The sequence below is a fragment of the Impatiens glandulifera genome, chromosome 7 (genome assembly GCF_907164915.1).
Source record: "Impatiens glandulifera chromosome 7, dImpGla2.1, whole genome shotgun sequence".
NCBI lineage: Eukaryota > Viridiplantae > Streptophyta > Magnoliopsida > Ericales > Balsaminaceae > Impatiens > Impatiens glandulifera.
The window spans coordinates 49,723,956-49,784,903 of NC_061868.1; the positions used below are offsets into that span (position 1 = coordinate 49,723,956).

General features: G+C 31.5%; 10 protein-coding genes across 21 annotated transcripts in view; 7 read left to right on the forward strand and 3 right to left on the reverse strand.

Annotated features, from left to right (window-relative positions):
• LOC124910150 overlaps positions 1–242 on the forward strand; it is a 5,350-nt gene extending 5,108 nt beyond the window's left edge. The window contains exon 14 of the mRNA XM_047450766.1: positions 1–242. This exon is cut by the window's left edge and continues 105 nt beyond it. Coding sequence (XP_047306722.1) covers positions 1–19 — 19 coding nt within the window. The 3' untranslated portion in view covers positions 20–242.
• A 5,103-nt stretch (positions 243–5,345) lies between these two features.
• On the forward strand, positions 5,346–7,131 carry LOC124945914. 2 transcript variants are annotated; one of them, XM_047486439.1, is made up of 7 exons: positions 5,346–5,494; positions 5,799–5,865; positions 5,951–6,009; positions 6,088–6,177; positions 6,281–6,438; positions 6,525–6,579; positions 6,664–7,131. In XM_047486439.1, exons 2-7 carry the CDS (start codon positions 5,799–5,801, stop codon positions 6,874–6,876), a joined length of 642 nt encoding a protein of 213 aa, XP_047342395.1. In that variant the 5' UTR covers positions 5,346–5,494; the 3' UTR covers positions 6,877–7,131. The 2 variants fall into 2 exon arrangements, with proteins under 2 accessions (XP_047342395.1, XP_047342394.1); XM_047486438.1 differs by having other exon boundaries at positions 5,347–5,494; positions 6,661–7,131.
• Positions 7,132–7,777: 646 nt separating this feature from the next.
• Positions 7,778–13,991, forward strand: LOC124944563. Of its 8 annotated transcripts, none has more exons than XR_007099932.1 (12): positions 7,778–8,316; positions 8,400–8,563; positions 8,817–8,894; positions 9,622–9,701; positions 10,122–10,206; positions 10,470–10,889; positions 11,330–11,437; positions 11,913–11,980; positions 12,125–12,212; positions 12,329–12,404; positions 12,609–12,662; positions 13,512–13,600. XR_007099932.1 is itself a non-coding variant. In XM_047484851.1 (12 exons), the coding sequence occupies exons 1-12, from the start codon at positions 7,890–7,892 to the stop codon at positions 13,599–13,601; spliced, it is 1,734 nt and encodes a 577-aa protein (XP_047340807.1). In that variant the 5' UTR covers positions 7,779–7,889; the 3' UTR covers positions 13,602–13,991. The 8 variants fall into 8 exon arrangements, 3 of the variants coding, with proteins under 3 accessions (XP_047340808.1, XP_047340807.1, XP_047340810.1); XM_047484851.1 differs by having other exon boundaries at positions 7,779–8,316; positions 12,333–12,404; positions 13,512–13,991; XM_047484854.1 differs by lacking the exon at positions 7,778–8,316 and having other exon boundaries at positions 8,492–8,563; positions 10,100–10,206; positions 12,333–12,404; positions 13,512–13,991.
• A 4,088-nt stretch (positions 13,992–18,079) lies between these two features.
• On the forward strand, positions 18,080–20,793 carry LOC124944807 (UDP-glucose 4-epimerase GEPI48-like). The gene is made up of 9 exons (XM_047485151.1): positions 18,080–18,489; positions 18,643–18,692; positions 18,909–19,044; positions 19,115–19,216; positions 19,326–19,553; positions 19,677–19,755; positions 19,843–19,925; positions 20,124–20,215; positions 20,429–20,793. The coding sequence occupies exons 1-9, from the start codon at positions 18,307–18,309 to the stop codon at positions 20,523–20,525; spliced, it is 1,050 nt and encodes a 349-aa protein (XP_047341107.1). The 5' UTR covers positions 18,080–18,306; the 3' UTR covers positions 20,526–20,793.
• Positions 20,787–21,979, reverse strand: LOC124944809 (calcineurin B-like protein 7). The gene is made up of 7 exons (XM_047485153.1): positions 21,898–21,979; positions 21,753–21,835; positions 21,602–21,661; positions 21,405–21,513; positions 21,187–21,320; positions 20,995–21,107; positions 20,787–20,912 (listed from the first exon to the last, which is right to left on the reverse strand). The coding sequence occupies exons 1-7, from the start codon at positions 21,977–21,979 to the stop codon at positions 20,843–20,845; spliced, it is 651 nt and encodes a 216-aa protein (XP_047341109.1). The 3' UTR covers positions 20,787–20,842.
• An 888-nt stretch (positions 21,980–22,867) lies between these two features.
• Positions 22,868–24,844, reverse strand: LOC124944808 (calcineurin B-like protein 7). The gene is made up of 8 exons (XM_047485152.1): positions 24,277–24,844; positions 24,119–24,201; positions 23,977–24,036; positions 23,743–23,851; positions 23,609–23,661; positions 23,448–23,528; positions 23,255–23,367; positions 22,868–23,148 (listed from the first exon to the last, which is right to left on the reverse strand). Exons 1-8 carry the CDS (start codon positions 24,365–24,367, stop codon positions 23,007–23,009), a joined length of 732 nt encoding a protein of 243 aa, XP_047341108.1. The 5' UTR covers positions 24,368–24,844; the 3' UTR covers positions 22,868–23,006.
• Positions 24,845–33,372: 8,528 nt separating this feature from the next.
• LOC124944856 (auxin response factor 9-like) lies at positions 33,373–37,887 on the forward strand. 4 transcript variants are annotated; one of them, XM_047485201.1, is made up of 15 exons: positions 33,373–33,777; positions 33,862–33,968; positions 34,080–34,175; positions 34,300–34,356; positions 34,443–34,595; positions 34,675–34,759; positions 34,884–34,974; positions 35,058–35,222; positions 35,318–35,434; positions 35,523–35,595; positions 35,949–36,099; positions 36,175–36,638; positions 37,156–37,343; positions 37,426–37,575; positions 37,678–37,887. In XM_047485201.1, the coding sequence occupies exons 1-14, from the start codon at positions 33,732–33,734 to the stop codon at positions 37,565–37,567; spliced, it is 1,935 nt and encodes a 644-aa protein (XP_047341157.1). In that variant the 5' UTR covers positions 33,373–33,731; the 3' UTR covers positions 37,568–37,575; positions 37,678–37,887. The 4 variants fall into 4 exon arrangements, with proteins under 4 accessions (XP_047341157.1, XP_047341156.1, XP_047341159.1 ...); XM_047485200.1 differs by having other exon boundaries at positions 37,426–37,887; XM_047485203.1 differs by having other exon boundaries at positions 36,178–36,638; positions 37,426–37,887.
• Positions 37,888–39,984: 2,097 nt separating this feature from the next.
• LOC124910151 (cellulose synthase-like protein G3) lies at positions 39,985–43,525 on the forward strand. Its single transcript, XM_047450767.1, has 6 exons — positions 39,985–40,557; positions 40,619–40,771; positions 41,725–41,850; positions 41,927–42,373; positions 42,536–42,883; positions 42,971–43,525. The coding sequence occupies exons 1-6, from the start codon at positions 39,985–39,987 to the stop codon at positions 43,523–43,525; spliced, it is 2,202 nt and encodes a 733-aa protein (XP_047306723.1).
• Positions 43,526–44,691: 1,166 nt separating this feature from the next.
• LOC124910473 (probable E3 ubiquitin-protein ligase RHA4A) lies at positions 44,692–49,471 on the reverse strand. Its single transcript, XM_047451116.1, has 5 exons — positions 49,275–49,471; positions 48,013–48,217; positions 45,416–45,648; positions 45,202–45,326; positions 44,692–45,114 (listed from the first exon to the last, which is right to left on the reverse strand). The coding sequence occupies exons 3-5, from the start codon at positions 45,635–45,637 to the stop codon at positions 44,940–44,942; spliced, it is 522 nt and encodes a 173-aa protein (XP_047307072.1). The 5' UTR covers positions 45,638–45,648; positions 48,013–48,217; positions 49,275–49,471; the 3' UTR covers positions 44,692–44,939.
• Positions 49,472–57,122: 7,651 nt separating this feature from the next.
• On the forward strand, positions 57,123–60,508 carry LOC124945086 (protein NLP6-like). Its single transcript, XM_047485458.1, has 4 exons — positions 57,123–57,503; positions 57,809–58,371; positions 58,451–59,375; positions 59,448–60,508. The coding sequence occupies exons 1-4, from the start codon at positions 57,254–57,256 to the stop codon at positions 60,338–60,340; spliced, it is 2,631 nt and encodes an 876-aa protein (XP_047341414.1). The 5' UTR covers positions 57,123–57,253; the 3' UTR covers positions 60,341–60,508.
• The last annotated feature ends 440 nt before the right edge of the window (positions 60,509–60,948 follow it).

Here is a 60,948-nt window from a genome sequence, read left to right on the forward strand (position 1 = left end):
GATCTATGGAGTCAACTGATTTTTTTATTTTTTCATGTTCTTCTTCTTCCCAAGATCAGGAGCTGGTTAGAAAAAAAAACAGTTACAATAAGAATAAAAAAAAAATCAGGTCTGGTCCGGTTTGGTCGTTGATGATAATAAGTAATGTCCTTTTGACATTCAAATAATACTAAGTTATATGTTTATGGAAGTTCTTTGTTTCTTATATGAAAAAAATCATTAAAATTATTATAATTTTACAATTTTAGTTAGTACGTATTTATATTTCATCTGACTTTACTTTACAAATTTAGTTATAAAGTAATATTATTTTAATGCAAATCCACATTATAAATTTTTACATTAATTTAAATAGTTTTCTCTTATCTCAAATAAATCACTTTATTTCTCCGTATTATAAAAAAACAATGAATTAACTTTATTTTATTATCTGAATAATTCAAATATATTTTTTTCTAAATAATTCACATTATTTTGGAGAATTTGAGCATTTTTATTTAAATAGCGTTGGTGACCCTCTTTTTTTTAAGAGAAATGATACAGATAACTACTAGGAGAGCGATTCTCCCAGCGACTGTCTACGTGGCCCAATAAAAAAAAAAAATCTAAAAGCCCAGAAGCCCGCCCTTTCATCTTCCATTTGCCATTTTCATCTTCCCAAACATTTTAGGTTTTCTCTCTCTCAAGTTCATCTGCAATTCTAGCGATTTACAAACGCAATTGATTAACTCAACCATTTTCAACATCTTCCAAGACATTCACATATTTCTCTCTCTTTCTCAAATCCATCTGCTTTCGAATCTTAGCAATTTCCATCGTCTGCTCGCGTTCTTCAGAGAAAACCCTAACATTAATCATCAGAGAAAATCTATCGTCTGCTCGCGTTGAACACAAAATGGTAACTTCTTCATCATTTTTTACTTTAGTAAATTCAGTTATATAATTTAACTTGCGACATTTTTGTAATGTTTAGGAATCAAATAAACAAGTGGTATATGATGCTTCTAAGAAGAACGAAGCAAAAAAGACGAATACAATGATTGAGATGAAAACAGTGAAGAAGAAGAACGAAGTGAAGAAGAAGAATAAACAGAATGAGGAAGAAGAACGAAGGTAACAAACGAACAACAATTAACTGCATTGTCCAGTTGATTTTGTTAACTACATTATGTTTTATTTATGCAATTTCATGTTTATGAACTGTAATGAACTATAATAAACTCCAATGTCATTCTACATGAGCTGCAATGTCATGTTTCATGAATTGCAATGTAATGTTATATGAATTATTTTGTCATGTTATTTCTGTTAACTGTATTGTCCTATTAACTATATTAAATGCATTCTGTAATGAACTCCAATGTCATGCTACATGAGCTGCAATGTCATGTTTCATTAATTGCAATGTAATGTTATATGAATTATTTTGTCCTGTTATTTCTGTTAACTGTATTGTCCTATTAACTCTGTTAAATGCATTATGTTTCATTTATGCAATGTCATGCTTGTATTGTCCTATTAACTTTGTTAAATGCATTATGTTTCATTTATGCAATGTCATGCTTATGAACTGCAATGAACTGTAATGAACTGCAATGAACTGCAATGTCATGCTACATGATCTGCAATGTCATGTTTCACGAATTGCAATGTAATATTACTTGAACTATTTTGTCATGTTAGGTGAACAACAATGTCATGTTATCTTAAATGCACTGTCCTATTATTTTCTTAATTGCATTGTCATGTTTTATGAACTGCAATGTTTTGTTAGGTGAATAACAATATCATTTAACTGAACTATCCTGTTATTTTTCTTAACTGCATTGTCATGTTTCATTTCTGCAATGCCATGTTTCATGACTGAAATGTCATGTTACTTGAACTACTTTGTCATGTTACTTGAACTACTTTGTCATGTTAGTGAATAACAATGTCATGTTATTTTAACTTCATTGCCCTGCTATTTTATTTTAATTGTATTGTCTTGTAATTAAATTCATTTGTCATATTTTTTTATAGTGTGAATAAAAAAAAAAGGAAAGCAGTTTCACCACTCCACCTCCCGCATCTTCCATGAATAAAAAAAAATGAAAGCAATTTCTCCACATCCACCTCCCGCTTCTTCTATGAAGCTAAAAACAAGGAAAAATGTCATTTTTAACACCAGAACCTCGCCTAATGGTCTGTTCAATCTCGTTCGAGAACTCTCAGATGTTCAGAAAAAAGTCGTAAGAGAAATTGGATTCGGCTCCTTACTCTCTTTGGGAATATCTAGATGCAACTTCAAATTATCCCGTTACTTGGGTGAAGATTTTCAATGTTAGAAAAAGTGTTGTTCTCCTCAACAATGGGGAGCTATTAAAAATTGATGAAAAAGATGTCCAATGCATTCTGGACCTTCCAAGAAGTGGGAAGAAATCCAAGCATGACAGTTCCAATTGGATTTTGTATGTATGCATTCAATATTTGAAGTATTCCGATTTCTTCATCCGATTTCTTCCGAGTAGATTCAGTCACTTCAATATCACCTCTTGGAAGGTCCAGAATGCATTGGACATCTTCTTCATCAATTTTTAATAGCTCCCCATTGTTGAGGAGAACAACACTTCTTCTAACATTGAAATTCTTCACCAAGTAACGCGATAATTTGAAGTTGCATCTAGATATTCCCAAAGAGAGTAAGGAGCCGAATCCAATTTCTCTTACGACTTTTTTCTAAACATCTGAGAGTTCTCGAACGAGATTGAACAGACCATTAGGCGAAGTTCTGGTGTTAAAAATGGCATTTTTCCTTGTTTTTAGCTTCATAGAAGAAGCGGGAGGTGGATGTGGAGAAATTGCTTTCTTTTTTTTTATTCATGGAAGATGCGGGAGGTGGAGGTGGTGAAACTGCTTTCCTTTTTTTTATTCACACTACAAAAAAATATGACAAATGAATTTAATTACAAGACAATACAATTAAAATAAAATAACAGGGCAATGAAGTTAAAATAACATGACATTGTTATTCACTAACATGACAAAGTAGTTCAAGTAACATGACAAAGTAGTTCAAGTAACATGACAAAGTAGTTCAAGTAACATGACATTTCAGTCATGAAACATGGCATTGCAGAAATAAACATGACAATGCAGTTAAAAAAAATAACAGGACAGTTCAGTTAAATGATATTGTTATTCACCTAACAAAATATTGCAGTTCATAAAATATGACAATGCAATTAAGAAAATAACAGGACAGTGTATTTAAGATAACATGACATTGTTGTTCACCTAACATGACAAAATAGTTCAAGTAATATTACATTGCAATTCGTGAAACATGACATTGCAGATCATGTAGCATGACATTGCAGTTCATTACAGTTCATTGCAGTTCATAAGCATGACATTGCATAAATGAAACATAATGCATTTAACAAAGTTAATAGGACAATACAAACATGACATTGCATAAATGAAACATAATGCATTTAACAGAGTTAATAGGACAATACAGTTAACAGAAATAACAGGACAAAATAATTCATATAACATTACATTGCAATTAATGAAACATGACATTGCAGCTCATGTAGCATGACATTGGAATTCATTACAGAATGCATTTAACAGAGTTAATAGGACAATACAATTAACAGAAATAACATGACAAAATAATTCATATAACATTACATTGCAATTCATGAAACATGACATTGCAGCTCATGTAGCATGACATTGGAGTTTATTATAGTTAATTACAGTTCATAAATATGAAATTGCATAATTAAAACATAATGTAGTTAACAAAATCAACTAGACAATGCAGTTAACTGTTGTTCGTTTGTAACCTTCGTTCTTCTTCCTCATCCTGTTTATTCTTCTTCACTTCGTTCTTCTTCTTCACTTCGTTCTTCTTCTTCACTGTTTTCATCTCAATCATTGTATTCGTCTTTTTTGCTTCGTTCTTTTTAGAAGCATCATATATAATCACTTGTTTATTTGATTCCTAAACATTACAAAAATGTCGCAAGTTAGATTATATAACCGAATGTACTAAAGTAAAAAATGATGAAGAAGTTACCATTTTGTGTTGAACGAAGAACGCGAGCAGACGATGGATTTTCTCTGATGATTAATGTTAGGGTTTTCTCTGAAGAACGCGAGCAGACGATGAAAATTGCTAGGATTCGAAAGTAGATGGATTTGAGAAAGAGAGAGAAATATGTGAATGTCTTAGAAGATGTTGAAGATGGTTGAGTTAATCAATTGCGTTTGTAAATCGCTAGAATTGCAGATGAACTTGAGAGAGAGAGAAAACCTAAAATGTTTGGGAAGATGAAAATGACAAATGGAAGATGAAAGGGCGGGCTTCTGCTTTTGGGTTTTTAGATTTTTTTTATTTATTGGGCCTACGTGGCCTGCCACGTAGACAGTCGCTGGGAGAATCGCTCTCCCAGTAGTTGTCTGTATCATTTCTCTTTTTTTAATGACAATTATACCCTTGCTTAACGCAACCGGTTTTTTTTTCGTCTCGCGGTTGCGTGACGCACCTGGGGTTGCGTCACGCAACTGGGACATTTTCGTCCAAAAAATTTCATAATTAAAATTTTTTGAAAAATAAAAAAATAAAAAATTGCGTCACGCAACCCTGAGGATGCGTGACGCAATATGAACATTTTCGTCAAAAAAAAAAGAGTCACCAGCGCTATTAAAATTATAGGCCCGCACCATCGTAATTAGGTCCCTCTTGAGGTCATTTCCTCATATTTCCCCATTATTTTAGATAACCCTACATCACAAGTTTCTATCCGGAAGTTTGACCGAGGGATTTAGAAATAAAGGAATATAATTATAGAAATAACAATTGTTTTTGGTTAATATGTAATAATATATTTATTATATATATTTCCATATATGAATAATCTAATCTCTATAAATTAGACCTAAAATATTTATTTTTCTTCTAAGAACAAATTGTGTCTTTCTTAATCTAAGAAATTAGTTACTATTATTCAACATTCTCATCGTTGTTCATCGTTTATTCATGTTTAGATACGGATATTCAGATCTAACTATTCAACCAAGCAAGGTATTTTTTGAATAGTTTGTCTAGTAAATCTGCGGTTCTGTTTCTTTTATGTCTGAAGATTCGATAAACTGATGTTTGTGATGATTTTTGTATTACAACCTTTCTTTATTTTACCCTTATATATGGGTAATCACACCTAATTTCAGTTTATAAATAAAACAACAATATTTGAATTCTTATAACAATTTCAACATCCAAACCGTCCCTAAATTTCCATAGAAGAGAATCGACGAACTTGGCCGGTCCCCGACCCGTTTCGTGAGACGGATCCATTAAAAGGAAGACCAAACGGGTATTCTGAATCATCCATTCCCATCTCTCTAAAAATCGCCTTGTTTGGTTATGCTCTCTCTGAATTCTTCTTAAACCCAAACCCTAATTTTCCAGTTTCTCTCTTCTTCTTCGCAAATTGGCGAGGTGAGAATCTCAATCTTCTTCTATCTTTCTAGATATTAACATGTATATCTGACTGAATCGTTCGGTATTATTGCATAGCTTTTGTTTAGCGATCTCGCTCGTTGATAGAATATGTGATTTTTATTTGATTGTTTATGTTCTTTAACTAGTTAGAGGCGTCTTAGCATGATGAATTTAAATTTATGACTTTATATATTGTTGATTCTGTCTTTGGTTATGATAATGCTTCCGTTTATTGATGAATTTAGGGTTAAAGTGTTGCTTGCTTATCTGATTGGTTATTTAACTTGATTTTCTTTTTCAGATGTCATTTAAACCACTAACAAGTGAAGCAATAGCTATGACAGAAAAGAAAATGGACATGTCATTAGGTGAACAAGCTATTACAATCTCTGTCAATTCATTATCAATTTAACAGATTACTTATTTAGTATTTTTGATATTATGTGTTCTTAGAGGATATCATCAAAATGTCGAAAAAAGGTCCACCCAAAGCTAAGAATCAGCGAATTTCGGTGAGATATTTATCTGTAAACTTAAAAGGTTTGTTGCTGGCTTTAGCTAACTTAATTTGTATGATTATTCCTCTGCAGAATAGAAACCAGAAGAGTTCAAATCAGACTGCTCAAGATAAATCTCTTAAGGCTCGACATTTCATTGAATCGAGATCTTCTATCCGACAGGTTTAACAATTTACTCGTTTGATGGTTTCTTTAAATCATTGGTATGGTGTAATTGATATTTGTAACTGTTCTGCATTTTGAAAGCCTTTTCTTTTTATGGCAGGGAACTCTTGCCCAAAGGAGGTCGAATTTTCAAGGTAACAAATTTCCTTTGGCAACTGAAACTGCTAGAAAAGCGGCCATCACTTCTATGCCTGTCCGTGGTAGAACCTATAACAGAAGTAGAGCTGTTAATAATAACAATAATACGAACAAGCCAAGGTATTATTGACTCATATATTCATTCATGTTATGTTTTTACAAGTTCCTTTTGTTTTTAATGAGTTGCTGTATTTCTTTGTTTGTAGATTTGGGGCTTTACCAGTTCAGAAGAACATTGGAAATGGAAGCTTCTCTGTGAAGGTTGTCTTACTGTTGTAAACTATAGAATTAAAATTAAGTTGTAAATTGTTGAGATTTATTGTTGATTGTTTTTTGCTGCAGCAGCCGAAGGCAGAAGTGAACGTATTAGGGAAGCAGAAGCCTCAAACACTAGATTCACGGTTTGCAAACATGAAGGAGGAGAGGATGAAGGCTTTGGCGGAGCAGAATAACAGTAATAGTAGAGGAAGAAGAAATGGCGGATTTGAACAAAACAGCAGCAGGCGACAGCAGCAACCACAACAGTGGGGTGGAAGAAAAGGTCGTGGCGGTTACTGATCAGATTTCTCTTATGATGGATCAGATTTCTCTTATGGATGGATCAGATTTCTCTTATGGATGGATGGATGGATGTACATCATCTTGTTGATAGCAGCAAGCAAACAAACAAGACAACAAGTAAATGCTTGATTTCTTTTTTACTTTTGTTGTTTCAGAAAGAAAAAAAAATGTCTTAGAAGAATTCTAGTTCACTTTGAAGAATAAAGAAACAGGTCTTTATTGTTTAATTGCAAATACGTTTGTTTTTAGTTTTTTCTAATTCTTTCTTTTTAATTGTATAACCAATTAGTTGGGTGAGTTAATTTTGTTGATGGTAACAAAAGTTTAGAAGGATTAAATTAAATATTTGACATTTCAAGTTGTCTTCTATTTAATAATACTAATATAATCATAAGTTCATAGTTTAAGTCTTATATATATCATTTTGCATTAATCCTTTTAACCTATCTTGCTTGAATTTGTTCATTAATTCAAATAAGGATAGGTTCCTTACCAAATTTGAAACAAGTTTAATCAACCCATCCAAATATTCTAAGCATCAACTTGAATAATATGAAGGGAAAATGACAACAAATCGAGAGAAATATTATTCGAATTATAAAAATTCAAACACCTAATAATAATAATAAAAAATTCTCAACCAATGCTAAAAATTTGGTTAGGTCAAGAAAAAAAACAACTTTTGAGATATTTGGTTAGAGTGTGAAACCTTGTTAATATAAATATGATGTTATATACGTTTATATATTTATTTATTTTTCATCCAATTTAGTTAGATTTTGACCGTCGATCTTGAAGGGGCAGACAGGTAGAACATTTTCGTCTCCATGTATCTGCACTCAGACGAACGCTACTTCTCCGTCGCTCCCGCGCTAGCAACCTTACATTCCTCATCCATTATCAATTTCCAGAGAAGAAGATACAGTATCACAATTCAGCTCCATTAACGGCAAAACTATTTCTTCTCGCAAGCTTCTGTATCTATATCTATATATATATATGCGACAAGTATGATTCTCAACTTAGGTTCTCCTTCACTCCTTAGCCTCACTCGCCCGTCTCAATTTAGCTTCAAGACCAAAAACAACGCTTTCGTTTTCCTAATATTCACCTCTAAGCGTGACTTTTCCTCGTCAAACTACCACGATTCGGCCAATTTCTCTGCTCCGAGGAGTTATGGGAAGGAAGAGATTTCACTCGTCCACCAGGAATCCTTGCAGGACGACACTACAGTCTTGGATGAAGACATCCTTAATTGCGTATCCGCTGCTAAAGACGCCTGCGAAGCATTGGACATTATAGCGGAGAAGTCGAACAGAGGGGGCGGTGTCGTTAGCAATTCTGATTGCTGTTCGATCATAATGTCTGCGTTTGATCGGAGTAATGTCGAATTGACTTTATCGATCTTCGCAGCTATGCGTTCTAGCTTCAGTACCGGTAGGTACATTACATAAAAAGATTAATTATTGAGATTAAATTGATGTTTTGTTTCACTTTCACCATGTATATAAATGGAATAGGTGATGCTGAAATGAATTCATCACTTCAACGGTGGAGGTGGTCGAGACCAGGTGTACGTTTTTACACATTATTAGTTCTGGGTCTTGCTGCATCACTTAGGGTGTCTGATGCGGTTAAGATTATTTTCACTGTTAGTCGAGTGGGAGTGTCTCCTGGTGAAGAGGTATGATTTCTTGCCTTTGTTCTTATCTCACTAAAGTTAGCTCTTCAAATGGATTGATCTTCTGTATCACACAGCTCTTGTTGTGTAGGATTGCATTTTACTTTAAAACATGACTATGGTCGTCTTTACATAAAGGATCAGAGTTTTAGTACTTCAGTTTCTTGGTTATGAAGCATAAGATGTTAACTTTCATTTTTCATGATATGGTTCTCAATGTAGCTACTATGTTGACTACTTGTGGAAATTAATGCAGGTACCTTTTGGTAAAATAGTAAGGTGTCCAACTTGTATGATAGCTGTTGCTGTTGCCCAACCTCAACATGGTATTCAGGCATGGCAAATAATCTGAAATCACGTTGTTAAATTTTTAGAGTATGTACACTTAGAAGAGAATCAATAAGGCTGAATGTTGCACTAGATAGACAGTTTTGACTTGTTAGGAAGATTTTGTTCTTATTAGGAACTATTAGTTCTGTTGTCCTGGTTAGGGAATATTTGCTGTATATTGGAGAAATTAACACTTTGAATAGCATTTTTTGGATATTGTGCCAAATACAATTTAGACTATACCAATAGACTTTCTACATAAAAAATAAGATCAGTTGTTGTCAGATACTATTCATATCCCCGCCTATTTCTAAATTGTTCGGTTAAAAAAGTGTGCATGCTTTGTTTATATAGATTATAACAGTAAAGTGTATCACAGTTAGTGTTTCCTGATACTGTCCTTGTTTCCTCATTCTACAAGTGCAATAAGAGAACCAAATTTCCGAATGTATTCCTTGTTTAAATCCGACATAGAAGCATTAATGATATTTAGCATGTTTTAAGGAGTCCACATTTCTATTAGTCCCATCTTAGAACTCAATCTGCTTGTGTAAGCTATAGCTCTCTACTTTCTCGTCAATAAATAGTTCACGACTTCAATTACATTCTCATGAAACTAAGATCCAACTGATTCACTATGAAAACTGATTATGGGTTATAGTGGAGTTTCTTCTGCATGTGGCATCACCTTGAATTGTGAAATTTACTGTCTTGTGATTTTACTTTTGTAGGCTATATCCTGTTCCAAATGCCGCTACCAATATGAACTTGTTTCAGGCAATATTATTAGCATTGAATCGGAAGAGGTCAGGTTAGTTCATATACGCTGTAGTTACTTCTGCTTGAGGATTTAGCCTGCATCTTGTTTTTCATTCCTTTCTGGTATTCTGCAAACCAATTGTTGAGCTAATTATGCCTGTTGATGATTTGAGGGAAGAAGAGATTGATAAACTATGTATTTTTTTTCAGATGACTTGTTTGATGTAAAAAGTGATTTATTTCGGTTAAATCACCCAAATATCCTTTGTATTTAATATTTTAAAGTGTTATAAATAATAAACTAATGGTATTTTGGTTGATGGTTTAAATCATTTAACGAAAGAAGAGATTGATTATGGGATATTGTCACATCAAACAAGGCCCAAGTAATTAAAGAAGAACTGACCGTTTTCATTATGGTTTGATCCTGTGATACTTACTTTCTCTAAGGATTACCTCCTGCCGAACGCAGCATGGATATTCCAGCATGGAGAAGAGGGCTAAGATTCCTTCAAATCAAGAAGCAAAGTCTTCCTGCTGCAGTTCACTCCATTGTGGTACATTTCCATCCGTGCATAATGTTCAACCTTTATATATAGCTTTCCTGTTCTTTCACCATCCCACTATTTATCTTCATGTAAATGGATAGAAGCTATATTTGTTTTGTACCCTTATCCAGCCATCTGGTTATGGATGTCTTTCTGCCCGATCAGTTTACAATAGCATGTTGCTCATGATCCTTGTTTCAGTTATGGGACTTGCATTCCTATTTATAGAAGTTAACTACCTGTTCTAGATTATATGTGTTTCTTTTTTGTAGGTGCAAACCCCATCAGGAGCGGCACGAACTCACAGATTTGCTACTGAAACAGTAGAACTTCCTGCTCGAGAAGGAGAAAGAGTAACCATTGCCGTAGCAGCTCCATCAAGCATTTATAGAGAGGTAGGTCCATTGAAGATTAGTCCAAAATCACCCAAGCTCTATCCTGGAGAGCCTATGAGCCTCATGAACCACAATGATGGCCGAGAATCCTTACTGCTAAGAGCACCCTCCAAAGACAAGGGCTCATCCTTACTTAACCCCTCAATTATTGTCCCACTTTTAGCTGTTATGGCAACTGGAGATGCTGCCACTAGTTTGATTGACCCCAGCCTGCCTCAGCTAATTTCAGTTGCTGCTATTTCCTCTATTGCTGTTGGTGCTACTCTGAACAGTTTCATTCTTCCCCAGCTGGCGATGGTAAGTACTTTGTGTTCCTTGTCATTGATTTGGTATTTGTTGCAATACAGTTGAATTCTTTTCTGAACTAATTGCTTCCGGTTCATGTAGTGGACCTAGTCTTTGAACTCCATTTTCATTAGTTATGCATTTGAAAATACTGATGCAATTAATGTAGATTGCCGATAAAGTCTCTCCATTCTTTTATCTCATTAGTGTCTCTAGTATTCCAAATTATTTTGTACTAATTCAGAATGGAGGCAAATGAGTGTTAGGTGGATTTTTTTTTAAATTAGAAAAGCATTGAGACTTTTCTTGTACACTGTGCTGTACAGCAAATTCTTACTCAAGTATAACTGAATTTTGGTTGCAGTACCTTTTTGTTCTTTGTTGCAGCTTGATCTGGAATTCACATGAGATCACTTAAATATGACACTTAAATGTCTTTACTGTTACCTCAGCTTCCTCAGAAAGCTGCTGATGCAATTGCAATCAAGCAGCAACTTCTTGCACAGTATGATCAGCTTCAGTCTCGCATACAGGAACTCAAAACTGCTGCTGAAAATGAGGTAGACTAACTACCATGGTTTTAACATTCAGATCTAGCATGATGTATTGTGAAGTCCAACTGATAAAATTCAAGACGGCCTATAAAATCTTACTGGCTGACCTATGAGGAATATTCAATGAACTTATCCTGTCAAGCTGCATGAGATATCCTCTTTAGTACATCTTTTTAATAGATTTAGGCTTTTATTTGTTGCAAACCGCCCAAAATTTTAATATCCTATGAGTAAGGTTTCATCTTTGGGTTAAATTTCCATTAAAAGATGTTTTCTCTCTTTCAGCTTTCTTGAAATGGGACTTAATTTCATTTTAACGTCCATATAAGTGATTAAATAAGTAAATGTAAACTTCCATAGTCACTTCCATGTAGTTTGTTTAACATGCAAATAACCTGGCATCTACATAGTCTAATTTAAAAAAAAATCTTTCTATTAGACAAAAGACAAATGTTCTCAAGATTTTTGGTTTTCATATTAGATATGGATGCTGGCTCGCATGTGCCAATTGGAGAACAAAATCCATGCTGTTGGGGAACCTTCGTATCGGTTGACATTTACCCATCTCTATTGTTCCTTTCTTGGTTGATAGTATAGTTTCTGTACTTGCTAAATTCTCTTTAATTCCATTATAAAAACTCTGATATACTCTTTGGTCTAACACATCAAAAGTTGTCTTCATATTTGTTATAGTGCACGACAAAGTAGAATAAAAAGAGTACGCGAAGGCTTGGAAAATTCCCTTGAAAAACGGATTGAATTGATTGACAGTTATGCAAGAGTATGTTTCCGTATGTTGAATACAATAATAATAAAAATAAAACTTAAATGACTTCATTTGAAAATGCAATATAATGCCCCATTTTGTGTGCTCTTTTGTCTTCTTCTTTATTTAAGACAGATTTCTTCTATGATTGAAATTGAAGTGGAGATGGACTTCGATGTTCTTGCAGCTGAAGCAGCCAGTAATACAGTATGTAACCGTACATTTATGTATAATTTGTCGTTTCCTTCACTAATCACCATTTATGAGTATATGTTTTCCCTTGGGTAATATAAACTGCAACTCTAGTATATCTTGAATTCTCGATCCTTTCCCTTGCATACCAATTTACACTCTCCAGTTCAAGCACTTGCAGAAGTATAAGAAATGCTGACTCAGTGTCTTGTTTTGCAGGAAAATATTGCTGAACAGATTCAGCAAATTATGGAAATTGAGAATCTTGAAGAGGTATGATATGGGGAAAATACTGAATTACATTGTTGTGTCATTTCTTTTAATTTACTACTTGTATAAATAAAACAAGTTGCTTGAAACCACAACTACCCATAATTACCAGTCAATAACGCACATGGGGACATAAATCCCTCAAAATAACAGGAAAAATCTCTTAAAAAAAAGTCCCTTCCAAACACCATTTATATTGAAATGCTACAAAATAATCCCAAAATATCATCACCAAAATCTTCCATGAATTAGACACGTCTAAGCCTAATGTACCCCAGTAGGGAAGCCCCAAGCGGTCTCAGTCCCTCGAAAATCAAACAATCCCCAAACCAGAGTGCTCAAAACAAAGCATCCAATGGAAACCGGCAATGGGGACCAGAATAGCCATTTAAATCCCATCAATCTTTTCAACAGAATGCCATATTCTTGGACTAGATTAATTTCTTTATGCTGTTCGAGAGCTTCTTGGCCAGTTTTCTCTGAAATTTCTTATCATAGTCAATGTAGTTATGCAACTTGCTAAGATTTTTGTTCCGATTTCATCATCATTTTGAATTTTTCTATCACTATCAATGTCACAATGATTAAGGAGTTGTTTCACGTTTTTAACAGCTAACTCTGACTCAACCTCCTTCAGTATATCAAAAACAAAGCACTAAAAGAATTAAGTGGAGTTTTATGAGAAAAGTTTCATAACTGAGAATCAACCAACAGAATTCTTTTTCCCACTTGTTGGATACGATGGTTTCAAATTTGCTTGAATTAAGATTTAAAGCCTTTCCACCGTTGTTGGAATAGTTGATTCAGTTTTCCTTGTTCATTTTCTTTCTACTCTGTTTTATTTATTTTCAGAAATGGAAGATTCAAGCAGAGGCAAATGATGAGGTTGAAAGGCTTCTCAGATCAGAAGCCTCCGTTTCTGAACAGGTATTGGATGTATAGGAGGCATTTCTGATCTCCAGAATCCAAATCATGTCGTTGAGTATGTGTGAGGTAGGAAGGGGAAGTCATTTCTGATCGGTCTCTTCTCCTTCTTCATGAACAAGCAACGGTTCCTGCATTGACAAAAGACACGACGATGATAAAAACAGGTGCATAACACTTTCCTTGATAATTAAATTGTATATGTTGTTTGAAAGGAATATTTCATAACACTTGACAAAGATATATATGTTGTTGCCATGTCTCTTCTTCTGCATCATCTTGACATAATTGTATGTTCTCTAAGACCCACAATATTATAATATCCCCATAGTATGGGATAACTTGTTTTTTCTTGTATAAAATTAGTTGTTTCTGTGGGACATAAAAGAATAACGTTAGGTTCATTCAGTGTATATTATTATTATTATTAAATATCTGCATGTCATCTCTTCTTCCATAGGCAGTTAGGTTAGGCACAAAAAAAAAGGGAAAGAGGAAAAGGTATCTTTCTTTCTTCCCCAACCACACAAAAGAGAAAAAAAAAGAAATTAATTATAAAGAAACACATCATCTCTAACTAGGTTAGGCTCTATCTTTGATGTGTGACATTGTTAGTTGAGTGGGGATTTCAATTTGGACAAAATTAGTTTAGCTCATTTTCTTTGTCATCTAATTAATTACATACATGGCAGTTGTTGTTGTTGGCACATGCATGCTCCTAAGACAACTTTAACACTTTCCTCATGCATGAGTTAAAAGAATGAAATATATTTTGTTAATTTGTTCTGTATGAACATTTTAATTCAACAAATTATTAACTAATTAATTATAATTGGTCATGAGGAAAGAGAGATAGTCATGATCACATGCTTTTGAGTTGTAAAGAGAATAGAGAGGAGAAAGGAATATACTGTAAACTGTACAACTCCCCCAGCCCCAAGTTTCCATTATGAAAGAATATAACAGTTCATCTTCTCTTAAAGTATCTATTATTATTATTGTTCCTAGTATTACCAGCACAACAAATGACAATCATTGAACCCATTTAAAAAATACATAAACTTTACCCTAACCAGAGTGGTTCAATAGAAAGAGTCGACCTAAGCGATCAAAATGTCATGGGTTCGATTTTCACCGGGGAGAGTCGGTTGTGTCATAATAATTCTCCTTAATTCAAAAATACATAAATTATACACCACAAGAGTGATCCGGTGGAAAGAGTCGATTTAAGAGACTAAAATGTCATGAGTTCGATTTTTATTGGGGATAATCGGTTATGTCATGTTTATTCTTCTTAATTCAAACAAACAAAATACATAAATTATGTCAGCTCATATGGAAACACTTCAAATGGAAATGGGTTTGGACTAAAAAAAATAAAAAAAAATTATTTAAGTTATAATTTTGAAAAGATAAAAGTGAATAATTGGAGTTTTCAAATAAACTTTAGTAGTACTAGGGTTAGTTATTACTTGTTAAGGGTAGGTTTGGCTGGCTGACGGTGGTATCCATCCAAAAGGTGGTGGGTCATCAAGTCTAAGTGGTCCAACTGTTATCAATAAAAAGGATCAGTCACGCATGTTCCTTAATCCTTCCTTCCTTTCTTCTGTCATTTTCAATCACCTTCTCTTTCTAATTTAATTTATTATTCCAAAAATTCATCAATAAATATTTCAGCTTCAATTTCCAATACTCTCCTTCAAATAAAAGTGAATTTGATTATAAGTAAAAATGTATTAAGGTAGAGTGAGAGTTATATCTAGGGATGACAATAGGGCGGTTCGGGACAGAAAATGTATTTATCATTTCGTTTCATTTTTATTTTGGAAATTTTTTTAATACCATCTTCGTTCTGTTCGGTTTTGGGAAATCCCGCGGGACACTGTTAATAAAATATTTTTTTTAATTAAAAAAATTATAAAAAATATTATATAAACGAATTTTTTAATATAATATATATTTTAATATATTAAAATTTTATATTATTATAAAAAAATAAACTTACTATTCTTATAAAATATAATGAATAAATAAATATATTAAGGGTTGAGACACAAATATCATTCCCATTTCATCCTCGTTTGGTTTCGGGAGAAATTGTTTCAAACAAAATAATTTAAAATTCGATTCGGTTTTCACGTGAACGATTTTAAATTGTCATCTCAATTATATCTCATTTATTTTTGAATAGGATGCGTTGGCATGACTTAACTGCCATTTGGTTACATTTAGATAGTATGTATGCATAACATATAACATAAGTAATTGCTTGGCCTAAGCGTCATTAATATGTTACATCTTACTTGTTCCATTAAATAATTTATATACAATTATTCAACTATAATAAGAATAGTAACAAAGAAGAAAAACTTCTACACGCAAATTCAAATTAGGACATTTCCTTGTGACGTTAACATAATTTATGTTAATAAAAGATAAATATGTCCCTTATTTATATATATTGTTTCAATATATACTTTTGAACTTCCATATATATCAAATAAATCATATAAACATGGTTTTCATTTTATATATATATATATATATTTATATATATATATATATATATATATATATATTTATATCTAAATAACCCACCAAAGTAATTTTTGGTAAAAGTTAGTTTAAGACGTTAAAAAATCACGGTTCAATTTCAATCGATTTCAATTGGAAACGCTTTGAGTTGAAGTAAGGATTCATGTTTGGGTGTTTTAGGAGTGTCATACTAGTTTTCATTAAAAATTTAAAGAGTTAATATTACGAAAAAAAAGATAAAATGTGGTGTCAAATGATGCATAACGCATTAATTTCCTTCTTATCCTATACTCTTAAGAAGATAAGAATGAGCTAAAGAGATATACATCAATTGTGATTTGTCGTTTCTTTGTAAAAATGGTTTAAATTAATTAATTAATAAAAAATCAGTCAAAAATAGCAACTCTATCTTATCATTAAAATTTGGATTTGATCAAACCAGTCGGTTGTGTGTCTTTAACCGACCGACTCCTTTTTATGCCATTATCAACTTATAACAACCATATTACTACTATGTAACTACTTAAAAGACCCTAATTTATTATTCTTAATATCTCATCATTAGTTTCATTCCAAAATTGACTAAACTATTCATGTTTGACCCCTATTTTTATTAATTAATAAGATGAAAACAAACAAGCCCTAATAAATTTATTTATTTATTTATTTTGACCGTGGAGATTCTGAAAATTGCCAGAACTGGAAGCTTCCAATATTAGGAAAGGCAGAACGATTTCCATTTTATTTATTTAGAAAAAAAAAATAAAAAGAGACTTTTTAAGTTATTGTTGTAAGTTAACTAACTCTATAAATTAAATAATATTAGTGGCTTAACCCCTAACTCAGCAATATAGATCTTTTTTCTCATTACGTATCCCCAATCCAAGTTAGGCATACTTTCACTACAAATATTTTAATTTATACAAAATAAATCAACTTCAAAAATAAATATATATGAAAAATTGTCTAATATTTCAAATATTTTTATTATAATTTTCACTAAAATTAAAATATATATAAATGATCTAATATTTTATATATAAATATTTTTTTTAGATATTTTTGTAGTATATATAAGAGTAGTTAATGTGATAATACATTAACAGTTAGTGGGACAACACATTAACTCATGTACTTGACTTAGTGGGATTTCAGTATTTACACACGCACCATTTAAAATATTAATAATATTATAATAAAACAATAACTGCTTTGGTTTGATTTTAATATTATTTTAATTGAATTTAATTTTATATAACTGAATTCAATTAATTAAGACTCATTTATTACATTTATTTTAAATCTATATATTTTATTAACTTTTTTTTCTTCTCAAAATTAATTAATTAATCAGCAAGAGAATAACAACATTGCATTAATGTAGATAATAAACTTATTTAAAACCTAGGAGAAGTAAATGAATATCTCATCCTCTTTGGAGGTCCTTCGAACCTATCAAACGATAAATTCGGCTCGATTTAACTAAGTGACTCGGAGAAAGAGAATAACTTGTCATTATATAACTGAAAATGATAAAAAATAGGAAAGACAATTATATTACTGAAAATGATAAAAAATAGGAAAGACAGAGAATTTTTTAACAAAAATGATGCCACCTCTCAATCTCCAAAATTGTCTCTTAATCGTTTATCTTTTTAGTAAGTGGTTAATTATAGGATTACTTTTAGAAAATAAATAGTTTTAATAATTTTTCTTATTTGAAATCAATATATATATTATAAATAGTAAAAAATGAAAAGATAAATAATAATTAACTAACTACACACGACGTTCGTGAAAGGTGTGAATGCAGATGGTTAGCGGCGACCACGTGGCAGTTAGATTTTCTCTCTCATGAGTCATGAGAAAAGGGTGTAAGAGGAGAGAGAACTTCATCTTCTTCGTCCGCCATTAACTGCGTTTCTTTACCCGCTTTCATCTCTCTGAGGTCACGTGACGTATATAAATGCATATCAGTTCACATTCATCGTCATCATCATCGAAGGCTATATATATAGATAGCCAGGGTTCATCTGTCCATGCCGATTCTCCTGTCGATCGTTTTCTCAGATCTCCATAGTCTTCTCCAGTCTACGCTCATTCTTCTCATTAATTTAATACATCAAACTTTATACGCATATCCTTCATTATTATTGCTTGCCGCATCAATTTCATTTTGACTCTTTCCATGGCAAACAAAATTCTCGTTACGGGCGGTGCCGGTTATATTGGAAGTCATACGGTTCTTCAGTTATTGCTCGGTGGCTACCAGGTTGTCGTCGTCGATAACCTTGATAACTCCTCCGATGTTTCAATCAAGCGCGTTCAAGAGATCGCCGGCAACAATGGCTCCAATCTTGTCTTCCATAAGGTCTCAATTCGATTCTTTTCTACAGTTTCTTCATCGATCTGAATTTTATTTCTTTATTTCTTTATTGTTTCTGTGTCGATCTCATTACTAATTGTTATTCCGATTGGATTGGATTGTTGTGATTATCGTCTTAATTGTATAATTCGCATGCAGATGGACCTCCGTGATAAGCCAGCATTGGAGAAAATTTTCGATTCAACAAAGTGAGTCTTGTTTCTTATCTAATTCATCAAATCAATCAATGTTTATGTTCTCTTAAACGCTGTCAATTGACTGGGAACAGTTCAGGACAGTTGTCATACTCAATTGATTAAAGGCACTTACATAAACTAAAAAAGGACAAACTGACAGCAGCTAATTCAAAATCAAGAATTCACATATTCCTGTTCATCATCCGCCCTGTTTGTTTCTTGATGCAGGTTTGATGCTGTCATACATTTTGCTGGATTAAAAGCAGTTGGTGAAAGTGTGAAGAAACCCTTGTTGTATTTTAACAACAACCTTATTGGCACGATCTATCTATTGGAAGTCATGGCTTCTCATGGGTGCAAAAAGGTATTACTAAAGTCATGGATTCCATTGAGAATTCTGTGCTCATGTGAATTTTGTTTTAAATGTGTTTCAGCTGGTCTTTTCATCATCAGCCACTGTTTATGGTTGGCCTAAGGAGGTACCTTGCACAGAAGAATTTCCTCTTTCTGCTGCTAACCCATATGGAAGGACCAAGGTATATTATACACTTGATATGTTTTCAATTTCCCTTTTGTAGGAGAGGGTACAAAAGGGTGAGGTTCAATTCTCTTATGTTTTGCCTATATATATATATACTGTTTCAGCTTTTCTTAGAGGAAATATGTCGAGATCTCTACAATTCTGATTCTGGGTGGAAAATTATGCTGCTGAGATACTTCAATCCTGTGGGTGCACATCCTAGTGGCAAAATTGGTGAAGATCCTCGTGGTATCCCGAACAATCTGATGCCTTTTGTACAACAAGTTGCGGTTGGTAGGCAGCCTGCTTTAACTATATATGGAACTGACTATGTAACAAAGGATGGTACAGGGGTATGTGTATGCTTTCATTCTCAACAATTTTTTTTATTGTTATTGTATGATGAAATTTTGTTTAATCGCTTGTGGAATCCGATGACATCATTATTAAGAGAGAATCGTTTTGTTTTTTTACAGGTTCGTGATTACATCCATGTAGTTGATTTGGCTGATGGTCATATTGCGGCTCTGAACAAGTTATCTGATCCTTCTGTAGGTCTGTCTCTATGTGTAATCTGCTCTAATTGTGTTTGTATTGTAAAATGATATTCAGCTGATTGTGATTGAAAATGGGCTGGTGCAGGTTGTGAAGTGTATAATCTAGGAACTGGGGAAGGAACATCAGTTCTGAATATGGTTGCAGCATTTGAGAAGGCTTCTGGAAAGGTATTTTTTTCCCTTGTAGAATTTTGAAGGAGATGTTGAACAGACTTTCAAAAGCAAAAATATACATTATAAATTCCATCAGTTGAATACAAAAAAGTATCATTACTAACTTAAATAGTAACTGTTTGATGTCTCCATCGATTTGTTGTTTTTCATGTACAGAAAATGAGATGTTTGTTGTTGCTATTGTGTGTACAGAAAATACCTCTGGTGTTTGCGGGGAGAAGAGGTGGTGATGCTGAAATTGTGTATGCGTCGACAGCTAAGGCAGAGAAGGAGTTGAAATGGAAGTAAGTGGTGATTTATTTTCTCTTGCATTTCTCCTTCAATACAAGTTTTTCTTACCAAATTTATGGGTTGTTCCTGAAAAGTAAAACTTTGAAATGGGTATATTTCAAAACAAATAAATCCCACAAAACTTTGTATATAATGGCCAATGTGGCAGCTGGGGAGAATGAACCATATGTATAAAATACTCATTTTCCCCCTTTTTATGTTTGTAGGGCAAAATATGGGATCGAGGAGATGTGCAAAGATCAGTGGAACTGGGCCAGCAAGAACCCTTATGGATATGAATCCCCCGAGAATGGTCACCATTAGTCTTACAGAGTGTAATCTTCTTGTGATACTGTGATACAAGTCTCTTGTATCGTCGTCTAGTTATTGACTGTTAAAAAAAGGAGCTAGAAAGGTTAAAAAAAATGCAGAAAGTAAATGCATAGGTGCTGTAGTTTACTTAATAATATGAAGAAGAAGAAAAGGAGGAGTTGGAGAAGATGTCTTTATTCGTTCTATTACAGTTAATCTAAAGTTACATTATCATATTATTTTATAATGGAATATTCTTTTTAGAACAAACTTGGAATTATCGTGTCTTTGTTACTATATTATTCTTTGATTAAAGGAAAACATTATTGTTAATTGTATATCTCATCTTCGAAAACATCTTGTTTCTGCACGAAACTTGGGAATCCCATTGTTATGTCCCTGTTTAATGGAGGAAAAAACCCTTACCATCTAAGGATGAAAGAATTCAGAAAAATATAATAGAAAAGGGGTCAATGTTTACTTCAAGTAGGGAATAGTCATGTTCTTCAATATGGAAGGATTCTTTGCTGCGAAAACCTGCCATTCTTCAATATCAATCTTGCCATCTCCTTTCATGTCTGCTTCTTCAAATGTCTGTCTACTACAACTTTTATGATGTCAAGCCAAAATCACACTGAAACTACATATACAAAACACTAAAAATCGGCACTACCTTGTTGATTATGGCTTCTACGATTTCATCAGTAAGGATCATATCAGACTCCTCCATAAGAGCCAATGTCATTTCCTTGATGTCCTCGTGCTCAATGAATCCTGTCTCCCGTAGGCCATACAGGCGAAACACAACTGTTTTTGAAAACACGGAGAAGAAGAATGTAGTAGGTAATTTTTCTCACAAGAAAACACAAAGTATTCATGATTTAACTATACAGGCTGCTTTCTCTTCTTGTGATGTGTCTGGATGGAAGGTGTTAAGGGACAGGACAAACTCGTTGAACTCTATGATCCCATCATTGTTCATATCAAATAAACTGAATATCTGTTTATAAATTTGCAGCAGAACTTATCGATGTTATATTCAAAATGAGAAAAAGAAAGAAGGGTAGATATAGAATGAGAGACTGAACTCTATCGATGAAAAGAGACTGCCTTTTGCTGTTCTGAAACAGTCCTAACTGCAGTTCTTCCTGGAAAACCAATTGCAGTCATAAAAACAAGACACAGACTGGTCTGGTTTGAAACAATTTCTATGGAAAGCAAATTAAGATGATGTTATACCTTTGTTATGAAATCTTTGTGGATTATACAACTGCTCAACTTCTTGAATAGATCATACAGTGATCTCACATCCTTTTCAGTAACTGCATATAATTATTATTTAGTGAAGCAATTATGCTAAAGATATTGAAACATGATGGCTTACAAAAAGTCTGAGCAGCTAGTACTGTTTGTGGATGTTCTTTATAATCATCAACTATCTTTTGCTTCACACAAATGCAACCCATCAGATTTTCCCAGTCTCAACTAAAAATATTTTTTTATGGGAATTTATACAATTTGAAGAAGAATCATATTGATTGACACATTTGAGGGAGGAATAATAATGCTGGTTAGCCAACTCAACCATTTTACTTTCATTAATGCCATATTAGGACTTCAACTTGCACAACATGCCAAAACCACCATTATTTGGTTTCTTTTCTAAATTTGATAAATTTTCAGAAGGGTAAATGTTAATTTTCTATTATAAGGTATATCTCACCATTTATGAATGAAATTGATGTTAATCCACTAAGATAGTTTAAGAGGATAGTTTAAGGGGAATGAGTTTTGCCTAAATAGATTAATGTTTCAACTTCGATTCTTAATAAAAAAAAATGACTTAAGTTGAAGTAAGGCAAAAACTGTAGAAAGGGTTCGTCCTCGCCTTCTCCTGATAATAAACTCTGATTTCAGAAGAAAATATAAAAGGTTATGTTGATCTTAATTTGGCATGAGTATAGAAGTAAAATGATCTATTTCATTATCTCACACTTTGAATGGTGATAATATATTTTTCACCCAACTATTTAACTTTTATTTATTTATATTCTCTTCTCTTGTATTAAGTTTTTCTAAGTCAAATGTTACCAATCAAGAAACAGGACAGAATGTACTAAATGTTAAAAAACATGGTTTTTGGTGGAGCCAAATCATTCTCTCCACCACAAAAAAGGTATATTATTATTTTGAGGGGAATCAGGTGCTTACTTTTGGCATATAATTTGAAGGTAGAGGAGAAAGAACTTCTTAAAATAAGCTAATGTATATATATATATAGGGTATGAAATTAAAGGGTATATTTTGTCAATTAAGAAACCATGTTATTTTGTCTAGAATCATATCCATAATAAAAAGGTAAGTATAAATTCAGTTATCCCTGATAGTATACATGTTCAATGGCCAACATATTTTAAAGATAATTTACAAAAAGAAAATTGTGTTTACATCCAAACCATATGTTACAACTGTTAGTATACAAAACTTCATCCATTAAGTAAGTGGTATAGGAGGAGACGCAACTGTGGAGTCAGGAGAATAGCTTGATCGTTGATGGTACGACTCCCTCGAAACCAGCTCTGGCGATTTCACTTTCGTAGTAACCACAAATTCTGGAAATGCCAGAGTTATCTCCCTGTCGCGTGTTTTATGGTAAACAAATCAGAAATTGCATGTGTAAAACTAATGAAAAGAAAGTGGATAATATAAGCTGACAAACTATTTCTATTTTATGACTTTACTTCAGATATGGAATTGTCATGTTCTTAATAAGTGAAGGGTTCTTCGCTACAAGTTGTTTCCACTCGTCTAAATCGATCTTACCATCTCCCTTTTTGTCAGCCTCCATCATTGCCTGCAAGGGAGAGCAATTTTCATTAACACTGTCTTTTTTTTTCTTTTCTTTTTTTAAATTTTGCTAAGAAATTCACTAACTTTATCGACCATATCTTCTACCACGCTATCTGAAACCGACAAATCTAGCTCGTTTAGAAGAGCCAGCACCATCTCTTTCAGCTGCAGAGTCAATGAACTTCAATAAACTAGCATCTATGAAAAAGGTGAATCAAAAAACAAACAAACAAAAAACTGTTCACCTCATCGCGATCTATGTAGCCATTGTGCTTCGGATCATAGACTCTAAACATGACTGCAAATTGAGGATTCAATTAGATTTTACTCCACAGATTTACATGATGATATCATGTAAAGTCAAAAGTTTGTTTCTTACATGCTATTTTATCATCGAGAGGAGCATCTGGATGAAAAATGCTTAATGATCTGACAAACTCTCCAAAATCGACGACCCCATTTCGTTTAAGATCAAATAAATTGAATACCTAAGTAAGATAAGTAACCAAGATTCCATGTTAAGACCACCATTGGATACAGTTTTTCTCTTTTTTGCAAAAAGAAAACAACTGGTAATAAATAAAGTTGAGTAGTTATTGAAGAGAATCCATACCCTATCTGCAAAAAGATTTTGCTTAGTGCCATTATTGAAAAGAGCAAGATGGAATTCCTCCTGTTTTATAAAAGTAGTGTGATTTAATATTGATAGCTTAAACTTGAAGATGAAGAAGAACTAGCTAGGGTTAATTTGATACCTTATGGATGAGACCATCATCTATTATCGAACTGCTTACACTCTTGAACATCTCATATAATGCCTCAACTTCATTCACATTAACTGCATTATTATCAATTCATAACACCTTAATACAAAATTCTCAATAGAAAAGTTGTGTTCTGTTTATTTACTTACAAGTTGTTTCAGAGGCAAGATTAAGGTGTTCATCAAATTCATAACTTTGACCAGCTGCTTTAGAACAGAAACATGCCTTGAGTGAAAGCATTATTGGAAGGCTTAATGATCTGTCAACAATATCCAAATCAATGGATCAATTCAAACTTGTCTGATTTTTCTGAATCAAAGTTTCAATATCAGCAACAACAACAACTACTACTACTCCAGATAATAAGAATTTCAGCATAATATTTCTCTTTGGCATTTAAACAAACACTTTGTAAGCATAACACAATTGGATGATCATCACAAGAGAGAAAGAGAGATCTAACCGTGGTGGGTAGGAGGAAATGGTGATGAAGACAATAATTTGACAATGGGTTCTTTAAACCATAATCGAAGATATTGATTATATATATTTTCTTTCAGATTTGTAGAAAAAGACCCTAGACGATGAATCATGTTATTATTAATATTGAAATCAGCATTATTGAAGGATGATTATCCAACTTGAGTTTAATAATGAATCAAAAATATTAAAAGTCAAAGTTTGTATTTTTATTTCAGTATGCTGAAAATTGGAATGAACGTGGCACCTATTTGAATTCAAGAATAAAGGATATCATGACTACCATTTCTTCTCTTTTAGTATTATAATTATATTTTTAATTTGAAATCTAACATTTTTATATTGGCATATTGAAAACTCTAATTTTTTTTTAAAACACTGAGCTATCATCATTTTTTTTTTTAAATGCAATAAATTTGAATAAACATTTCAGTACTCGAAATAAATGGGCTGCCCTCAAGAGTGAGTTGCCCTAACTCGAGGGTTTGACGGGTTTACCAGTCCGGCCCTAATATCAACATCATATGTACAATAAAATAAAAGATATTGAATAAATGCAATTTTTTTTTCTAATTAGTTGAGATAAAATGAAATTTATCGTAGGTTTGATTTTTTCTTATCAATTTGTTTTTAATATTTTTTTCTTATTATTACCAAAAAAAAAAAAGTTTAATATTAGACACAACTATTTTTTTTTTAAAATTTGCGAGTCTTCGATTCTATAAAGATGTCATTTTTCGAGTTGAATGTGATCCATGGGATTTTAACTTATTGGCCGTCCCGTCATCATTCAATCTATTTAAAATATTTGATTTTTTTCCTCACTATATTCGATTTATTTTGTTTTATAAATTGATAGTTGAATATTTGATATATATTAATTAAATGTGAAATATCTCTAACATTCATTGCTTCAATATTATTTTGAAACGTGATAAATTCAATTTAATTTAACTTGACTTGACTTGTAATTAAGTTTTTTAATAAATTAAATACAAAAAATATTACATTTTCAATATTAAATATATGAATTTATTTTTTTTACAACTGTCTTGTCCCCTTGGGAAGGAAAGGTTTTGGGCTCAAAGCCCACTGACTGGATTTTAAAACTATTTGTAAACCCAAATATTATCAATAATCTCATTCCAGCAATCTAATCTATTTTTAATATTTGTCTTTTCCAAGTAAATTAACCAAAATATATATCAATTCATTACAAAAGATGATGAAAATATGTTTTTATGTTTATCCTGCAAGTTCTCCTTATATGATTCAAGTTCTTTAAACCATTATATATATTTTCTTTTAGATTTGTATAAAAAGACCCTAGACGAATGAATCATATTATTAATATTGAAATCAGCATTATTGAAGGATGATTATCCAACTTGAATTAAATGAAATAGACAAAATTAAAAGTCAAAGTTTGTATTTTTATTTCAGTATATGCTGAAAATTGGATCGAATCGTGGCACCCTGTTTGAATTCAAGAATAATTAAAGGATATCTCATGACTACCATTTCTTAATATTATAATTTTTTTTTAATGAGGTCATTTGAAATCCAACATTTTTATATTTTTTTATTTCATTTCTTTCTATCCACATCATGCAAAATACATTGTATTTGTATTAAACATTTCAATTACAATATAAATATATATATATATATTTATATTGTATATATTTCAAATAAAATTAAATTAAATCATAAATATAACTGAAATAAAATAAAAGTTTTATTTATTTTAATGTGTTTGACATTTATTTCTCATAGGAATGAGAATTCATATCATATGTTAAATGAATGTGTAATATGTTTATTTCAAATGGTCCTTATATTAAAACAATGATGGTTAAATGTTTTTATGTTATAAATAAATAAACCACTAGATATAGGAAGGTTATAATAGTAAAATAGGATAATATTATTGCAATTAATATAAAGATTAGAAGACTATATAGTAAAAGCCTTCCTCAGATATTGGCTGTCCCCATCGTCATTCAATCTATTTGATTATCCATGTAATATATTTTCATACACTATTATCTCAATTTTAATTCATTTCCAAGCATTTGATTTTATAAATTGACCATTGAATTGTATTTCATATATATTATTTTTGTGTGAAATATCTCTAACATCCATTGCTTCATTATTATTTAGAAAGTTGATCAATTCAACTTGACTTGTAATTAAGTTTTTTAATAAATTAAATACAAAAATATTACATGGTCAATATAAATATATATTAAAAATAGTGACACAGACTGAATTTGTTGCTAACATTTTTCTTTATTTTTGTTTAGAGCTTGATCTGTCTTGGGAAGGAAATATTTTGGGCTCAAAGCCCACTGAACTTAAAATTATTTATGATTAATCTTCATCATGGAGCCCATCTATTACAATATTTTCATTCCACCAATCCAATCTATAACATTTGAAATTAAAAGGTACAATTTTAATATTTTCTATGAATTATTGTTTAAACTTCTTTTATAAAGGAATAATTTTCATTAAATTTAAATGGGAGTTAGATCTATTAAATTAATTAATAAATATTATAATAATATTTATAAAATTAAAATAAATAATTAATTATCCTGATATCAAATTATATAAACAATTTACAAAAATAAAATTCTCAATGAAAACTATTTAACGATCATTCAATTTGTTGACGAACTTGTTATGTCAAGTGAAAATGGTTATGTCAAGTGAAAAATGAAATATAAACATATAACTGAAATATTGAGAAATTCATACAAATATATATATTGAGAGGTTAGTGGTAAGAGGTCCTATATATATTGAAAAATTAAAAAACAACTTTAAATCAGATTATTACTAAGAAGACGACAGAAAGAGACTCGGTAAATTATCATCAACACAATCAGAAGTATGAAAAAAACAGCACACCAACAATTGAGACAATTGAGAGTATTATTTAGATTATAAAAATTTAAGACGAAAAAACGACTAAATATGATGTCGGAATCGAATAAAACACAATATAAACTCAAATATAAGTGATTGGAAAAAAAAATGAGAATCTTATTCTAAAAATTCCATAGGAGAAACAAAGAAAGATTTCCTTTTCAACTTTTATATATTTTTTTAAATTATATTTTAAAATGATAAATAAGAATATTTAGATCATTGTTGTTTAAACTTTAAACACTTATAACAAATTATTATTTTTATTCTTATATATATCAAGTGTGTGCCTTGGATAAGCTTTTCACATATATAAATCAATGCTTATAAAATGTTAGTACAAAAACTCATTATTACAACTTATCACTTCAATAATAATACGAGAAGAAATGCAGATAAAGTTCAACAGGGTGTGTAGTATTATAAATATTTTAATTTGGGAGGCCAAATTTAAAAAAGAAAATCTATTATTCTTCTTCATTCAAATTCGAGCCATTGGCTAACTTAATTAGTTTATTTTGATCAACCCCTTACCTTTAAGACCACACTAAATTTTATCCTTTAATTTGTTTGGTACAACTTTCCTCTCTTTCAAAGGGGACAATAACCTAACCTAGTTGGTCTCCACATGGGGGGAAGCATTTCAATATGATTGGTTCTAACCAATCATATCTTCTAATTATCTTTACATTTGTCATCAAAACTTTAAGCCTTGTTTGGTACACAATCATGAATACGAGGATAATAGAATCAGATAAGGTTCATTTATTTTTATTTTTTAAATGCTCAAATGATCAATGTAGTCGGACATTGACATATTTTCATGGGCATTTTTTAAAATAATTTATTTGTTGTTGCGTGAATTCATTATTACAAAATGTAGTGATTCTATCCTGATCTCAAACCAGCCCCCATATCATATTATGAGTAAAAAAACAATTATTTATATATATATTTAATATTTTGTCTCATGGTATTTAGCTTCTGAAGAGGACCAAGGGGCACTCTTATATAAAGCACCACTCATAATATTAAACCAAATTATAATTATTAATTATTAATTAAACATAAGATAATAAGGAATTAATTAACTAAAGAAGAAACCTAGATAGCTAGGTTTACTGTCTAATTTGCACATTGACAGCTTGACACACACAAAACACATGTCATTGGTCTCATCTTTACTGTTTATATAAATTTTATAATAATGAACTGTTTACTTACAAAACATTTAAATTAAATTGAATTCGTAATTTTGTGAGCTAGATTTATGATTGTGAATTGTGTAATTGCATGTTACAAATTACATAATACAGTTATTTCAAAAAAATATGAATTTTTGTATTCAATTTTAATAATTTCAGCTACTAGGGCGACAATTTATAGTGGTATTGAAGATGCTAATAAAATTGAAAATAGATTAGTTGTGTACTTTGCTAACGTGGACATGACTAATCACATTGCTAATCACATGTCATAATTAAATCATATATTTGGACAAGGATGAAAACCATAATCAAGATGATAATAATAATTATTTTTATTATACAGTCGGGCACATTATAATTAATTATTCTAGTCTTAGTACACAATTATTATTGTCACCTCCAACTAACCTACTAGCTAAGATAAATTGGATTTGAAAGATTAAATATTATTGTTTTTCTTATGGTGAGGGATATTTTTTACTAATGGATGATAATTTTGTAAATATAATAATAATCATACCTCAGTTTTTCTTTTTTCCATCACCATAAGATATGGTATTATATTTCAAACAAATTATCAACTAAAAATCAAGAAATTGTATATCTTATTTAAATTCTTAAATATATTTAAATTATAATTTATTTTCGGAAAGTAACCAGTACGATCCGTCGCTCGAACTTATAACGTACTTAATTAGTATCAAACCTAATATCTTTAATAATTTATTTTTTTAAATTATAGTGAAATAAGGATATATATAATTTTAATCTATTAATAGTAATGAAAAAAATACCACTTCAATTCTCTCTTTTTTTCACAAAAGAAGATAAACATGACAAGTGATGGTCTTGTGAGGTCATTTCTATGCTGGCAAGAGCGGGGACAAGGGCTTGTTTGGTTTAATATTTTTTAACCAAAGTTTATTCACTAAAAATAAATTAGCTTGATATATTTTTAGTGATGATCAACTCTTATCATGTACTATAGTGATATTATAAAATCATAATATGTATATTAGAGTGTAGAAACACAAATGACATTTATCTGATTAGCTGGGACTTTAATCTAATCAATATTTATTTTCTTACTCACCATCACATTGGGCAAGGGATTGGTATTACTTTGTGAGTGTTGGGAAGTGGTTGATAAATTGTGATTGTTTTAGGAATAAATTTTTTTCTATTAGGGTTTCTTTGAGTACTCAGAATATGTGAAAATAAAAATAGTTATGATATCCCTAATTAAATATCTTATATGGGTTTGGAAATAATTTGAGATTTGCAAGATTTTAATCACAAAATGAGAGATATTTCTAGATTGAATTAACATCTAACCTAATAAAATATTGATAGTCTTCCTCTAATTAATATACTATTACTAGATATTAGGTGGAAGGTCACATAATGAAGTGATACACATTTGATTTTATTTTCTTTACTAGAATTGTAATTTAAATAGTAAATAATAAAGTTATGGTATATATATATATATATATATATATATATATATTGAAATTAATTGAAATTTTAATTTCAACATACTCTCAAACAATCCAATTAGGCTATATATGCCCATATGTAATTGAAATTTTATTTAATGTTATTTTTTATTCTTCTTAATATTATTATATACAAATTACAAATTCAATAAATAAAATACTTTTATGAAATTTTAAAAAATATATATGGACACATATCACCATGGACCAAAGGCCTTAATGAGTCGCCGTTCTTATCAATATAAATCTTGAATTGTAATTCCTAAGTACTAATGGAGAGGTTAAAAATTTAAATAATCATTTACAATAATTGAATTATAATTCTTTCAATTTTAATTTAAAGGATCAAACAACAAACAAAATTAAAATTGGTTCTCATTTTTTTATTATGTGAATTATTAAAGTAAAGGGGAGGGAGAGATGACCTAGGGAGCTAAATGAGGTTTTTTTTGTGTTGTAATAATCCATCTATATAAATGATAAAAGTAATTTAAACATAACTATTAACATGAAAGAAAATAAAAAAACTACTAAGCATGAAAATAGAATAGAAATATAAATACGTCGTCCAACAAATTATTGAGCTCGTAATCCACAAAAATTGCAATTAACTTGCTAACAAAATTCACTAACTTTCTCAAACAAATGTCAGACAGCGTCGTAATAATAATATTATGATTGATACACATTAAAAGACTAAGATAGTTAATAATCGACGATTTCTTTATAACGAGATAGTTCCCCAAAATAATCAAGATGATTATTCAAAAAATTAAAACTCCCATAATATATTTTTTAAATGGTTTCTATTCCCATTCAAATTTAAATTAGACAACATAGTCTAAACTTTTGTCCTATTTATTTCAATTTTGATAAGATTTTTTCCATACCTAAATTTGGTTTTAAGATTTATTTTTATGATTGGACTTGATTAAACTATATATATTTTTAATTTTTAATTTTTGGTTTGTTATGCACAACAAGATTGACCCTTCTGTCCACTATTTAATAAAGTTGTTCAAAGAAAGGAGGCAAAGATATTCTAAACTATGATGACCTCAAGAATGAATATTTATGTGGTCCAAAGACCAAGTCAGAACAAGCAAGAGAGACATATATAATAATTGAGTCACTATTTATAACATGATAATTACATCATATTTTTAATAAATTTGTAATGCCATTAAATCTCATAAAGATTTGTCAAATTATTTTTTATCACTCTTTTAACAAGGTGCATAATTGCATATATTAATTAGTACACCCTATTTATTATTATTTTTTCTGAGAATAACACTACATAATTTTGACATTATTGTAAAAGTTCAATGTCCACTTTAATTTGCCAAACAAATTTAATGTATCATTAAAAATTAACAATTAAATCTCAATATTTTTTATTTTTAAAAAAGTCACATCAATAAATTTTGAAGACATTACATGTTTTAACAATAAAATTAGTGGTGGAGCTTTAATTTAGGTAAAGTGCAATAAGTATTGGACAAGATGGAATTGAGCCAAGTTAAGATGTATGGATTTGGGTAGCATGCATGTATACACATAATAATAATAAAAGAATATTTCATTTCTACTAGGTAAAAAGTATGTGAATAAAGGTCCCAACAAAACAAAATATCATGATTATATATTTATATTTATGGTACAAGTCGACACACAGTGACCAGCGACCCGCTCTTGCCGCGAGTTTATAGACAACCGACGGGTTCAGGACTGGGACCCCAGTGCCCAACCCTCAGATACAATCATTTTTATGAAGTTACGTATTCATTTTGCTGATCTCCCTTATCTACATTGTTTCATCGACTAGAGGTTGTTCACCTTGGAGACCTGATGCGGTTATGAGTACAACCGAATCCGACTTTAAGATAAGAAAATCAATACAACCGCCTAGGCCACTCAATCTTAAAGTCCAAAAAAATTATAAAAAAAATAACTTAACAAGATTTGAACCAAAAAAATCTTGAAAACTATTATACAAAATAACTAAACTACTTATATTAAATATAAGATAAAATTATAAATATTATAATATAACAAGATAAATAAAAAATAATAACAAATATTTTTTCAAAAAAAATCCCAAATTTTGTGATTGTTAGATAAATATTTATTGATGATTCAATTATCAAGACGAATTACCAATTCTATCCAATGTTGCGTCATCAACAAGTCCAATTATATCATTTAACATCTTATTAAAGGAATTTATTAATGCATTTCTTTCTCAAATGAAATATGATTGAAACCTACCAAAATAAAAGATTTCATATAGATTTGTGGACAAATGAAAAAAAAAAATGAATTTAAAAAATAAGTTTACGCTAACTTTTTTATCGAAAAATTGCCTATTCTCTTATTCCTCTCATTCATAGAGAGGGACATCAACGTAATAGTTGTTACAAATATAAAATTGAAGTTTCTCATAATGAAAATTTTCAAATATGTCTTTTATCAATGAATTGTGTTGCAGTTATTCGAACTCTATAAGAGATCATTAAATTTCATAAAAAAAATTGTCTTATTTTTACATTTTCAATAATACGAGACAAAATTTTAAATATATAAATTTGCTATTTAAATCGAATATTTCTATAACTTTTAAAATTTTGTATATTTATTTGATTTTAGTAAGGATATTCGTAAATGAGTTCGATTAATATGCTTAATAATATAATAGTTGTTATATAGTCCATGAAAAAAATCCTTAATTCGCCCTTCACCCCGGTCAAATATGAAACAGTTAATGGTCGGTCTACCAATCAGTTCATGGTGTGGACTAGTGTCGATTGGGACGAAGGCCAAAATCTGAACTTTTGTACACTCATCTTCACGTTTAAGCACTGACATACATACTCCCAATTCAACCCGAATGTGAGGTGTTTTTTGGAACTGAGTTATTTGAATAATTCAGACGGAAAGAATTGCCAACCCACGTGGAAGATGGGATCCACCACTGTATGGCACATTAAGTAATTATGTGATGATTTGCAGGGTATGATGAGGACTGAAAGTCATGGCCATGAAAGATGCATGACGATGAGAGTGTGGGGGAGTAATTACAAAAATATATATATTTATTTATTTCTTATTCAGAACAAATATATCTTTGCCGGGATTTACTCGAGCCAAACCTTGTTGCCTGCTGAGAAGCAGACAACCTGACGGTAACGGCGAACCGCTTCCGTTTATTCACAGCCTGTCAACCGCCTCTCCTCCTCCGCTCCCTTTAGAGTAGTAGTATCCTCACCAGTAACCGCTCTTGGATTCCTAGAGAGAGAGAGAAGATGCGTCAGTGCTAATTCCGAGCTCGAACCGTCGTTTTGCGGTTGCAGATGAACTGAAGCTTGGGGGATTGAAACGTCGAAGCTAAGAACAAAGGAGAAGGAGATGTTCGAGCTTGATCGATGATGATTTGAAGGCAACTTGTATCATCTATACTGACGACTCGTAGTTTCAATCATGACAAGTGGAATGACATTTCCTATGCAAAATTCCTCACATGAAGGTTAATGATAGAATTTCTTTTGCTGATTCCGTTTCATTAAGTGAAATTTCTTCTTATTTTGTACTGATTCAGCAATTGTTTTAGTAGATGAACTATACAGAGAGTTATGGAAGGGCTGTGCAGGTCCACTGGTGGAGATCCCACGCGAAGGAGAGAGAGTGTTTTATTTTCCACAAGGTCATATGGAACAGGTTAGTTTCAGATCAGTCTCCAGTTTTCTTGATTTAAAGAATCTGAATCCATGTGTTTCAGTGTTTGTATATGCTTTTGTGGTGTGATTTATACGTATTTCTTTGCTACAGTTGGAGGCTTCCACAAATCAAGAATTAAATCAGAGGATTCCTTTATTCGATCCTCCATCCAAAATTCTTTGTAGTGTTTCTCACATTAAGCTTATGGTAAGCTTTTTTATAATCAGTTTCTGTTCAAATTTTAGGGAATTTGTAATTTCTGCCATTGTTGGATACTTTTTAGCAGATCATTGGTGAATGATTCTTTTGTCCTTCTTTATTTGATGTGTAGGCTGAGCAAGACTCTGATGAAGTTTATGCACAAGTTACTTTAATGCCGGAGCAAGATGTAAGACCTAAACAGTTAGCTCCTAGATCTATTTATTGTTGACAGCATTTAACTCAAGTGTACACTGCTTTATATTGTTTAAACAGCCTCATGAGCCTAAAAGCCCTAATTTGAGTCCCACCGAACTTCCAAGGCCTACAGTCCATTCATTCACAAAGGTTTTAACTGCATCCGACACGAGTACTCATGGGGGATTTTCAGTCCTTAGAAAGCATGCTACCGAATGTCTCCCTCCCTTGGTAAGTAACTTCCTTTCATCTCTCATTTTATACAATTCATGTTTTTTGGATTCTTTACTGATTGACCGGATTCATTCAGGACATGACTCAACAAACACCAACACAGGAACTGGTAGCCAAAGACCTTCATGGCATGGAATGGAGATTTAAGCATATCTATCGAGGTTATCATTTTCACCTGCTATTCTTATGTTCATGTTGTATTGTTTAAAGCCTTCAAGGGATCAATTGCTTGTTATTTCTTTTGATATTGAAATTGTGTGTTTTTGCTTAATTAATAATCTGCAGGTCAGCCTAGGAGGCACTTACTGACAACAGGATGGAGTACCTTTGTCACCTCCAAGAGATTAGTTGCTGGAGATACTTTTGTCTTCCTGAGGTATTTCTCTATTTTGGAATTGCCCTTCTTCTTGACTATATTCAAATCTGTCTTATTATAAAATGGTTAATTCCCTACTTCAGGGCAGAAAATGGTGAATTACGTGTTGGTGTTAGACGGAGTGCTCGCCAACAGAGTTCTATGCCATCTTCTGTGATTTCAAGTCAGAGCATGCATCTTGGGGTGCTTGCTACTGCTTTACATGCTGTTAACACTCAAACCCGGTTTGTAGTTTTTTACAAGCCAAGGTAAGGAAATATCGAATTAATGTATATTCAACTTTTACACTATTACCCGAATGAATAACTTTATCTTACATTCATTTTATTGATTGAATAATCAGGACTAGCCAATATATCATAAGTTTTAACAAATGCCTAGAAGCTGATAGTAAAGGATTTGCTTCTGTTGGCATGAGATTCAAAATGAGATTCGAGGGAGAAGACACTCCTGAGAGAAGGTATTATAATAAGAATGACGATGATAATTTATAATTTCTTCAATCTGCGGCAAGTATTAATGATGGCAATCTCCTTCTGCTTTAACAGGTTCACAGGAACAATAGTTGGAGTTGAGGATCTTTCACCCCATTGGAAAGGTTCTCCATGGCGTTCACTAAAGGTTATTGAAATTTCGATTTGTATAGTTTCTCTAGTACCTGTAATGGATATAGGGTCATGATGGGCCTGATCTCACGGGCTAGACTTAGCTCATTAGTTAATTACATATTGTTAGCTCTATTCAATGTAGCGATCTAGAGCTTATAAGAGAAATGAGATGAGAATGGAATAGCCTAAGCTAGAGATGAGAAACAGTTTGTCTTTCAACATATAACATCTGAAAACCATAAACCCTAACTACTTCCTCTATATATAATAGAACTAACAATAAGTAATTAACTACAGTATTCTACTAATGCATATCCGTTCCAAATTGTTTTCCAAAATTAAATATTATTATTTTTGAAATTACAGGTCCAATGGGACGAACGTGCATCCATAGCAAGACCTGATAGAGTATCCCCATGGGAAATAGAGTCTTTTGAGCCATCTATTCCTTCAAACGTTCAATCAGCTTTAACAAAGAACAAAAGACCTCGACCACCAAATGAATTTCCATCACTTGGTGAGAATTTGTTTACTTGTCAGGTCTTATGATTTGTTTGTTTATTGACTTTCCCTTCTATAATATTTACCCCAGTAGACTCAACGTCATCAAGTACATCAGTTGTGTGGAATCCTTCTCATCATCAGCCAGTACAGCAAACTTTCAGCCATGATAATGTTCATAAGAACGTTACTTCCAATGATGCAGAAGATAATAAGACTCCCCTTACATGGTCTATCCTTTCAGGGCATCCCCCCATGGCCATGATAAACTCTGCAGAAAAAAAGAGCGATCATCTGACTGATCAGAATTCCGAAACAATTTCTTGTTATCGATTGTTTGGAGTGGATTTGAAAAGTTCTTCGGTTAGTGCTTCAGCTGAGAAGGCGTCCGATGATAACATAGAAGAATGCAGGCCAAATACTGTATTAGCTATGGAAACTGGCCCGGAATCCAACTTCTCTAAGGATTCCAGGGAACAAAATCAAGGACAATCGCAATTGTCCCTAAAGGAGATTCAGAGCAAGCAAATTTCCTCTTCTAGAAGTCGAACCAAGGTACGTTTTGTAGTATCCTCTGATAAATTCCTGCCTTGTACTCATTAGAGAAGTTATTGTTTAAGCTACAAGCCTACAAATTTACTGCCTTGCTTGATCTTGAGTTATTTGGAAAAAAACCATGTTAATAATGGAAAAGTAGGATATTTGGATAAAAATGACCAAAATATCGTTAGTATTTAATATTTTAAAATGTTACAAAAAAAATGGGAAGTAAATGTATTTTAGTGTTTTGGTTGATGGTTTGAAATATGTGAGGTTGATTGGATAGTCCCCTAAATGTATTTTACTCTAAGGCCTTGTTTGATCTTGGGTTATTTGAAATTAGGTTATTTGGGGGTATTCAGGTAAAAAGGAATTATGTGTATTTAATATATAATGACATTTAAAAAGAGCAACGTAATTGGTTGATGATTTGAATGATGGGATTGATAAATTGATTGTTAGTGTGTTATAATCTCAAATAACCTACATCAAACAATGATTCTAAGATATGTGAAATGGTGGTTGTGCATAGGTCCAAATGCAGGGATTTGCAGTGGGGAGGGCTGTGGACTTGAGTGGTTTGAAAGGGTATGAAGAGCTTATAAATGAATTGGAGGATATGTTTGAAATCAAGGGCGAGCTATATCTTCCAAATAAATGGCAGATAGTGTTCACTGATGACGAAGGGGATATGATGCTGATGGGTGACGATCCGTGGCAGTAAGTATTCATCTTAAGATTGTTTGTTCCCTAGATTATGTTGTGATATTAACGCTTTTATATATGTTATCCTCCTCTGTAGGGAATTCTGTAATATGGTGAGAAGGATTTTCATTTGTTCTAGCCAAGATGTTAAGAAAATGAGAGTTGGAAGCAAGCTTCCTCTGTCCTCTTCTGCTGACAGCGAAGGGACTATTCTCACCATAGATGCAGCCGAAAGCTAGATATCGTAGTAAGTTAATTTTGTTCTCTCTTTTCGTTTGTTATTGTTTTCCCTCGCATTGGAGAGCTTAATGTTCAAAGGAAACCTAATCATGTGGTTGTGGCATGGCAGTGCGAGGATTTGTATTTGTGTTGGGCAGCAAAGAGTCGGTTAGTACGTGTTTATATTAAGAAATACTTGATCTCTGCTGAATTCTCTATGTAAATATGTATTTTTTTTACGGTGACACTTTGATCTTTCTACTGTTTCCCTTCGATTTTTCATTGGGGGTATGATCAAATTTATGTGAAATTTGTAATGATTGAAATCTAAGGAAAACATGACTATGGGGACTTTGCCACATCTAGCCAATGAGAAAATATGACAATAGGATTTTGTTACAGTTAAATGTTTTGGTTTTTGAACAACATAAAGGAGTTTATTTAGTTAAAATTTTGTTTCAGGTGATTTGAGGAAAAACATGAGAGAAATGTATTGATTGCTTGCCAATTTGATATTTTGTACATTAATGACCGTATAAATGATATTGGTTGTAATCCAGTGTCCGGCCCAATGCCTAATTATGTGGATTTCAGCCCACTCGAAAATATATATATTTATGGATAAAATATAACATTATTTTATAAAAAAATTAATTTAAAAAAATGATAAATTTTATGTTATCTACTAGTTTAATTCACAATTTATCTTTTATTTTATTAAGTCACTTTAATATTTTTCAAATTCATTCCTACTAAAGTTCATGGATTAGTCTCCTATGTAACAAAATATAGTATGAATATTCATACCGAAATATTCGATGAATATAGCTGGGAGACTTCAAAACACCAAAATCAATAGCTTAACCTTTTCAGTGTTTTGATATTCTAACATAAATTAAATGTTTTGTTCCCATAAGTGGTTTTCAATATTTTGATAATCCAACATAAATTAAATGTTTGATTGTCATAGCTTTTGTTTTTCAATATTTTGATCATCTACCTAAAGATTTTGTTGTCATAGGTATGCTATTTAATATTTGGTCTAAATCGAATTTGATATTTGAACAATATTCGAATCGAATTTTAAACTAATTCGAATTCAAAATAGGTTTTCGATTTGGTGTTTCAACTAGAAAACAAAATTGAAATCCGAATTTATATTATATTATTCATTTTAATTATATATTTTACTATATATTATATATAATTAAATAATTATATGTATTATTATATATTAATTTATGTAGGTCGTTAGTCTTTCATAATCTCTCATGCTCATTCTTTTCGTTCACTCTTTAGTCTTAACCTATCTCTCATTCTTTCTCGTCGAAAACACTTACCACCATCACAAAGACTTTTCCACCTCGTCGTCAACAATATTTTTTTTACTTTAGTGTATTTTTTACTTTCATCGTTCAACTGCTGAACATTGACGAACAATCACTAAACATAGTTTGAGTAATTTATATTGACGAATAAATCGAATTCGAATTTGTTCAAATATATTCGGTTTTCGAATTTGCTTGACAATAATAAAAATTTGAGAATCAAAACCGAAAATTTGAATAACCCGAAAATCGAACCGATGAACATTCTAAGTATACGTAACAAACAAATTAAGATGCCCGAAGCAGAGCCGACCCCGACTTTTAGGCTGTCCCAGTCTAAAAAAAAATGTTCATTTTGACAACTAAAAAGAAAATTAAAATTAAGTTTTGGTGAAATTGGAATTCATGACTAGGATAAACTTAATTTTTTACATTAAAGCACTATGCTAAACCATTTATTTATTATAAAACACTAGAAATCTTTTATTTATTTCCCTAAGCGAACCGCTCTTCTTTCTTGACTTAAATGGTTTTTTCTCATATAATTATTTAATATTATATATTTTATTAATTAAAAAAATAAACATAAATTCCTCATTATTACCTAAAAAACTCAAATGACTAAAACAAGTTATGTCCATATATACTACCCAAGTCTTATTAATGACGCCAAAAATAGTTAGATGCTGTTTACCACCATTCACATCTAATTTTGGTCTAGACACCTGCTCATTAAATGAATTCCCTTTTAAGGCCAATATAATATCAAATAATTTAAAAAGAAAAAAAATATATATTCCATATTGTTTATATAAAATTAAATATAATAGTTTGCATTGTTTTCACAAATTCACAAAACATATATTTATACAATTATGAATTTAAAAATAATAAAATAAATGTAATTGAAAAAGTTATGGCACTTTATTAAATGTAAAATAAGATTTTATAAATAAATTACAGAGATTTATTCCCAAAATTATATATATATATTCTGCCCCCTTATAAATTAGAATAACCCAGTTCTTCGGTCATCGGATTCCGGCAGAGAGCAAATACAGAGATCCAGTTCTCCGGCCATCGGATTCCGGCAGAGAGCAAATACAGAGATGGAGCTCCGTACCTTCAATCAGCCTCTTCATACGGTCCGGAATTCTCGTCTGCTCGTATTCAACCGCCTATTTGCGATTGTTTACTTGTTTGCAATCATCGCTTTGTTCTACCGTCATTTCATATCCATTTCTAATTCCCCCGATTTTCTCTCCTTTTCTCTCCTCGCCGCCGACATTGTGCTGACGTTCGTATGGATCACCACTCAGGCTTTTCGATTCCGTCCGGTCCGCCGACGTCAGTTTCCGATAAATCTACTTGGATCAGTGACGAAGAAAGAACTTCTTGCGGTTGACGTGTTCGTTTGCACGACGGATCCGCTTAAGGAACCGCCTGTTAGTCTGATGAACACAGTTCTTTCGGCGATGGCTTACGATTATCCGGTGGAGAAGATTTCAGTCTATGTATCTGACGACGGAGGATCTGATTTGACTCTGTTTGCATTAATGGAAACGGTTAAGTTTGCAAAACGCTGGTTGCCGTTCTGTAGAGATAATAACGTCATGGAGAGATCTCCTCGCGCGTTTTTCCGATCAGATTATCAAAGATGCGCGGAGATTGATGAACTCGAGGTAACAGAATTAGTTATTCAAATTCAATTAATCGATATGAGATCTGGTTTATGCATTGTAGAGCATGTACAAAAAATTGGAGTCGAGCATAGAGAATGTTGTGGAAAGAGGTAAAGTTGACGACGAACTCATCGCCGGCGAAAACGACCGGCGAGTTTTCGCCGGTTGGTTACAGGGATCATTTACTGCTAAAGATCACCCTACGATTATTCAGGTCAAATTCTTAATTAACTTCCTTTTCTTTTCTATTATAATAAATGCTTTTTACTTTATTTTAATTATTATATTTATATTCACTATATTACTAATCTATTCATAATTATAATTATTTTAAAAAAAATTAATAATTAAAGTGATTTCATTTGTATACTTATTATACATGTGTGACAAAATTAGATAAATAAATAATTTTTCATACAAATTTTGAGATCATATTTACAAAAATAATTTTTTTTGTCAATTTTATTGGTTAATTATTTCTACAAGGAACAGGTGTAATTTGTCTTTTTTATTCTTATTTTTAATTATGTAAGCAAATAGAAAAAAAAATTAGAAAATGAAAAGTAATGTTATAATAAAAACAAATAAAATAATAATGTAAATCTTATGTCATATTAGTTGAAAACTAGTATAGTAGATTAGATCATCCCTATTTCATTTTTAAAATATTAATGTCAAAATTAAATATATATATATATATATTATAAAAAAAAATTGTTGTGTAACTTTTCTTTTGAATTATTAATGATATTTTATTTATTTGATATATAGATTAAAATTGAATTGTAATATAAATTATTGTTCTCATTTGTCACTCTTTACTCAAAGAGTGGGCTTAATTTATTTCTTTTTATAAAAGAATCTATGAATCATATGATATTTTTGTTCCATTATTGATATCTATAATAGGATAGTATAAAAAAGAGGTTCTTATTTTAGATATACCCAATTGGTTGATATTTTACTTTATTTAGAATGAATAATCTTTAATTTTTGAATTGCACTAATTGATTTTCTTACTTAAGAAGCTACATTACCGTATATAGAGATTATTTATTCAATGATGATATAGACTATAATATTTTTTTTTAACAAATATAGAAAAATATATTGGACCATCATAAACTAGCTTATAAAATTTAATATTTAATAATGCAAATTGATTAGGTATTGCTGGAAAATGAAAAAGACAAGGATGCCACTGGCCAACCAATGCCAAACCTTGTATATGTATCAAGAGAAAAAAAACCTACATTTGCTCACAATTTCAAGGCTGGTGCCCTTAATACCCTGGTCAGTTTTCTTTAAAACAAATTGATATTTTCATTAAAAATCTCTTGGTTTGATTATTGTTTTTTGTTATACAAAGATTCGGGTGTCTGCGATCATGACGAACGCTCCAATCCTGGCGGTCCAGGACTGCGACATGTACTCAAATGATCCCCAAACATTGAACCGTGCGATGTGTTATTTCTCCGACCCACAAATGAAGTTCAATTTGGGATGTGTTCAATTTGCTCAGCGTTTTCATGGGATCAACAAGAACGATATATACTCGTGTGAGGTTAAACGCATATTTCAAATCCATTGCGCGGGAATGGATGGGTTGAACGGCCCGAGCCTTGTAGGCTCGGGAGTCTTCTTCTCTAGACGGGCCTTGTTCGAGTGTCCGTCCTGTCTGGTCACTACAGAGATTCCAGAGCTTATGCCTGACCACATTGTTGACAAGCCAATTACGGCCCAATCCAGTTTAAACATAGCCCATCAACTTGCAAGTTGCAATTATGAGAAGAATAATATCTCATGGGGTACCAAGGTAAATTATTATTATGATTTATAACACAGTAGAGTATAAATTTTGCTTATAAAGTCAAACGCTTTAAATAGGAACAATAAAGTGTTTATGTTCATATGTTAGTTCTCCTTTCCAAAAACAAAGATTTTGCTTAAAAAAAATGTTATAATTTATTTTGTATAGAGGGGCTTTAGATACGGATCGCTGGTAGAAGATTTCTACACGGGCTACGCCTTGCATTGCCAAGGCTGGAAGTCGGTGTTTTGCAATCCCGATAGGGCAGCATTCCTTGGGGATGTGCCGATCACCCTCAACGATTTGCTAGTCCAAATTGGGCGATGGTCCATTGGAGTTTATGAGGTCGCGTTTTCTAAGTATAGCCCAATAACATACGGCATGCGTCGCATGGGACTTCTAATGGGCCTATGCTACTCATACTCCGCGTTTTGGCCCATAGTTGCCATTCCCATAACTATATATGCATTCATTCCACAACTAGCACTCCTTCATGGCAAATCCATTTTCCCAAAGGTATGATTTTTTTCAAATAAATAACACGAACAAACAAACACCCACAGTAATGTGATCCAAGCCCATGATCATGTTTGGTTTCTTTAGGTCTCTCTCGGGTGGTTTTTGTTGTACGCGTTCCTCTTTGTCGGGTCCTACGCACAAGATTGCCTCGAATACATAGTATTCAAAGGGACGTTATCAAGATGGTGGAGTGATCAAAGGATGTGGCTCATTAAAGGGCTAACATCATTCCTATTCGGTACAATCGAATTCATTACAAAATGTTTGGGCATAACATTACCGGATTTTAAATTGACGAGTAAAGTGATGGTGATGGAACAACGTAAGAAGTATGAACAAGGGATATTTTACTTCGGAGTTCACTCTCCCATGTTCGTGGTCTTGTTGATGGCAGCCATGTTAAATTTGGCAGCATTGGCTGCAGGAATATGGTGGTCGGTAAAAGGAGGAGAGGTCGATTTAAACCGGTTTTTAATTCAAATGTTAATTGCCGGTTTTGGAGTAGTGAATGGTTGGCCGGTTTATGAGGCAGTGGTGATCAGAAGTGATGAGGGAAAGATCCCTTTGAAGACTACTATTGTTTCGTTACTTCTCTTCTGGCCTCTTTATATTATCACATCTTTCTTATTTGTAAACTAAATTATTTATAGCGAACTATATATAATTAGGGTGAACATATATTGGGTTATTCAAATCTTAACTTAATTTGATCCAAACTCAAAATATTAATTTGAGTAAGTTAATTTGATTTGGATTATGTTATTTTAAACCCAAACTCAAATAAAATAATTTTATTTTCAAAATTTATACTCTATCATCCTCTTTTCATCTCTCTCATTATCATAGACCTCTCTTTTACTTATAAATACAATATTAATTTTCTAATTTATATATTTAATTAATTTTAAAATATTAAAATAATAAAGTCATATGTGATTAAATCAAAGAATGTTGAACAAATACAAAATATATTAAACAAGGTTAATGAGTCAAATACTTATTAATTGAACGGGTATAATATTTTAAATGAGTTTAAAACGTGTTAAACGACTAAAAATATGTTAAACATTACAAAATGAGTCATGAAACGGGCTAAAAACGAATTAAATGTGTTAACGAAACAAAAATGTATTAAATTGATCAAAGACGTGTTTAACGAGATATAACGGATCAAATATGTGTTAAACGAGTTAAAAATGTGTTCATCGAGACAAATATGTATTAAACGGGTTAAAAATGTGTTCATCGAGACAAATGTGTTAAACGAGTCAAAAACGTGTTAAATTGGTAAAAAAATGTTAATCGGGATATAATGGGTCAAATATTTGTTAAACAGATTAAAAACGTATTAGTTAAGATAAAAATGTATTAAACGGGTAAAAACGTTGTAATCAAGTCAAACATATGTTAAACGCGACAAAAAATTAAAATATACAAAATTAGTTTAAATTACCCAATCTATATCAGCCCCATCTATATTAATAAATAATACGAGCTTAAATAAATTTAATCAGGTTGAATTTACCTGTTTGTTCACATAAAAAAAATATTAAAACATTTGTTGTAAACTATGTATATATTAATTTGTTTTCTTCTTTATTTTTTTTTTTAATGTTTGAACATGCACTATTTTTAATAAAAAGAAAATTACCTTTTTTTTAATTTTTTTTATGTGATACACAACCAATTTGTGAAAATGTAGTCCATTTAAAAGTAGTTAAGACATTTTATCACAAGTGAATTACCTAATAATTGTGAAAACCCAGTTATATTAGGTGATACAATTTCAACAGAAATCACAAAAATGCAAAACAAGTACAATTGAACATTGACCGATCGATAAAAGTTGGGGGCACTGGCAGCCAATACAAAACATTGATCAAATAAGCCGATATTAATGAAAAAACCGGCATACAAAAAGAGTAGTGTTTGATGAGGACGATGGGTTGAAGGCATATCCATCTTCGGATTAGCATTGCCCAAATCTAGGGTGAAAAACTAAAACTAAGAATATTATTGTTAAGAATTGATTGATTGAGAATGAGGAAGTGGGTTATGAATATATAGGAGGATGAGGAGGGTGGGAATTAATGAAGCATCTACAAAGAGGGCAGGTGGTGTTAGAGATTAGCCAAAGACGTATACAATCAGCATGAAACACATGTCTACAGGCTGGGATCTGTTGTAACACATCCTCTAACTCAAATTCTCCTAAACAAACACAACACCTGCAGCAGCAGAGGAGAATAATGTTTATTATGTTTAATTAACAGATCAAACTTTATATAAATTTAATTAAGTTCGTAAGTACGTACGTAGAATCGGTAACAGTGGGCAATACTTGATTAAGCAAGACTGTCTGAAGTTTGGCTACTTGGTGGTTTAACTTCAAGTTGCTGCTGCTGCTGCTGCTGCTGCTAATCATAAATCTCTCGCCGGCCTACAAATGCCCATGATCATCAATAAATCAATATATAAAGTTTTGAAATGAGAAAAAAGAATTATTAGTTGCAGAGATATAACAAATACCATGTTTGAATTAGAGTGAGCAGAGATAGGGAGATGATGGGTTTCCGTCGTCGTCCTCCTCTTGAGATAGAAGAGGTAAAGTAAGAGGAGAAGAATGATTGCAATTAATATGGGAATGGAGAAGATGAAAGCTTGATATAATTTCAGCTGAACTTCTTCAGGATACAACTCAACAGCAGAAGAAGAAGAAGATGAAGATGAACTTGCACTATTATAACCCATTGATCCTCCTCCTTATTCACAATCACAGATAGATTAGATTAGATTAGATTCAGAGTTCAGAAGAGTTAAGATCAGATCAGATCATTTAAAGAGTCTAGCTTTTTCATGAGAAAATAAGAGAGTGGAATTTTATTATTATAGTTTATGAACTCTCATGCCCCCACCCCTTTTCACATATATATAGGTCAATATCAAGCCACATCCCTAGACAGAGAAACAAATAAATAAATAAATAAGTTGTCGACCAAGCCTCCTCTTTTTTGCATTACTTAATTATAAATGGGACGAGATTCGGATGAACTTTATTCACTAAAAAAGATTTTAATTATATTATTATTAATAATAAAATCTTAAGACACCAATAAAAGATATTTTGATGAGTAAAAATCATCATCCTACATTCACGATATATAATAAAAATAAAAAAAAATAGATTTTATTGACTAAGGTAAAGGATGATAGGTGAAGATGGTGAGTTACTTAAACAAATTTAAGAAACAAAGCTTTTCACATTAAAATACTAACAGTAAATATATGAATTAATTAATTAATTAATAAAAACAGTTGTGCATAGAAATTAGTAAATATATCAAACAAAGATAAAACAAAAGACCATGAAAGTGTCAGTTGATGGTGTTGTAGAGTAGTTTAATTCTATTTCAAATTCATCTTCTTGTCTTCTTCCCCCACCACTCATATATCATATGTCATGGGATCCACTGTTCTTTGTCTACCTATCTAACTATTATCACTATTTATGCAATTAATCTTTTTATTTTTTGGTTTAAGAACAACTTTAATCTTGTATAATACCCATATGCTAGAATTAGTGACATTCTAATCTCATATGAAAGAAAGAAAGTAAGAGTTATGATTTATGAAAACGGATACAACTTATGGCTTATTAAATTAATAATCATATCGTATTTTTTGGAGCACCAAATCAAATAATATCCAAAAATTCCCTACAGAGTGCAATCCACCCAATATATATAAATTATTATGGTCAGTCGTGCTCTTTAGTCTTGAACCGTAGATAGTAGTAGTTCCTTCTAGTTGTGCCAATTCTTGTGGCTGGGATTAACTAACTTTTCTATAAAATTCAAATAAACTATCCCAGGGGGTTTAAAGGGTTGAAGAATTCACTTATGCCCTGTTTGACTATTTCACAAGCTTTAAGCTTTTACCACCATCCTATCCTATCCTTCCCTTCTCAAATCAATGATATGATGAACTACCCTCTACAAATTTAACTGTAACTAATGGAGGGCAAGTATTACATTATTAATATTATTATTACTTCCCTAAACCTACCTGGGAGAGATATCAAATTAATAGCTACAATACAAAGTGGTGTCTGATGTAAGACCTATAGATAGAAGATCTTCGAGAAATGCTTCAGTATCTAATAAAAAATGACACATTTGGTAGGGGTTATAAATAAAGAAAAAAAAAAAAAAAGTGATTACCCCTTTCTTGAGTAATAAAAATAATGGCCAACCAACATCTGAAGAAGCCATTCATTATTATTAAAAAGTTAACAAAGATTCTGTGCCAAACTGCAAAATCTAAACAAGTGATGTCTAATCTCAGATCATATTCTTAATCCACCCACGCATGCCTTAACCCTCCTTATAATAATACACGAGATTATTATTAAGTGGCCACATAATAATAATCTATCATCACTATAGCATAGACTAGAGAGTAGAGACAGACACCGACAACACATGTAGGTAAGACTCTTCCTTTTTCTTAATTCATTATTCTCTAATTACACTACTTTATTATAATCCCCCATTATCTTAGTTAGTGCTCTCTATCTATGACAAAATTTTATTCTCCAATCCCCCACCATTAATCAATCCTCAGACGTCAATACAGATTCTTCTGGGAAAAGGGTGCTGGGTCACAGCCAATTCTCAAATGAACCCTATTGTCTCTACCATTGTGGTGGTTGCCACCATGGATAGACATCACAGCACCTTGATTGATGTGGGAGATGTTGTGTTACCTTAATCCAGAGAATAAATCCTGGTCTAAACAAATTGTATTATCTATCATGGTGGTTGCCACCATTTCTGGCTAGACTTCACAACACCTTGATTGAAGTGAGAGATGTTATGCTGTGTTGTGTTACCTTAGTTTAGAGAATAAACTCTGGTCATAAAAAGAATAATGTTATCTATCATGATTCATGATGGATGGTTGTCACCATGGGCAGACTTCAAGTTTCTTTCATTCAAGGGAGAAGCATAGGTTAGAATAGAGGGTGGTGTGTTCATAAACTAAAAGTGTTCAATTCTACATAAATCCACTATTTCTCAGAACAACAAATGATCTATTTAAACTGAGTTGGAGAAAAAAATAAGTACCTGGAATCAGTATCTTCTCTTCCTAATCTTAAAACTGGATGATCTGATGAAATCATAGTCTGCTTTGAGCACAAACTCAACGGGTTGTATGTGTGAATTAAGTGAAGAGGAGGTATACACCATCTAGATATGTTGGTTTCTTTTTCTTCTTGATGCCATAGGAAAGTGGGATGACTCCTCTGTTGCTGCCTCAAGTAACTAGCAACTGCAGATGAAGGCAAAAAATGATGTTTGGAAATTCAGATTCAAATCATACAACAACAAAAAGCAGTTTATTTTAAGTGACCCACACCACATTTATTCTCTTCATGTTTGAAGAGGATTCTTGACCAATACCCACTACAATCTGGCATAGGACAGCAACATTTATGAACAAACACAGATTTCTTTCAAGAAGATTGATGATGAAATAAATTAACAATTTGGTTTTCCTGTAAGCACGCAGGGGATATGCAGACACACTAAAAAACAATATATTGTTTGATCCCTTCCCTTTGATATAGAGGTAACACACCCCACCCCCTCCTTTTCAAACTTTAGGTACACTAGCTGGAAACCTCACAAAATTTCGGAGTCAAACTCACAAAATTTCTAAGATGACATCCTCCTATCTGTTAATTTATTGGCTAAATCTTGTGAGTAACTAACTAATTACCCTTGCGTGGAAACCATATATTGCAGAGTGAATATTGCACTGCTAAGAAAGAATAGTAGCTAATAATATGGCACTGCTTGCTAGAGGAAATAAACCATTGGATTGATGTTTAGACATGTAAGACTGGTATTTATTAACCTTTACCTAGTAAATGTCCCAAGTAACTGAGTTCACCACCACCACACGGTCCAACTATATATAACATACAAGTCCTACGCCAACTAGAAATCACAGTAAAGCATGATTAAGTCTGAACATTGATGAAACACAAACTATGCAACTATATTAGATTCCTTCCATAATCCTACCTCAGTCAGTAAGTAAGGTTATTGACAAATAGATGATGATGATGGGATTGAAATGGCAGATTCATCAAGATTCTTGTCCCAAAAAACAGAAACACATAAATGTCATATCCTCATCAACCTCAAAAAAGTTGCTGGATTCATCATTACTATGCATAGGCATTACCAGAATCACTAAAGATTCATTAATCTAATTGACGCATGATTGACTGATTGACAAAACAGTAGTTAGTTTAGTAGGTACTACTTGGAATGATTTTAAAACCCCGCCGAAAAATTCGTGCAAAATATGTTAGTTCTACCTCTTCATACTTCTGCGTGAGAGTACTGGCGCCGGTAGCCTCAAGACAGCCATGGTTTCGTACTGGCGCCGGTATCCCGGCGGGCATACCTTGGCCCCCACGTTTTCGACGGCGAAAACAACTGTATATCAATTGGCGGCTCTTCATCTACTCCTTTGAGCCCTCTTTCGAAAAATGCATCCGCCAAATCAAGGGCTTGAGGCGGTTTCCTACTGAAAACAAACGATGAAAGTGCCGAAGACGATGATGAAATAACGAGAACTCGTTTTTCCTTCTTTTTATTTCATGATATATTAAAATAAATATTTGTACAATAATAAATCATTTTTATTATTGTATATATACTTTTTAATATATATATAAAGATTAACTTTTAAAATTAATAAAATTTGTAATTTAAACTTATATAATAATACAAAAATAAAATCAAGACATTAAATATTCTAATGTACGTATTTATATATACAAAGAGAAGCCCACACACATGACAGCCTTCAATAAAATAATATATGTATTAATATAATATTATCTCAATCATATAAAAAATATGTTTATCTCAATCTTATATAAACAAAATAATATATAAGTTACTTTTATTAATTTTAACATTAAAATATTATATATATATATGTATATTGTATTTTTTTTTAAATTATATAAACTCAATCCTGGGCCGGACTTCAGTGTAAGCCATCTTACTTTTCTACACAATCCACCACCGCTGCTTATTAAATATTATTATTCTAATCTTCTAATAATAACAATAAAATAAAATCTTTCTCCTATCTATTTTAGGTTTTGTTAGTTGTAATCGTTTTATTATATATCTCCGGTCTGACAGTAGAATATTAAAATATTTTATTTATACAGTTTTTATAAAATTCTAAAAAAATCAAACAAACTCTGAGCAGTGTTTATTTTAACCTAGACACATGCATTACTTCTTATTTTGTAAGACATTAAAGAAAATACATTTTGTTGAACATTTTAAAATTATTTTATACTAAACTATATGTTAGCCAATTACGTGGCAATTGATTGTATATAAGTAGAGCGGTCGGTCAGACGGACCAACCCATGGCGGGGCGGGACGGGCCTACTCACCAAACCTCATCGTTTGATGGGTCGACGGCGGGCCGGTCCACAATTTCGGCGGGCTGAAAATCTTCAACCCAACCCAACCCAACCCAAGATGGGTTTGGAGTTAGACGGGCCAGCCCGCGGTTGTCCCACATCCAAATTAATACCTTGATTTTAAGAGGAGTCTATTTCGAAATTAATATGTTATTTAACAAACTATTAAGTTTCAGACTTTCAGTGTGAAGCTTCTGGAACTGAAACCAAGTTTGAATCCACGAACCCTTGAAGGCGAGAATGAAGAGAAAAAAGACGGAACAAATAAGTAGTCGGTGGCCAATAGGCTAAGTTAAGTATTGTCTATTGCAGTCTAGACCAAGTTTGAATCCACGAACTTTAAAGACGAGAACGAAGGGAAGAAAGATAGAACAAATAAGTAGTCGACGGTCGATAGACGAAGTATTAAGTATTGACAGCTGTAGTGCTGCATTGGAGAGAGAAAAAAATTAAGGCTATGCGGCATATACCTATAAGGCTATAAGCCTATAAATCATATTACATTTTTTTTTTGTCAACCCAAGCACGACCCGCCTAGGCCCGCAACCCGAGTGGGTTGTCCTGTCTAGGCAAGACTGTTAAAATTCTCGAGTTAACTCTTAAAATTTTACAATTTTACGATTTCACTTAAAGTTAACGAGTCTGATTTTATGTAAACTCTTAAATAGGTAACTCTTACGATTTTAAATTTACGATAATAAAATTTTACGATTTTAGAAGTTTATAAATAATTTCGATTTTACGATTTTACGTTTAAAAATTAAAATAAAATTATTATTTATTTAAATAAATTAGTTAATATAATTAATTTTATAATTATAATTTTTTTATAGTGTTATTTACTTATTATTATTTTTTAATTAATTTTATATTTAAATATAGAAATTTTAAAATTAGTTAAATATAAAATACTTAATTATATATATAAATAATAATAATATATAACTATTATTTTTTCAAATTAAACTATTTACGATTTTAAGTAAACTCTAAATTTTATGAGTTTACAACTAATTAATGATTTTACGTAAACTCTCGATTTTTACAGTCTTGCGTGTAGGCTCACATTCAAATGAGTTGCTAATATTTCAACTCAACCCATCTAAATTGTTTGGCGGGATGGGCAACCCAATGAGCCTAACCCAGGGGCGGAGCCACACATGGGCTAGGGTGGTCTCCAGCCCCACATAAATTAAAAAGTTAAAATAAAATATTTTATATAAATGTTTAATATGTGACTCATAGCCCAGTTGGCTATGTAATTAAACTTTGAACTTTAGGTCAGGGATCAAACCCTGATCTCATTTATTTTAATGTAATTAATAATATAAATTATTTATAAGGGTAAAATATAAAAATTAAAATAAAAATAGTGTTTTATGTTTCTTAATTTTAAACTATTTCAAAAATTTATAAGAAAATATAAATTAATATTAATAAACAAGTTAAAATAGTTACATTGATTTGGTTCGGTATTTAAATAAAGATTTTGATATCCCTGCTCAAGAACCTAACAAATCTCCTAGATTTGATTTTGATGTAAGTTCTCTTAAACTTGATCCAGCGTTATGTATTCTGATATGGAAATATCATTTTAATCAAATGGATGAAATTAGACGAGCTTATATCAAGATGGGATCATATCAACCTATTAAGGATGAGTACCCGCCGACCAAATTTGGAAATCAAAATCGACGGTTCCAAAGTCATTGGCTTATGAAATTTACTTGGTTAGAATACTCTCCTTTGAAAGATGCTGTTTTTTGTTTCTCATGTTTCTTGTTTGAACATAAGCAACCCCAAAAACATACATTTACAATAGATGTATTCAAATATTGAAAACGAGTTAATGATGTGGATAAATGTTTTTTTGTTATGCATATAGAATGTAATATTTCACCACATAATAGGGCAGTTGAATATCTAGATAATTTAATGAATATTCTTGTCATATTGACAAATTACTGAATACACAGTCTTCAGATGAAAAACAAAATAACAGATTACGGCTTACAACAACTATTAAAAGTACTCGGTGGCTCACTTTGCAAGCGTGTGCATTGAGAGGGCATGACGAGTCTCCATCTTCTATTAATCGTGAAAAATTTATTGAAAAAAAACGGAGCATAGAAAGTTAAATCTGAGATACAAGTTGGAGTCAGCCTCAGGTAATTTTTCATCCTGGCTCTGCCCCTGGCCTAACCCAAATTGACGACTTAACAAAAAGGTTTTTTATTGACTTGAAATTTTATAAGAAAATTTATTTTCATTTTAAGGAAATTAATTAGTCTAATGATATTATTCTTAATTTTGTAATATATTAAAATAGTTAATTGAAACAATCTGTAATGTATAGAAAAAGCAATTCATACTAGAAAGAGACACAACACAATTCATAATAATAATAATAATAAAGTGTTTTAGCAAATAAATAAACAAATAAAAACATCTCAAATCTCCCTTAATCTTATGGCATGCACCTCTAATAACTTTATTATGTTTCTTAAGTAACTCAAACATCATCTATGTATTTTTCGTTGCTTTGCAACAAAAAAAAAAATCCTCCTTACTTTTAAAAATGATGAGTATGATGACTCGTCTGCATGAAATCAGAATTGCTAAGGTCAACCTTACGGCAGTGAATTCGTGCTCAGATTCCTTAGATCTGGTTATGGATCTATTGTAAGACTCAAAATTTACATATTCTTCTCGTCCGGCACAGTTAGGCCATCCTGAACTTGAACTAGAGATCTCGCCCGTGAACAAACGAAAGATAAATTATGGATCAACTAAGCTCTCTCGGGGACTTGTTTAAGAATAAGAAAGAGGAACCTCTGGAAATACCATGGAATAAGGTTTGATCATATTCATGGATGACTTTCATCTGGACGGTAGAATGAAACGAAAAGAGAACATTGTGGCTGTCAAACTATAACACGGACTTGTACTCGCTTTATTTGTACTTGTACTCGCTTTCTTTGTAAGAGTTTTAATAGAGAATATACTTAATTCCCGTTGTATACTATGATATTCTTTTTCTTATTGATTGTTGAAAGAAATAGTAATTCACTCTTCTTAACGTCCAACTATTCTTAAAGAAAGAAAGGGCAGACTTTTTTTATTTTTTTGAGGCATCATCAACAATCACAATTTTGTCAGGGACAAATTCAAGATTTTGAATTTATGTGACTTTGAAAAAAAAATTGTAGCAGACTTATAAAAGTAATCAAATTTTTTTGGATAAATGTATTAAATTTTTGCCAATGTCACATTTGTACGTAAAAAAGTAAATAAATATATTTTTTCGAAATTTCAACTCATTTCGCCGCTACATAGATACACCTCTAACTCTATGCTACGAATAACATATAAAATTATTTTAGAATTGTCATTGTCAAGTCATATTTATCAGTCTTAATTTGTTCCAATTCCCAATTATGAAATATTTTTGTCTGAACTTATGTTCTAATGAATAAATAATATTGTTAGGAGGTTAGAGGCTAGTTGATCTTATTATATTTAGCTCTCTATGTGAACATAAATTCACTATTTTTTTTCTTTTTTTCTTTTAGATAGTTATCTTGTCTATTTATAATTTTTTTTTTTGGAAAACTAGATTATAGTGTTAAAGCAATTCTTCCACGAAACTTGGAGACCAAATTCACTTTGGCCTATTTGGAACGAAGTTTTCAATATTGAAAATTAACTTGAACACAAGTATAATTTGATTGTGTATAAAATATTATTCATTGCAATTTTATTTACTTATTTAAAATAAAGTATTATGCAATAAAACGAATATCATAATATTAACTAATTTCAAAATAACTATTTATTTCTAAATATTAACTCATGACTTGTAATTTTACTCTTCCTTCCAAACACAACTTTATAAGTAAGATTTTAAAATATGATTTTAGTGTAGGGTTAAATAAGTCAATGACAATACCAAGATTGATATAAATCTATTGAATTTGTCACAATCAATGATGGTCCAGCATATATAAAACAAATCCTTCATATAAAAATACATATTGAAATATTATATTTTATTTTCCATTTGGTACCCAATCACTTCATTACATTTTCTATATTTGTGTTTAATATTAGCACTAATTAATGTTTATTGCATTTCTATTGATCTCACTAATGCACCTACTCTACCACTCCTGTTAATTAATCATTTATTTAATGGAAACAAGGCTATATTAACTTAGGAGTAGTCCTTAATTAAGGGTCTTAATTAACTCTTTCCCATAGATTAATGTTTATCCAAATGAAATGAACATGAGCCAAGTTTGTTCTTTATAATATTGTGTGTAAATTATTTATTTATTTTAAAAAAAATACACAAAAGTTATGCCTTGATAAAGTGTTACAAAAAATACAATACAAATTTATCAAATGTTATGACAAAAACCCAGCATTTTTAAATATATATAATTAATAGATTAACTGAATGTAAACACATGAAATTTCTACAACAAAATTAGTCATAATGAATACATATTTATTTATTTTTGTAAACAAGTTAAATTAATCAAAACTTAAAAAAATATTGAACATAAAATGAAAAACTCAGCCTTCTTTGTTCTAGAAAAAAAAAAGTTGAATGGAATCTAACTTGAGTTAGAGTAGTAGTTGACAAAGGAATGATAACTTAGTAAATGTGTATTATATATATATTTATTGAGATTTGCATTCAGATTAGCATATAATAATATAAGTTTAATCTCATATTAAAAAATAATAATTGATCTATGTCTATCTCTGTCATGTAAATATGTAATCAGCCCACTTGCATTATAAAATATGAACCTTTAAGAAAAAAAAATCATATAATAAACTCATAAACTATTTCCTTGATTTAATATGAATTGTTGGTTTGTTGTGGGTTATTTTGGATTTTTATTGTTTTTTTTAAATAATTATTTGATAAAAAAAAGAGTAAATTATTTGTTTTCAATGGAATGAATTATTATATTAGAAATTTATAAAATAAAATAATTAAAAAAAAATAATATTTTTAATAAAAAATAACTAAAAATAACTTCACATCAAATTAATAAGGTCTAAAGGTTTATCTTTATATTTTATATATTTAGAAAAGTTTGAGAAAAAATATTGAGAATTGAGATTTTAAAATCACACCATTCCATCTTAAGTTTGTGGGAACGAGCTCTATCAAATAAAATATATAACTAAAAAAGAAAGGAAAAAGTTTGAATAAATATATAAAATCCACTAAATAATTTTAAAGCACATTTATATGTTTTTTTTTCAAAAGATTGCAATCGTCATTCAAATTGGTGATGATATCAAAAGTGAAAGAAATAAATAACTCACCTTTTTGTAATCAAATATTTGGTAGAATGTGGATTATTAAACAATATATATAAAAAGATATGGCCATTTAACATGTTTGATAGCCAAAAAAAAAAAACATATAACATATATATATTTATTTAATTTAGCTGCATTAATTGACATGATCTATTAACCCAATTTTATATTTTATTTATTAAACACATTGATTGTAATCTGGTCCATTTAGGGTCCATATATCTATTTTAAAAACCAATACATATGTCATATATGATGTTATTCCTATTGTACAAACAAATTCCTTGATAGTTGAATTTGGAAATAATATATATATATATATATATATATATATATATATATATATATATATATATATATATATTATTTTAATTTATATCAAAAGTTCATCTTAATTATTAGATTTTTACAAAACTTGTTATACTTTGTCAATTTCAAAAGAAAAGGTGTAAATTATATATTAATGTTAAATCTATTAAGTTACTGCTATGCATTTAAGGAACAAGAGAATAATTAAGTTAATATTAAATTTAAAAAGTTACTACAATTAAAAATATAAAATATAAAAACTTAATAAACTTAAACTAAAAAAATTTATAGTTTGAGCAATTTGGAATTTAGCAAGCAAAATGCATAATCCTGAAATTTTAACCTATACCATTATATAATTATATAATGGTATAAATGAATTTGGTAATTATGAAATTGAAATTATAATTAAAATTTTAAATTTATTTCAAATTAATATGTTTTTATTATTTTTAATTTCTTTTTTTTTTAATTTAATTTTTTCTAAAATTCTTAAATAATTTTTATCATTAACAACAAGATTAATATATTTTGAATTTAATAAGGTAACAAATTAATATATATTTTTTTTAATTTTAAAAATTAAAATGTTAAACCAATATTTTTTAATTTATTAAGTTAACATATAAACGATTTTTCTTTTAACCAGATTTGACTAGTTAAAAGATTTTGGCATCTGAGTTTTAATTTTTAATATAAAAGTTAAATAAAAATTAATAATATTTTTTTTTTATTGTTTAGGGCATTTCAAATTAGTAAGCAGTCATATTTTATATAAATTTTTAATATATTCAATATAAAATCATTTTCTTAAAAGGAAAGAAAAACATAAGAGGAAAGAAACAACATAAGAGGATATATTTAGATAATATAGTTTATGTTTAGTTTAAATGGTCAAATATGTAGATGGGAAAACAATTTATTTAATATTTATAGAATAAAAAATAAAAAAATAATGTTTATCTTGCAAGCTGGTACGTAGAGTCGAGAGTAGAAGATTATAGCTCCCGTTACTTTTATCCGTTATGTTGCGCTACAATCAACAACTGATGCGATTCCAATTCCATGGAATCTGAAGCCGAGCTGATTAAACAGCAGCCAGCCAGTTGATCTTTCTCTTTCTCTCTCATCTATCTCCCTTCTTCTATCTTCCATTCCAACACAAATTTAGAAAGATCAAAATTCCCGGGAAAATGCCCGAATTCGAAGATGAGAATCGCACATATTCTCCCAAACTGATGCTGACTGGTACTTCACCGCCTCTTCCACCGAAGGACTCGCCGATGGATCTCGATCTCGACGGTCCTTGGTCCTTTGATCAGATCTTCACCTCGAATTCAATGTCTCCTTTCTTCTTCTCCACTTCCGAACAACCTTACTCGCCTCTCTGGACGTTTTCCGATGATAAACCTCTGGAAAACTTCTCGTCAACGCTCGCCGCAGGTCTCTCTTTTCTCCTCTTCTTAATTATTTTGTATTTGTGTTTCTATCTTCATGAAATGTAATCGATTATTGATTCCTTCTCCAAATACATAGTAATAAGTTCATGGCGACTATTTGTGTTTCAATCTTCATTGAATGTAATCGATTATTGTTTCCTTCTAGAAATACATATGTTAAGCCGATGAAATCTTAGAAATTAGCTCCATAGTTGAATTAATAACTAGTGTTTGTTTGATTTGATTTGATTTTCGTTTATTCAATTTGGAGTTGAGTGAAATGATGATTGAAAACAACGTATAATCCAGATTTGCTGATTGAAAACGAAGCTGTAACTGGCGAGAGAAGAAAACAATCGGCGCCAATTCTAGGATTGATACCGGTAGATTATCCAGATGCGTCTTGTCTGCTAAAGGAGAGAATGACACAAGCACTTAGACATTTCAAGGATTCAACTGAACAACACGTACTCGCACAGGTCTGGGCACCTGTTAAGAATGGAAGTCGCTATGTACTAACAACATCAGAGCAACCGTTCGTTCTCGATCCAAATAGTACTGGACTGTATAAATATAGGACTGTCTCTTTGATGTACTCGTTTTCTGTAGATGGTGAGAGCGATGGAGTTCTTGGACTTCCTGGTCGTGTTTTCCTTCGTAGGATGCCAGAATGGACTCCAAACGTGCAATACTATTCGAGCAAAGAGTATCCAAGGCTTAATCATGCTCAACATTACGATGTTCGTGGAACTTTAGCTCTGCCAGTGTTTGAACCTTCAGGTCATATGTGTATTGGAGTTCTTGAACTCATAATGACTTCTCAGAAGACCAATTACGCTCATGAGGTTGATAAAGTCTGTAAAGCTCTTGAGGTAATTAACTCGATATACCCAATGGTGATTACATACTTGGTGTGCAGAGTTTATCATTCATTTATTTATCTCTTTGCAGGCAGTGAACTTGAAAAGTTCTGAGATCCTGGATTATCCAGAAACACAGATTTGCAATGAAGGTCGCCAAAACGCATTGGCTGAAATCTTAGAGATATTGACTGTTGTTTGTGAGATAAACAATTTACCACTAGCTCAGACATGGGTACCATGTATGCACAGAAGTATTCTTGCTGATGGAGGCGGTTTGAAGAAGAGCTGTCGAAGTTTCGATGGCAGTTGCATTGGAAGAGTCTGTATGTCAACAACTGATGCAGCTTTCTACGTTGTAGATGCTCATATGTGGGGTTTCAGAGAGGCTTGCGCTGAACATCACTTGCAAAAAGGTCAAGGGGTTGTTGGACGAGCATTCTCCTCCCATAATTCGTGTTTCTGCGAGGATATTACCCAATTTCGCAAAACCGAATACCCTTTGGTTCATTATGCGAGAATGTTCGGGTTAACTAGCTCGTTTGCAATCTGCTTGAGGAGTACTCATACTGGAAACGATGAGTATATTCTTGAGTTCTTTTTGCCACTCCAGATGAAAGATGCCAGAGACCAACAGAAGTTGTTGGATTCTTTATTGATAACCATGAAACAACATTTTCAGAGTCTTCAAGTTGCCTCTGGTGAAGAACTTGAAGAAGCTGGAAAATGCATTGAAATTATTACAGCCCCTTTTGGTGAAAAAGACGATCCTGAACCAGAATCTAATTTTCAAAAAAAGAAGGAACCAGTTATTCTACAGTTAACTGAGCAACAGTTATGTACTGTTAAAGCCAATGGAGGTATCCAAACCGCGGCCGTGGACTCGCCAGAGAATAAAGTTGTCCCGACCAAAAAATCAGAGAGGAAACGCGGAAAAGCAGAGAAATCCATTAGCTTAGACGTCCTGCAACAATATTTTGCCGGAAGTCTCAAAGATGCCGCGAAGAGTCTAGGCGGTATGTTTTTTATTTTTTCGTATTCAACACAATTCGATTCATACTAAGAATTTATACTCTGTTTTATTACAGTATGTCCAACAACAATGAAGCGAATATGCAGGCAACACGGAATCTCAAGATGGCCATCTCGAAAGATCAACAAAGTTAACCGTTCCCTTTCAAAGCTGAAACACGTAATCGAATCAGTTCAAGGTGCAGACGCCACCTTCACTATAAATTCAATCGCAACAACAAATCCAATTCCAATCTCTGTCGGCTCCCTCTCGTGGCCCAATCAGCCCAAACCCACAGAAGTCATCCCTCCTGAAGCAGCAGACGACTCGAGCCTATCCAAGTCAGGAAGTGGATCAAGAGACGAAAGCGCAGGAACCCCAACTTCTCACGGCTCATGCCAAGGTGGAAACCCTCAAAACGCAAACATCCAACAATTAATAATAAACACGGAACAAGAAGAACAACAACAGCCCACAAGAAAGATCGATCTCTCAGCTGCCTTCTTGGTCCCAGAATCTCTATTCGCAAATGAACCATTTGGAGCAATGTTGATCGAGGATGCAGGAAGTTCACATAATTTAGGAAATCTTTTAACTGGTGGTGGCCAATTACAAACTGGTCTCGAGTACTTAGTTAATACAAACAGGTTCTTTCCGTCGAGCAATTCACCTCCAGAAGGAACGACAGTCACCATTAAGGCTTCATATAAAGAAGATATAATAAGGTTTCGGTTTCAGTCAGGTTCGGGTATTGTAAAATTGAGAGAAGAAATAGGTAAAAGGTTGAAGCTGGAAGTTGGTACTTTCGACGTGAAGTATTTTGACGACGATCAGGAGTGGGTACTGATCGCCTGTGACACCGATCTACAAGAATGTCTGGACGTGACATTTTCAGGTAGTAATATAATAAGGCTGTTGATTCAAGAAATTACAGTTAACCTCGGGAGCTCTTGCGAAAGCTCGGAATGAAGAACATTGATCATATTATTATTGTAGCATGATTCTTGGTAGTTTTAGATGTTAGCAATCTAAATGAGTGAAAGATGTAGTCTTGTAGATTTTGTGTTCATTTGTGATTTAACATTTTATTATTGTTTCTCATTATATGTATATGTGTTAGAATTTTTAATTTGTAAATTATATATATACTTTTTTCCCAACTTTTTTTTCCAATTTTTATTGGAAACTCTTAGACCGTTTATAACAAATGGGTGTGATATAGAGTTCCAATATTAAAATGGTAACTATTTGAGGGTTTTTTTAAAGAGGTATGATAAACCCAACGAAGGGTTAGCGAAAGCAAGGCCACGAATCCTATGGCCTTGTCAGCTAGGAGAGAGAAAAAAGAAAAAATTAAAAAATTATTTCTACATTTCTTCATATCCTCTTTCACCCAATAGGGTTTCATATTTCTGCATTTTTTTCTCTCTCTGAAACGCATAATTTATTTCTCTCCGGCTCTGGCTGCATTTATTTCTCTTCTCTGACTGCATTTATTTCTTTCTACGGCAGCATTTACTTCTCTATGGTATCCTTTATAAGGATCTTTATTATTTTTTTGAATAGATCTAAGGTTT

Coding starts and splice junctions, on each gene's coding strand:
- LOC124945914 (XM_047486438.1), top strand. CDS start 5,799: ATGTCATTTAAACCACTAACAAGTGAAGCAATAGCTATGACAGAAAAG. Junction 6,010..6,087: donor CTAAGAATCAGCGAATTTCG/GTGAGATATTTA, acceptor ATTCCTCTGCAG/AATAGAAACCAGAAGAGTTC. Junction 6,439..6,524: donor AATAATACGAACAAGCCAAG/GTATTATTGACT, acceptor CTTTGTTTGTAG/ATTTGGGGCTTTACCAGTTC.
- LOC124944563 (XM_047484851.1), top strand. CDS start 7,890: ATGATTCTCAACTTAGGTTCTCCTTCACTCCTTAGCCTCACTCGCCCG. Junction 8,564..8,816: donor GAGTGTCTCCTGGTGAAGAG/GTATGATTTCTT, acceptor AAATTAATGCAG/GTACCTTTTGGTAAAATAGT. Junction 11,981..12,124: donor GTTGGGGAACCTTCGTATCG/GTTGACATTTAC, acceptor TATTTGTTATAG/TGCACGACAAAGTAGAATAA.
- LOC124944807 (XM_047485151.1), top strand. CDS start 18,307: ATGGCAAACAAAATTCTCGTTACGGGCGGTGCCGGTTATATTGGAAGT. Junction 19,045..19,114: donor CTTCTCATGGGTGCAAAAAG/GTATTACTAAAG, acceptor AATGTGTTTCAG/CTGGTCTTTTCATCATCAGC. Junction 19,554..19,676: donor TAACAAAGGATGGTACAGGG/GTATGTGTATGC, acceptor GTTTTTTTACAG/GTTCGTGATTACATCCATGT.
- LOC124944809 (XM_047485153.1), bottom strand. CDS start 21,979: ATGGGTTGCATTTGTGTGAAGCAAAAGATAGTTGATGATTATAAAGAA. Junction 21,108..21,186: donor TAGAAGCCATAATCAACAAG/GTAGTGCCGATT, acceptor TGTAGTAGACAG/ACATTTGAAGAAGCAGACAT. Junction 20,913..20,994: donor ATGACTATTCCCTACTTGAA/GTAAACATTGAC, acceptor TCCATTAAACAG/GGACATAACAATGGGATTCC.
- LOC124944808 (XM_047485152.1), bottom strand. CDS start 24,367: ATGCTTTCACTCAAGGCATGTTTCTGTTCTAAAGCAGCTGGTCAAAGT. Junction 24,037..24,118: donor ATGATGGTCTCATCCATAAG/GTATCAAATTAA, acceptor TTTATAAAACAG/GAGGAATTCCATCTTGCTCT. Junction 23,662..23,742: donor TCTCGATGATAAAATAGCAT/GTAAGAAACAAA, acceptor CTCAATTTGCAG/TCATGTTTAGAGTCTATGAT.
- LOC124944856 (XM_047485200.1), top strand. CDS start 33,732: ATGACAAGTGGAATGACATTTCCTATGCAAAATTCCTCACATGAAG. Junction 33,778..33,861: donor GCAAAATTCCTCACATGAAG/GTTAATGATAGA, acceptor CAATTGTTTTAG/TAGATGAACTATACAGAGAG. Junction 35,596..35,948: donor CTCCATGGCGTTCACTAAAG/GTTATTGAAATT, acceptor TTGAAATTACAG/GTCCAATGGGACGAACGTGC.
- LOC124910151 (XM_047450767.1), top strand. CDS start 39,985: ATGGAGCTCCGTACCTTCAATCAGCCTCTTCATACGGTCCGGAATTCT. Junction 40,558..40,618: donor CGGAGATTGATGAACTCGAG/GTAACAGAATTA, acceptor TATGCATTGTAG/AGCATGTACAAAAAATTGGA. Junction 41,851..41,926: donor CTGGTGCCCTTAATACCCTG/GTCAGTTTTCTT, acceptor TGTTATACAAAG/ATTCGGGTGTCTGCGATCAT.
- LOC124910473 (XM_047451116.1), bottom strand. CDS start 45,637: ATGGGTTATAATAGTGCAAGTTCATCTTCATCTTCTTCTTCTTCTGCT. Junction 45,327..45,415: donor CTCACTCTAATTCAAACATG/GTATTTGTTATA, acceptor GGGCATTTGTAG/GCCGGCGAGAGATTTATGAT. Junction 45,115..45,201: donor CCCACTGTTACCGATTCTAC/GTACGTACTTAC, acceptor CTGCTGCTGCAG/GTGTTGTGTTTGTTTAGGAG.
- LOC124945086 (XM_047485458.1), top strand. CDS start 57,254: ATGCCCGAATTCGAAGATGAGAATCGCACATATTCTCCCAAACTGATG. Junction 58,372..58,450: donor AAGTCTGTAAAGCTCTTGAG/GTAATTAACTCG, acceptor ATCTCTTTGCAG/GCAGTGAACTTGAAAAGTTC. Junction 59,376..59,447: donor TGCCGCGAAGAGTCTAGGCG/GTATGTTTTTTA, acceptor GTTTTATTACAG/TATGTCCAACAACAATGAAG.